Consider the following 52,456-nt stretch of genomic DNA (forward strand, 5'->3'; position numbering starts at 1 on the left):
TCAGGTGATTTATATCAGTTTAAATATAAATCGTAGTTTTAATTAGCCCAAAAATGAACTTGCACTCTTATACTCCTATGGCTTAAGATGGCTTATGTATGCGCTTGTGAATATAGATCAGTATGCATTTGTTGATTGACATTAGTGCTGAATTTCTAACATCTGTCCATCTAAAAAAGAAATCTGTTTAATTTGATAATGAACCAAAATGTTGACACTCACTTTTGGAAAGAAATTACCCTGCTCTCGAAATGTGATTGATCAAGTGCGTTTGTTTAATCTGAAGATACAGATCCAGATGCAGTGCCAATTCCATCTAATCGAAGATCTCTCGAAAGCGACGGCTTATTTTCCTATCCATGGTTTTCGGTATCCGTATCCTTTGCACCATAGATTGCTTGGCAGATTGTTTGTGTTGTTCAGTCGGTGACACCAGCACCAATGTTTCTTGTTTGTTTTCCTTTTCTGTGTTTTGGTTTTGTTTTTGTTTTTTTTTTTTGGTTGTTCTGTGGTTCGTCGCTCGTGTTTGGTGTTCGCACCGTTGGTTGATCTGATTTTGGTTACAGGTTTCTTATTTTGGCAGCCGCTCGTTGTCTTCTGGGTCTCGGGTTGGATTTGTATCTTTATCTCAAATTATGTATCTGTAACTATCAACAGCGCTATCTTATGACCACAGGTATTTACATACATAAACTGCTGCTTAGGTAGTCAGCCCAGGGGCTTTGACAAACGGTTTATTTTAGCCATAAGCTCGGCCAGATCTGTTTAGATTCATATCGCGGCAATATGAACTTATGAAATGCCTCTCGCCCAGCGATCACAAAAAAATATATTCAAAAATATTCATGTGGAATTAAGTCGGCCTGGGAAACTTTCAAGCTACCAGCTGTCTTTCTCGAACACTTTGTAAGCACTTCCCCGCTGGAAAGCCACGAATCAGCATCCTTTTTGCCAGTTCACAGGTGCAGCCCCACTTTTAACCCTTTGCGCCAAAAACGATTCATTTTAATGCGAAAATCAATGCGGGGGCAGTAAACAGTATTAAGTCCTTAACTGAAATCTTTTTTGACCACAAAAAGACGAAGCAGTTGAAGTCAGTATGTCAGTCAACATGGATCGATATTGATATTTATGATCTCATTAATAATATTTTAAAACATTGTATTCCTTATTTATTGATATTTTAAACCATAAGAATATGCTAATTTTATATACTTATTTATGTAAGGTAACTATCCAAAACTTGTAGGCAGAACAACAATAAAAAATCTAAAATGATTCAAGTTGCAAAAATTCAACACTTGAAAGTACGAGTTATGGAAGTTGGACTGTGGTAAAAACGGGCTCACGTATTTGAGACTTCCTTCTTGTTCGCTAGTTTGTGTGAGTTGTGTGCATTTGTGCGAGCTGTTTATGCGTAGCAGATGTACAATACAAGGGCGGCCCCAAAGAAGCCAACTTGCCGCGAAAATATATGAGCTCCATATTAATAATTTGCATCTAGATACGAGCAAACTATCTTTCGCAGTTCGCATAGTTCGTGTACTTCTCTTAATTTCCAGCTGCTAATTTATGCAAATTTGGCTCTAGTCCTAGTGCCATCCCACTCGCACACGCACAAGACGGCTGGCAGCAGGCGTATATAACTCAAAAATCGCCAGACAAATCTGCACACATGTTAAGGCCCATAAATAAAGCACATAATCGCAAACGGAACGATCGATGATTGTTGTCACTGCTTGACAGCGGGCGTGGGAAAGGGACGGGGATAGGGAGTACGAGTGGCAGCCAGAGTGAGAGGGGGATGGGTATGGGAGGGAGCTGAGAGCGCAGCGAACAGACAAGCAAAACGCTGGATTGTTTGGCTATGTGTGTGCGTCAAGTGCAGAGAGGCGTGCCGCTGAGAGATTATTGAACGATGCACTCGAGCGGAGCAAACAAAAACAGGAACAACAAAAATAGCGGACTGCAGTCCGCCACAACAACAACAACCGGTTACCTGCCCTGCACACACAAAAAAACACGCCCCTCTCGCGTTCGGTGAGAGAAAGTGTGACAGGCATATTGCTAGGCCAAGCAACGCTGTATAGCTGCCTCCCTCTCACCCGCAGCGAGCACTGCTTGACAGCGCGACCATCTTGTATGTGCCAGCACACTAGCGCACGCAACTCACACATACACGCACACACGTAGGCTGGGCCTCACGCAAACGGGTTTCTGCGGTGCGCTGCGCATGTATTGGTAGTGCGAGAGCAAGCAGCGCCAGTCTTTCCTGTTTTACGCTCGTGTACGTTCAGTTCGATTTCAACTGTTGACGTGTTTGCAAGCGTGTTATCGGCGTGCGTCCGCTCGTTTCGTTCGTATTTTGCTATCGATTCTCGTCTCGCCGCGACAACAACAAAGAAAGCTCGAAAAACGCGTCGGCAAAAATACACAGAAAGCGATCAAAGTGTACCAAATATTAACAACAAATTAAATTATTGTAAAAAAAACCCAGTAAAAACAAGCAGAGTGATTGAAACAGTGTGCTTAAAATGTAAGATCAAAAATTTGTGATATCAGTGATCATTCAAAAACAAATTGAGATCTATGATAATCAAAAGTTTTTAACGCTAGCCGCGCGCAAAATTCATTATCCTTATCGAGCGATCAGCCTTTGCAACCAATCGTATAAATATAATAAAAAATTGCTGACACACGCATACCAAAAATCTGGCACTTGCGCTTATCAATTTATTGCTATCAACTAAAGCGCGCGGTAGAGGAAAACAAAAATACAAGAAGACATTTAATGAAAAGTGTCTGCTTCTCATTTTTTTCATTTTTTTGTCGTATTTTTTCACTTCATTATCGCTGCTTCTGCTGCCGATAGATAGATAAATTGATTGAGTTTTCAAGTCAAAAGGCCCTGGTTATTTGCTTTTCTTCCACCTTCGGGAGGTAACAAATTATGTTGCCTTATCGCCGTTCTTTTCGTAGCACAATTGTCAATTGAGCGATAGGCATCTGGGCACCTTAAAGATACAGTCCACCGAAAAAACTCGGGTCCAACTTGGCTTGTATTATTAATAATTTCTCGAAGCCAAAAGCAAACAATGAAGGCAAATAGAAAACAAAAAATACAGAACTCCCGTTGATAATAATCGTTTGGAAAAGAAATCAACGAGTGCAATGCACACAGCTCGCTATACAAACATATATGCTATCTATTGCTGATAAGCCCAAAATTCCCCAAAAATTCGGCTACCTGTCTAAATCAATATAGAAGTGTTGTCGTTGTCTCTGCGATATGACTCTTTCGCCTGTCTGCAAGAAACCCCCGACAGATGCCAGTTAGCAATTGAAGCTCTTCGATAAACCTCTAAATCGCGTCTAATTGGGCCCACACACAGAAGTCTTGAAAAGATCTGGGAATACAAAGACACCTGCTTTTCGGGCGCCCTCTTTTGACAGCCCGCAGATCCGAAATCCCCAGGATCTATTGTTCTTCGGTGTGTAAACATTGTGACAATGCAATTGTTGGGACTACATGTTTATTAGGTCCCCTGGGCGGGATCTTGGTCATCAATCAATCCGATGAATGCGAAAATACTATACTATACTATACTATACGGTTGCCTTTTCGTAGTTTTAGCCACCTTATTTCCCACACTGCACTACACAGAACGTGGAATTCAAAAGTCCAATCGTAAATCAACTCGTGGTTATCCTGTATAACTGTACCGCAACCATAAAGCCATAAAAACAATTGAACAAAAAATGTAAAGCTCGCGATAAGGGAGAGTGAGTGATAACGCCGGCTACCGTTAAAATCTTATCAACAGCAGACACCCAACTTCAGTTGCTAAAGTTGTTCAACATTTTCTTGACTTTCACAGATAGAGAAAGAGAGTTGTTGAGTTGAGTGTTCTTTGTATATGAAAAATGCATAGCTATCACTAAACGAAGAGCTAAATAAAAAGCGAAGACCACCCGACCGCAGAGGGATACAGAACCGCCCGATTCCTGCCCCCCGGTAGAACAGAAAAACATTCAAGATTATACTCGAAATGGATATGACCTCAACAGCGGAGGCTGCCGCTCGCAGCTGGTACGATAGTCCGCGTTTAGGCGGCGGCGGCTCCTCGGGCGGCGGCAATGGGGGCGGCGTCTCGCCCCAAACGAACGGCCTTGGCAGCGCCGGTAGCAGCCTGGCCCACAGCCACCACAGCCTCTCCAGCGGCGCCAGCTCGGCGGGCAGCAGCGTGGGCGTGGGCGCTGCCCTCGGCGGCGGCGGCGGATCCGGACTGGACACCAGCGACATGAGCGCCTTCTACGCGCTGGAAAGCAACGGACACCACCGGCGCTACTATCCCAGCTATCATCAGCACAGTAAGTGTAAAACTTCAAAAACTTAGTTGACAGGCTTTGGGATGGGAAATTCATTGGGGCAGCTGGACGGTTCAGTTGGAATCTGTTAACAAACGGAATTCCATTCCACCCTCTTAAAAGTAATCGTGATCACATACGAAGGAAATAGAGCATTTCGAACATCGAAGCTGGAATGCCAATTTAAATGAGCTGATTACACTGTAAAATTTATACTACACATCCGCTACCACTCCAAACTACGAAAATGAGACGTTATTGGTGTCATGAATTCAAGCTGTAAATACTCTCCATAAGAAAATGCAATATTCAGATATTGGCTATTATTTTCCTTTAACCAATCCGTTTCTTATAATACTTCGCAATTAATATCAATGTCATATGTAAAATCTATTTATTTCTTCCTGACTCACACATAAAAATGATTTTTTAAGAAGAAACCAACTGAACTGTTAAGAAATCAATGAAAGTTTTCCAAATATATATTTTAACAATAGTTGGGGGAAATGCCGCAGACCTTAACCACCATTTCGATTTATGCTGTGTTTAAGTAATTTCTTCCATTTTTTTGGTTTCGTTACCCCTTGGACATTTGTTCTAATGTCATTTCTAATGCGTTTTTAATGAATGTATTTTGGCGGGGGTGTGTCCCTCTGATAGTTCCCGCTCTGGTTGGTATTTTACGGAGTGCGTGCATTACCACCCACCACGAGTGGCCCACCGCCCACAAATCGATTGCTTCGCGCCTTTTTTGTGTTGTCGAGTGAGCGTTTCCTGTGGGCCGCCATCGAAATGGCTCGATGGAAATCGCCGTTGTCCTGCAGCTAGATTGTATCCTTGGAACATGAAATTAGGCGTCCAGATAAGGACTCAAAAAATTGGTGGGAGGCAAAAAACAATGGAACTAGAAAAATGCCACTGGAGGCATTAGAACATAGATCACAGACTGATATTAAAAAGTATTTACAATTTATGTGCCTCCCCCCAATTCTTAAAATTTAACATAACAAAACGAAAGTTTTAAAAATTGGTCATCTTTTCCCCCGCATTCTTTATAACTCTATTAGGGTGTACCATTTAAAGTTTCTGCGCGGCAACTGAGAATATAAACTCTAACTTTTCTCCTAATTGCCTGAAATTTGTTCCTCGGCCCAAAAGAAAATGATCTGCGCTCATTAGGGCCCCGAAAAACTAAGAAGACGACATTATTATTATTATATTTCTTTTTTTACCAAAGCTCAGGTGTCTGTCTGTGTGTGTGAAGTTCACACGCCTCCAAAAAAAAATTCCAGTTCCGCTAAGTTAATTTTCAATTTGAGCCACCGTTGGCTCTGCTTTCTGTTTTCAGTGTTCGGCGCTCAGTTTTCAGTTTTCTGGGCTGCGGCGACGACTGTGACTGTGCTGTCACTTTTGACAGTTGATGCCCCAAACCATTTTCACTTGGCACTTAGCCTGGCCCAAGCCCATTGTTGTTGCAGCTTTCGGGCTTTGGTTTTATATATATTTTGGATTTTTTTGTGGTTTTTTTTTATTTCGGTTTTATTGCGCTTTGCATTTTGACAGTTCCACGTAAACGCAGCGAACACCCAAACGTGACATGCATCAATGCGGCATGGTCGCTGAATTTATTTCCTGCTCTTGGAGTGTGCAAAATTTTAATTTAAAATCCCGTGTGCAGTCGGTAGTATTGCCCCTGGAATGTCTGGCTAAGTGAGGCTGTGCAACTGCAAAGTGATCAATCAGATCGGTTGAAGGAGCTGAACGATGATTCGATCCAAACCGAACCGACCCGATCCGATCCGATGCGATGCGATGCGATCCTTTTGCATTTATGTTTAATTCATGTTATTCATATGCCGACTTTATTGATGCTTGATTTGATCCATCCAGCGATCCCCCAGTTGCCGCTGTAATTCATTCATGCACTCCGCGTCTGTGGGATTGTGGGATTCTGGGATTGCGGATTGCGGATTGGGGATTCAAATCGCTTGACAGACAGTTTGTCTGGGGAGTGGAGTGGCATGCTCGCATCCATAACGAACGGGCACCTGTGGCGAGCGTTGATTTTAAAATTCATTAGTCTGCATATGTCACATCTCAGGGGCGGCTGAAGACGGGGGGGCCAAGGGGTCGAAGCCGCACCGAAAGCCCCCTTGTCAGTCGGCCAATTTAGTTGTCAATTATGAGGGGCTGGAACTTTACTGGCTGTCATTAGTGGCAAATTAAGCAACTAGGGCGGCGCATTAGTTTTTTGGCTTAAACGCTGAGGCCAATGCAGTTTTAATGGCCCAAAACAACACACACACTTAAGAGCTCACATGCTCGTGAGTCGGAAATTTTTATGATAGCCCAAGCCATAAAAACCAACGACAACAAATGTGAAATTTAAATTTCAAAAGCAAACATGCCGAAAATTTTGGCAATAACTTTTGTCTTGTGACTCCAGTGTGTGTATGTGGTTTTGTGTTTATCTGCGCTTTTGTTTTATTTTTCTACATTTTTTCATCTTGACTCGCTTTTTTCACAAACATTTGCGATGATAAATATATACACACACACACAAACTCTTGTTTTGGTAGCTCTTTTTCGTTTTGGTATTTCACTATTTGTCTTAGCCATGATTATACACTGGGGACAAAGCGGTATTTGGGTGATGCAAATAAAGAAGGAATTTGCTATATAATTTAAATATTAAATACTGTGAGCAGTCATTAAGATAATCAGCTTTCGATTAGAACTTAAACACCAGCTGTGAAATACATTGTTATTTTGGATAAATTATGAGCTATTTTCCTAATTCTAAACGTGAAGACTTTAATTTTGAAGACATTTCACCGAATTTATGAGGTTTCAATTAGGCCATTAAAATAACTACTCGAAATTAGAGCATCCACAGTTCGTTGCGTAATTTTTGCTATCTCTTATATGTCTCGTAAATCCGACGGCTGTTAAAGCTCGAGCATAAAATTTATTTTTAATTACCCCAGTCGAGCGTTTGAATATTTTTGCCTGCAATTCGAACTGCCCGAATATATAGCCATTGCACTCGCACTGAGTGAGTGAGGGATATAGGTATATAGATGCCCCGATAGAGATAGCGATATCTGCGGTCCAAGTTTTTGACAATATTTGTGTGTGTCGTGCATTTTCATTTGTTGTTGGCAACTTTTTTGGCTTATCGGCCGGGCAAAATCGGGCAAATGAAAAGTTTTTGCTGGCCGCCCGTTTGTTGGGGCTTCTGTTCATAATTTTTAGCTTTAGCTTTGGCTTCGGATTCAGATTCAGATTCAGTATTCAGGTTCAACGTCAGCTCGAAAGTTCCCACAGCCACTTAACGCAAATGTCACGCACAGTGGGCTGCCGTTACAAAGGATATCAAATGCGATGCGGGCCCATTGAGTCCGACTTCTGTTCCGTTCCTTTCCTTTCCTTGCCTGCAGTTCAGTTGAAAAGCCCCACTCGACGCAGCTCAGCTCGAAACTAGCCTGGCTAGGCTGGCTACCAGGTGTTGCACTTGAAGCGCTGTCCACTCATAAATTTTCATGTGGCCAGGCCCGAAAGCGCACAAAACAGAGTTTTCCAAGAAATTGCCATGGCTTTGGCCTGGGCTTTTGGTGGGGCTGGGCCGTAATAGTTGTTGTAATTTACCGACCAAGCACACGGCTTATGGGTTATATAGCGAATATAGCTAGGCATATAGCGATATGGCGATATAGCGTGCCTGGACAGAATCTCGGCGGCAAATCTTAATCCCGGTGCGCAGGTTTTCAGCGAATTGTGTGCGAGTGGATGGCCTATAAAAGTGAGTTATGGTATTGCAATTGAACAGCTGGGCCACCGCTGCGTATGATTGATGTGCACTTTTTGGGTGGCTCACTGGGGCAGCCCTTCTTCTCGACATTTAATTCGCCTTGATTAAAGTGTCTTGCCAAATCATGCCACATTAATTATGACCCAAATTCCTGGAAGCATTCCTCCTTGTCCAGTGCAGCCAGTACAAGTGGTACATCGTACGATCCATTGAGCGGCAAAGTTGAATTGCTGTTTTGTGTTATACATATTGCTCGTTGCATTGACAGTGGCCGGTCATTCATTCCACCGCACATGTTGCTGCTGCTGCTGATGCTGATTCTGCTGCTACTACTGCTGCTGGCGCGATGTTTTAATTAGTCGTGGCACAGCGAACTGTCTTTGCTTAATTAAATGACATAATTATAAGAATGTGCCGGGGGGGAGAACGGCGGAGCCCAGCCTACGCCAAAATGCCACATGCAACACGTGATGTTGCTGTCGTTGACATTGCCTTGCGATGCTTCAATTAATTTGCACTGCACCAACAGTTCTTGCTGTTGCTGTGGATGTTGCTCTTGGCTGCTTTGCATGCCGCAGAGCCAAAGGTGCCGCCACAATGTGCATTGTCCGCTGCAGCAGCAACGGCAGCAACTGCAGCAGCAGCAGCATTCCCATTGGCAACACGTTTCGCATTCTAATTTGACGTTCGCCGGACTGCGGCTAGTTTGCCTAGTGTGAACAGCTGTCCTTCAATCACTATCAATGTCGCCTGATGTTGCAATGTTGCCGTTGCCGTGTTGCTGCTGCATCAATCTGGCCAAGATGGCGACTGCCAGTTGTCTCCTTTAAAGCTCGCCGCCTGCTTCTGGCGAACTGGGCCGGAAGTCTTGGCTGCCGAGAATCCAGGGCCTGTCATTTGTCAGCCGCGATTTCCAGGAACGCGACACATATACATATATAGACACATATAAATATAACGATGAATACGAATATGGTTTTGTATGCCTTCTGATGTGGCATCATCAATAAGACGGCTACCGGGCCTCGTTATTAATTTGTTAAATCAAAAAACAGCTCCACTGCGATTTATATCAGGAGGCGAGACAAAAGCTTACGCACGGCAGCAACATGTTGCTGTTGCTGCTGTTGTTGTGATTTGTCTAACACAGCGAGCGGTCAGTTGGCCATACAAAGAGTCCCGGACAGCGGCATTCATTAATTTTGCAGCACCAGCAGCAACAGGAGTCGCAGATGCAACAGCATCAGCAACGGCAGCAACATGTTGCCTGTTTGGGGCTTTTCGAGCACCCTCGGCACGATTTGTGAATGCAATTACAATATTGAATATTAGCGCATTGTTGCTGCCCCCGCTGTCAATGCAGCAGCAGCAGCAGTAGGAGCAACTGCTGCAACGACGGCGGCAACATTTGTGTGCTGCTGCTGATAAATTGTGGCTAATACATTTGTGCAGCCGTGTTTGGCTTGTGGTCCCATTGCAGTGTCAAGTTTACAAATGACTTTGCGACATTTGCCTGTGCCGATCTTTAGCGCTGATCTCGCCGGGATAAGCAAATCAAACTCGAACTGGCATTCTGGTCGTATTAATCAGACAGAGTCATTGTACTCCCCGGCAAATTGCTTCCTAGAAAGGCAAGGTTTACCTATCGAAATAGAACAATCTTACCGAGAACTCCGATATCGGACCACCTGTAATGGGCTCTAACAAATGACGTCGCTCTAATTAACATTTGTCAATGTTTGCCCTGTTCGCAGAGCAGTCGAAATTTGTGCGGCAAACCAGTTTCAGAGAATCGAAAAATAAACCATAAGAGCAATAATGTGAAAAAAAACAAAACAACTGATTCCCTTGGCCGGATCACAGAAATATGTGTCGCAAGAGACGCCGCCAAAAATTTGTTGGCAATGCGCGTGCAGCATTCAAGATCCGAAGGAGCAACATCACGATTCTCGATTCGTTTGCAGCCTTTTTTGGGGGGCCCGAAAACTGTTTAGCATAATTTTTAGCCGGGGCATCCTCTCATCGCCATCGCCATCATCTTTTGTTGGCGGCGCGTGTGTTTAATAAAATATTTTATTAATATGCGAATATGCCAGCAGTAGTGGACACAACAGCAGCAGCAGCAGCGGCAGCAACTTGGATACAAGAGTCCCAGACTCGAGGTCGCATCAATTGAATTTCTCGAGCTTGCGAGACTTATGAATTTATGCAACGTTTTGCCCGCTTCAGTTGCGCTTTTTTCACTTTTCTGACCCATTGTCTTTGTGTGGCTCGCTGGCTTTGGCTCACTGGCCCTTTGTTGTGATAAATGTCAACGCGTTCTTATTTATGACATGTGAAGCAGCGCCCGCCGGTGGTCCAATCCCAGCAGCAGCAGCAGAAGCAGCAAAAATCACCGGAAAAAAGTTGGAGCCAACGGCAAACAGCAAAAGCAACTTGTCAGCGAAGAACTGCAAAACACTTCGCGCAATCACTTCAAACGCTGCCTTTGAGTGACCAAATTTGGTTTTGTCATATAAAAACTTGTCAATTTTAATGATTTCGCTGACGCTTCGAACTGTCATAAGTGCGCCCGCAGGCATTTCTGGACAGGATTCGCGCATCCTTTTTGGCTATGTGTAAATGGGGTGTTCGCTCATTAGCCCAAAGTCGGCGAAAAAGCGAAACTGTCAAGCGGTTTGACTGACTGGCTGACAGGCTGCCATTGCATTTGCATAAGTTGCAGTTGGAGTTGAAGTTGAAATTAAAGTTAAAGTTGGCATTGCGTGGCCAGGATTCCAGTTCAATGCACGCGCCTTTTTGTGCCGCTGCAGCCGCATTATTAGCATTTTTGTATATTTTTTTTATTATTTCTGTCGCTCACCCACCACCAGCAACTGCAAATGGCCACAAAAATGGCGCACTTCAGACCCAGCCCAACTTGCAACTCCCATTGCCGCGCTTGTTGTTGTCAACGTGTTTTCCCATTTCCCTGCCTTTATTTTGTTGTACTTTTTTTTTGTGGCAACCACATTGTGGCACGTATGCAAAAGCTGGGCCAGGCCACGTAATTCACACGTTGGCCCAAACAAGCTGGTTAACTGGTTAGCTCATTGTTTTTCCTCTTTGGTACTCCTTTTTTTTATTTTGGAGAGAAATTCCCGTCCCATCGCAGCAGCTCGGGCCTGGTAATACGTCAATTATAAAGCAATTAATAAGGCAGAGAATTCCTCAAAAACAAAAAAGATGTGTAATAAAAAACATATATTTTGCAGGGCGGTGCGTTGTGCAACGGCATAACTTACAAGTCGCTGCTGCTGCTCCAGCTACTTGAGTTATTAAACGCATTATCATAAATACAATTGACAACTTATGACTAATGATAAGCTGGCATGCAACGCTGATCCGGGGGCTGCAAATAAAGTGTTAATAATATAGATGGCAGCGGCGGTGCAGTTTGCGCTTAATAATGCAGCCTGCCTCTGTCAGTCACTCACTCACTCACTGGGCCATTCCGTCAGTCAGTCCGTCAGTCCGTCAGTCTATCAGGCAGTCAGCCAGTCCTGCGGGCAATCTCGCAGTCAGTCAGTCGGAGTCACGCAACTGCAGAAAGCAAAGAAATAATTAAAACAAACAAGCGCGCAAAATGCTAAGCAGTCGAGAGACCCAAGTTTCAGCTTCAATTTCGAGCTTCAACTTCGGCTACTGTTGGAGGTGCACTGGAAAAACAGAATGGTTACCTTACTGGCAAGAAAATTTCAAACAGCTTTGTTAGTCCTAAGCTCGCTCATAAAACGTATTTTCACACTTTAAATAATGATTACTTGGTGAGATCAGTTTTCTTTAAGTAGCATGGTCCGCAGATACCATTTCTTTTTCCTGTGCACATCTATAACTATCAAGGTGTCTTCGAGCAGCCAAAACTGACCTACCTGCCGAGCTCTCGATCTCGCTGGCGGTGGTGGCTGAAACTGGAATCCGTTATAGTTTATGGCCCGTTGTTGGTTGTTGGTTGCTGCTTAGTTGTTGCTGCCACCGCTGCATGCTTAAACAATTTCCAATTTTGGAGCAGGTGTAACAGCGCCGCCGAGAGACACTTGACCGCATTTTGGAGCCACGCGCCTACAACAGCAACATCAAATCGCCCGTTGAGCAGGTGAAAAGAAAAGTCCTTGTTTCTCGAGGGTAGCTCTGGCTATAAATTAAGCCACCGCCTGCAGACATTGTGCCATCGAGGGGTCACGCAGGAGGGCTCCTTCTGAGCGGCAGGATTGCCTCGTCCTGGCCGTTCGCATGATTGATTGTTCCTGGTCCTTGCTGGCAGGAAGCAGCTGAATCAGCTGAATCGTCAGAATCGTAAGAATAATCGAGTGAAATCCACTGACAAGTCACACAAGTTGCTCGGCAAACGGTTAAAGAGTCTCGTTTCACTCATTTGCGGATTTGATTTCCATCGATTGATAAGAACGCCCAGCATCTCGCACCCCTAATCCAATCCCATCCCAACCAATCCTTTTCTGCCGGCATTGGTGTGAATTTAATTTACCAAAGAGACAGAGAACGGAAAATCCTTTTTTGGCCTTATCTAGATGGGCCGGCAGCACCACCACCCTGCTCTGCTTTGTTGTCCTTTCACATTGAAATTTAAATGATGCGATGGCCGAAATGATAACTTGGGCGGCAGCTGATGCATTTTACTAATTGAAGCCATTTCATCTCTCTGGTTTTCTCTTCGGGTTTCTGGTCTTCAGGCTTCACCTGTTTGGCTGTCATCTTCAAATGTCCAACACGTCCGGCTAAGTGCACACGAACCAGCCTACGTATTATATATATATATATCCGATATATGTATCTGTACACTCAGATACATTAATTATGTCATTCACGTCGTCGTCAAGCGTCAGCTTCGATTGCAATTAAAAGGCGCTTTAAGCCGGGGATTTCGGTTTCGGAATACGGTTTTCGGATCTGGCTTAGATGGACAGGCGCTGAGAGCGTTGAGCGCTGTCAAACGCTTTTAAAACGCCATAGAAATGTCCAAGAGAGAGGGAGTGAGAGAGGAGAACGGGCCAAAAGAGAGCGGCGGCTTTTAAGGCTTTGATCTGTCAGTTTGAAGAAATCAAGCGCAGGCCAAAAGCTTCAAAATGTTGTTTTTTAACCGCTTTTGTGGCTCTTGCTGTTTTTGTTGCTGTGTAGAACGTGTCAGCCTGTTTTTTGTTTTTTTTTTTTATTTTGCCTGGAGACGACCAAGGGCAGCGTTTTCCACCAGCACGAGCTTTGCATACCGCCAGGGCAACAACAACAATAACATTGGCAGCAAAAAAATGTCGTTCTTTTTGTTTCAAGTTTGCAACTTTAATTGCTGTGTACTCAGCTTGATTTATTAGCGAATTGTTTTATACGACTAACAGCAACAGTAAACACAAAAAAGAAGAGTAAGAAACGAGTAATCTGTGAGTCATATATACTCGTATATATAACTTGGGATTAACATTAACAGCCCGCTGATATCGCCAACACCATCGGCTGGCAAATTGAAAGTTTCGCCATGCCAATTAAAGTGCGCATCGGACATTGATTTGGCAACGGGCTGAAAGATGCAACCATCCTCCGACTATATAATTTGGCATGACCAATGGTATTATTTCCCCCGATCTTGGCAAATTACATACAAGCGATTTGAACCGAATCGATCCGATGACGACTTCATATATGGGGGATCTTTGTGTCGTTGGTGCAAAAGTGTGAACTGGGCACAGCAGATCGGGAAAAGCAATAACCACATTTGATTGAGGCATTGCACTGGGAAAAGTCTGGCCAAGATGCCAAACATGTTGCGGTCGTTCCGCTGGTGATGCGTCTGCTTCTGATGCTGCTGCTTCTGCTAATTTCTATAATCAGACACACGTACATATAATATCGCCACTAAAGCACTGTTATTAGGATAATCAAATGGATATTATCGCAGCCAGCGATCCGGCCAAAGCAGCGATCCATCGATCGGGTTTGGTTATGTTTGCCATCCACCGATCACTAAATACCCTGCCTTGAGGTGGCAGCTACCACTTTGCGGGATAATTCCAGACATAGAGTTGCATAATAACTGGGTCTAAGCAACTAATTATGCTGATCTTGATCTTTGATTGCAATACGGAAAATGCAATGATCAAATCACTTAGTTATGATTTTTTGATGTTAGAGCATTGCCTATTCTTCAAACCCATTGTTATTTAAAGTTTCCCTCACGCTGTTCCTTTCGACTCTCGTCTTGATTTGGCCTAATCCATCTTGGCGTACAATGAACTGACCTACTGTTGGCCAACCAGCCTGGACCGCTGATGTTGCTGCCGTAGATGTTTCTGCCGCTGCTGCGGCTGCTGCATAATCAAAAATAATTTCACATACAAACAAGCCCCGAGGGCCAGCGACTTGCGACTCTTTGGGGAGCTGCAGCCAATATTAATGATAATAATAAGAATAAGTGCGCCCCAAACAATTGCAACGTGCCTGCCCCCTTTGGTGTTGCCCCATGCCTCCCCCCTCCACCCGTGCAAACTACAAAAAACACTCGCTGCGAGGATATGGGGATCTGTCGGATCCGTCGATCCCAAGCGATCGGTTGGACGACTGGGATCGGATCGGATCGGATCGATGGAGTAACCGGCAGCATTGGCGCACATAAATCTCACTTGGTGTCTGCTAAATTATACACTGCCAGACATTTAGGCTACACTTTTAGCCCGGCCAAAAGCCGAGGTGAGCCGGCCCGAGCCGTTGATCGATCTTTTTAGCTCTGGGACAAAAGTTTAACGCGATTGTTTATGATACAAATTAAACAATTTATGACAATGCAGAAGTCCCAGTCGCAGTTGCAGTCGCAGCCCCGCATCACCCTTTGCCCCACCATTTTGGCCAGCTCTTTGGTCTTGGCCATATGCAAAGTTGGCCCGAAGGCCGCGAGCAATGAATGGTGCTTCCTTGGCTGAGCGTTGCAGTGGTGGTCAGAGGTTCTGAGGCGGCTCCTTCGCTCTCTTCGCTGGCTGGTGTTTCATAAATTATAACGCAGCTTTTCCGCAAATTTGCGCGGCAGCCACAGAGGATGAAAAAAGGAGAAAATAAAAAAGAAAAACACCTTAAAAACAACGTCATTTATTACGAATTTTGATCGCTTCTGGTCGCGGCTTAGTCGGTTAATCTTCGTTATAAATTTGGGCCATAATTGATTTAATGCAGCATTTAACTTGATGCGACTCGCAGCGAGAGTTTATTAAATTCCTAACCCCTTTTCCTTTTCTTTTCAGCATCCCGCATGCCCTCCACCCATGCCTCGCCCCAAGTGTGCCGGCCGCACTTCCACACCCCGCTGAGTCCCTGGCTGACCAGCGAGCACAAGTCCTTCGCCCCCGCCAGCGCCTGGAGCATGGGTCAGTTTGCCTGCCCGCAGGAGCCGCAGGTGGAGCACAAGCTTGGGCAGATGGGCCAGAGCCACCAGACGACGGCCGCCGGCCAGCACTCGTTCCCCTTCCCGCCGACGCCGCCAAAGGACTCCACGCCCGACTCCGTGCAAACCGGTCCATCCGAGTACCAGGTGAGTGGAACCGACGCTTTATCGATACGCCTAGCGGCACAATCGAGCGATCGGCGGTTATTTCGATTACAAAAGCTCCTTAATGGGAATACAGCAGATATGCACGAATTATATTGATGAACTTAACGTTTAAATATTGCAATATTAATATTTTTTATCGTCATCATTAAATTTGAATATATATTAACATTAAATTATTTTTGAACATCAACAGAGGCATGAAATATTTTGCTGTTGATAAGAGTGCATTAAGGATTTGAGCTTAACGAGCACTTAGGTTTAATGAAACCTCAACTTTGTATACTTATAAGCAATTCCGATCTCTTGCAGGCCGTGATGAACGCGTTTATGCACCAGCAGGCCACGGGCTCTACCTCACTAACGGACGCCAGCTGTGCGTTGGATATCAAGCCGTCGATCCAGAACGGCAGTGCGAGCGGATCCTCCGGCAGCGGCACCACCCACACGTCGACGCCCAAGCAGCGCGAAGGTACAGCCAGCACCACTAATTCCAGCTCCAACTCTAGCAGCAGTCAGCAGCAGCAGCAGCAACAACAGCAGCAACAGCAGCAGCAGCAGCAACAGCAGCAGCAAAGTAGCAGCAACACCACCGCCAGCAGCAACACATCCGCCTCGTCCTCCGCCGCAGCAGCTTCCCTGTCCGCCGCCGTAGCCGCCTCCGCAGCCACATCCTCGAACGGACTGTTCGACGGAACGGCGCAGGCGTACAGCAGCGGGGGAAGTGGCGGCGGTGGCAGCGGCAGCGGTGGCTACGACACCAGCAGCTATGCCTCCTATCACCATGCGGCGGCGCATCATCAAGCGGCCGCGGTGGCGGCGGCGAATATGTTCCAAAGTTCCTCGGTGGCCGCGGCTGCAGTGCGTCACAGTATGGCCGCGGCGCAGGCGCACCACCACCATCATCACCACCACAGTGGACACCATCACAGTGGCAGCTCGTCCGGATTGCATGGGCTGGGTGGCTCGGTGGGCGGTACCGCCGGCATGGGCAGCATGAGCGGCAACAGCGGCGGAGCGGGATCGCTGAGTGGGCACAGTGGCGCCGGGAGCAATGCGGGCAGCAATTGCCTGGACGTCAAGCCCGTGCGGACCAAGCCGCGGACCAGTGCTGGTAAGCAAGACAAAAGCTTATAGACATTATGCGATCTCGGTGTGGGTGAATAATCATTGTTACTCGCCATCGATTGTTTAACCATTCAATTATTATTACGTCAGTGTTGTGTGCACTGAGGCTGCCTACAAATATGCATCATATTTATTAAAATTACAATCTATTCAGTTTGTGAAACAAAATGCATTGATTAAGCATAAGATAAGCCCTTTGTACGCAGTCTCAAAGTGAACCACTTATTGTTTAGTTTTCACTTTAGTTTTAGTTATCATTTTGAATAACCCCTCCATTCCTGCCACCACCACCACCTCCGCTTACTTTGATTGCCATTGCTCTTTCACACGCTCACGTGGGAAGCCCGAATGTGAATCCGCGTCCGAACTCTTCACCACTTAACTCCTGCTCTAAAAACAGAGGGGGGAAGCCCCCAACCCATTCCCCGTACCCCCCATTTGCCAACCCATTCCCCACTTGACATGTGCTCGGGAGCAGCATGCTGGCCACATTCCCGCCACTTGAGCATGTTTCCTGCCTTCGCTGGCCGCGTAAAAATATGCAGAAAGATCCCAGGGCAAGGGCCCTTCCTCCTCAGCCGTTGCGTATACGCGGTGTATTCGCTTGCCATGAAATCAGCACATTACAATGACAACAACGGCAACAACAATAGCTGCAACTGCGGCAGCAACTTCAATGCTATTGTCAACGCTTTGCTCGGCTCCACTGGCTCATGATGTTGCTGCTGCTGTTGTGGTTGTTAATTACTTCATGTTGCTGCTGCCTCTGTTGCCTCTGCTGCTGCTGCTGTTTGAAAAGACCCACCACACAAACAAGCACACACATTCATTCGCATTCGCTGCGGAAGTTGCAGGCTGCTGCACCTGCTTTAGCGTTGCGTTTTTGCATGGCCCGACAGCGGCAACAACAACGACATCTTTATAGCTGGCACTTGGGCCGTGCGTGAGGGTCGGTCCGCTGCTGCCACAGCCAACCCCCAAAAACAAGCAGCAAAACCAGCTAAGGAAAACCAGCTGGCAAAGGCACACACAACAGCAACATTAGTCACAGCAGCGATATTAGCCATACTAGCAATATAAGCCGCATCAACAACTCTGTTACCAACTTCTGTTTAGTAAGAAGTATGCGAGTAGCCACTTTTGGACTGAAAATTAACGTTGATATGGAGAAAGCATGTTAATTGGCTTGCAGCAGCAAGTGACAATTATCTGTTGATGCAGTAGGCAAAGAATTATGAAACCAGCTAAGTAGCAAACGACAGCCTTTGCCACAAGTGCAACATAGCAATCGTGCAGCAGCAACACCAACTGTTGACGCCGTCTAACCTCTGTTAAGGGCAAATTGTTAGGCACTTGCCGCACACTTTTCGCACCACCATCGCAATTGTTCGTTTGTTACAACACAAAGAGCACACCTTGCTTTCCAGCTGCACCCACCAAATGCAAATAGATCCGTAGCCATATGAGCCATATAATCATGACTGTATAACAGCCGCAAATGAGGAAGCCGAAGGTACAAAAACAAAAAACAGAAATACCTGAACAAGCAGAAGACGCCTGACAAAACGCTTGCAGATTTTATTTTATTTCATTCTCTTGGCTCGGCGACAGTATGTTTTTTTTTGTATTTTCCCTTTAGCCTGGCCTTAACTAACCAAGAGAGATGAAACGGGCTAAAAAAAAAATGAGAAAAAACATTGTCTGCCTTCGTTAGTCCCGGCAGCATCTTGTTGCCTGTATTTATTTATCGTTTATCGCATCGCTGGCGATAAGTTTTTCGGGCGCAAGAACATGTGTTGTGGCTTTTGTGGCTCGTTGCCACTGCAACTTGGCCAGGGAATTGATTGGATGCCATTTGGGCTTTTGTCAGGTGAAAATAAAAAATGTTGTGAATGAGCTTTAAGTAATTGATATGGGTACGGACACTGGACACTCGCAGCTCGCTGCTCGCTGCTCACTGCTCGCAACCTGGGACCTTCATCTTTCGATTGTGGGTTATGGGATATGGAATCCCCCGATCCGCAGATCCCCAGATCCTCTTGCATACCTCACTTCACTCAATCAGGGGGCTTTAAGCCCCGAACAGCGAGCATTGTTCCTTTGTCCGCGCTTTGACAGCTGTGGCCTCAAAATGAGGCGCTTGCCATTTATTTGCGGCATGCACCCCCAATCCCCTGCAAACCCTATAAGCCCCTAACCCCCCAAACCCCCTAACCACTAAACCAACGCAATTTATAACCCCTCTTCGATTCGGGCAGCGTGCCAATTATTCATACTAGGCGCATACTTTTCATTTTGCCCTGCCACTTTTGTTCAATTTAATTAATTTCATTAATTCGTTCTTCCTTTCGAGTATTTTATGCATTTTCATTTTGAAATTTTTGAAAATTTTCAAAATAAACAACAGCAGCAACAACAACTATTTACTCACACATCCATGTGTCTTTTGTCTTGCTCACCAGTAATTGTCTCTATCTTAACTATCCTAACCAGCCCATAAATCTGTATATTAATCCAAACAACTAATTAAAAGGGAGATTCTCAGGATCTCTCTCTATCTGTGCTCTGTTCTGCTGCCCACATGCATGAAAAGTCCAACAAATTAACGAGAAAAAGGTACAACACATAAATTCTAGACAATTATGGCCCACTGACGCCAAATGTCAAATCAAGCAGCAACAGTTAGTTGGACCTTTAGACCTCGGACGACGACGGCCAAGAGAAGAAGGCTGCCAAATCAGGCCCTAAAAACAGGTTCAGTTTCGGTTTCAGTTTCAGTTTGGGTTCGGATTCGGGACTGGGATTGGGTTCGAGTCACTTTTTTCCTCTTATTTTTGGGACCCAGACAATGTCACACCGTAAAAAACAAACGCAGACGAAGAAATACCAAAGTGTGCACAAATTTCCAGGAAATTACAGCCAGATGACTGGGCCCATGGACCACAGAAGATGATGTAAGTGGTGGGGGTAGTTACGAGTATAGGTGGAAAACAGTTATAAGCAGGCTACTAAATCATAGGCCAACCTGCTACGTGTCTCACTGGAAAATGAAAATGAATAAAAAAGTATATAAATAAAAAAACAGAGGAGGGATAAGCCACAAGAGTGGAGGCAAATTGAAACCAAAACAAAGGCGAGGGAAAATCTAAAACAAATGCCTGCTGGCCATAAAACACAGTCACACACAGCACAGTTGAGGACCAGAATCGCTATAAATAGGAATCGAATCAAAATGTAGTTAAAACCAAGAATTCCCAATGCGCGTGCGCAGCAGCCAACATCGTTTTGGGACTTTATTCCCTTTCAATTTCGGCCAACCTGGCTACTTCTGCTGCTGCTGCCTTTTTGTGTTGTCAAAAGTGGGCACATAGGGTAAAAACATCATTAACACGTTTGATTTATTAACTGCCGAGTGGTTATTCCGATTGGCTGCGGAGCCCCGCAACTTTCCGGGAAGCTGGAAACCCCATAGAAAACCTCCAACAATGGCTAGCCAGCCACACTTTATGGCTTAATATGCAACTTGCATGGGGGAGTTCTCCTTTTATGCTAAATGCGCTAACCTTCCGTTGTTCTGCTTTATGACAAACTAATAAATGCATAAAGTTTTCAATTTTCAACTGCTTCTGTTCGAGGCGCAAACCGAAGACAGATGTTGGCATAAATATGCATGACTGGGGCAGGTGAAAATTTATAGCTAGTGAATGATAAAAAAATGCATAGGAAACGCACAGAAATTCGCAATTTCTCGCTTCTCGAAAGACAAACGCCAGAACTTTTCTTCTCCCAGCCATAATTTATGCAATTTTAATTCAGTGGGTGTTGCTCCACTGATTGGCGGCACTTTTGTGCCGTTAAAGAAAAAAAAAACGAAAAAGGAAAACACGCCCTGCGGCAATTAAAAAGTGCCATAAAAGCCAAACAAAAATCCACGAAAAATAAACCAAGGCAGCACAAACTTGCGATTAAATGAAAACAAATGAACTGTTTATTTAACGCGCCGGGAGCAGTTCACGAAAAAAAAACAGACCAAAGAGATTACTTTACCACATGCTGTCGTGGAGTTGGGGGAAAACACGCAGAGCGCTTTATTTAATTTCTTTGAAAGCTCGGAAACAAAATGCCTGGCATGCCAAAGAGACAGGACGCCACAGGACTCCGCAGGACACGTGTGACAATAGCTGCGTGAACTAAATCACGTGAGGCAAACCGCCCGAAAAATGAAATTAAAGCCCGGCTCTGTCATCAAAACGCAACTGGAATTCCCCTAATGGCATTTCAGCAGGCGACCGGTTGACAAACGCACTTAATGAGATCCTAACCTTTTGAGTTTTCTGTTTTTTTTTTTTGGTTTTGGGCGCGCCTTTGGCCAGTGGCTAATATTCAATAAAAAGTTATGCTCATGTGGCCATGTAAAAAGGTTGGCTTAATTAATTACGCCAGAGCTACCAAAAAGTAGCGTTAAATCTTTCAGTTTTCTTTTTGGCATTGCTAATGGGCGGTTTTCGGGGGAGTGACTTTATGACTAAATTTCAATTTCAAAACAAGCGCACAAACAACAAAGACACGAAGCATTAAACGCAAAAACAAACCGAAATAATGAAGCCCATTTAGTGGCGTCATTAAATGAGTGAATAGGGGAAAAGTTGGGGGTGTTTTAAAGAGAAAACTCTGGCCCCAAAGAAGACAACTGTAATATGGAACGTTAATAACGCGTTACATTTGCAACTTCATCTCGCTCCCTCGGGTCAAATCAACTCTGCTTACAAATTATGACTAAACTTATTCAAATGAGGCTGACTTACAGTTAGCCCTAGGGCGCAAACGAGAGGGCTAGCTCCGGTTAGAAAGAGAGGGGACGCACCGAACTGCAGTCACTAGAACGGAGCCGCTGTCGCTGCTTAATTAAAATGTGTAAAGTCAGCAGAGGCAATGCGGGAAAGAGACGGAAGCAGGCCCCGCAAAAGAGACGGGGCTACACAGCCGACCCCAGCGAATCCATCATTTCCGCTTCCATGCGTTTGCCCAGCAACCCAAAAAAAAGAAGGAATGAGTAAAACCAAGAAAAAACTAAGGAAAAATACAGCACAACCAAGCAACATACACACAAAAAGCAAAAGACATCAAAATGACTGAGAAACAGCTGAAAAATGTTGCCCTCTACTACTACTACTAATACTGTTGTTGTTGTTGCTGCCGCTGCTGTGCATCATGTCGTTGTCGCGCGCTTTGGGTTAACATTAACCCATACAAATGTGTGGAGGACAGTCCCCCAAGAAAGTTCGCCAACACAATCGCCCAAGAATGCGACACGGAGAAAAATAATATCCCATTAAAGCCATTTTTTCAGGTCACATTGTACACACCATTAATGTACGCAACTAATATTTGCTGCAAAGTAATATGTGTAATTCTCCATTTAGACTGTATTTATTGTAACAAATCATTAATAGCATAAGAGCAAATTTAGTCTTGCGAACGCCATTAAATAATTGGATATTCTGTGTAATTTTTGCAGAGGGACGCGAGTGTGTGAATTGTGGCGCCACATCGACGCCACTGTGGCGACGCGATGGAACGGGACACTATCTGTGCAACGCCTGTGGCCTGTACTACAAAATGAACGGCCAGAACCGACCCCTGATCAAGCCAAAGCGAAGACTGGTAAGTTAAATAGTTAAATAGTAGATAAGCGGATATATGCGACCCGCTGGGCCAAGCATCCACACATTCGATCAAATTAACTAATAAATTCAGCAACTGTATTGGGGAATGGGGCGCAGTTCCTGGGAAATCGCTGCACATGAGCATCAATCTCTGGCCACGTTTCTGTCGCCAAAGGCCATAAAAAGCTGCGTGAAAGTTCTCAAATGTCATAATACGATTCCGGGAACCAGAAACTCTTTACGTTTCCCTGATTGGAGCTGTTTTGGAGCGGTTGCAGGGGTATGGGTATGGGAAAAATGCTTTCGATTTGGATGCTGGCTGATAACGATCGAGGTGCATCATCATTATCACTTAGCGCACTAAAAACATAATCAGACAGCAGCCGGAGTTTGTGTGTGGGTTAGGGGCTACGGTTTTTTATCGAGCTGGATCATCAAGAAACTATGAAAATATATGTAACCTTGTCGCGGTCAGGTTCGTTCTTCGTTTTCTTGTCGTTTTATTTCGTTGGCGCCAGTACGCAACGAAACGAAAGACTTAGGCAACGAACGCGAAGACGCTAGCCACACGAAAAATTGGTCTATTAAAGATGCGTAAAAAGGCAGGCAACAACCATAACAACACGGCCACAAACAAACAAACTGTTAAACACTGCCTTCGCGTGGCTCGGCGTTGATTTTTTATTGGCATTTAAATCGTATGCGTTTTGATTGCATAACATTAACATAAATAAACCATTATTATCCCCGCTGATCCCCGCTGACGTAGGGAATTCCCAAGAAATTCACAGCTGGATCCCATCTGAATCGCAGCCATCCGACCAGCTCCACTCGCAGATCGACGAGTGTTTGGCCATTGGACTTTTTCGTTGACAAAATATGCAACAAATTAAAATTTATGTGGCACTCAGCTGACTTATGGACCGAATGTCGCTCCACTCAGTCCTTTCACTCCGGTCGCACAGGATGCGGCCCATCAACTTCAAATGTCCTTAGCTGCTTGAAATGCAATTCAATTGTGTTTGCCGGCCTTCGCCGAGGGCTGACCATTGAAATCACAGTGAATTGGCCCCGAAACTCTTTGGGTGGCAATTGTATTGATCTTCGGACGAGAGGCGAGGGTCAAGTTGTGCTTGGATTTCGCTTGGCTTTTGCTTTTGCTGGCGATTTTTGCATACGATGCGCTGATGCGCTGCTGCACCTGCAGCTAAAAGGGGGCGGGGAACCGGTCCTCATTGTCTGCTTTGGGGCCGCCTTTAATTAAATTTCCGAATTGTATGAAAACAGTCAACAAGTCGTTACTCTTCGAGCGCAAAACACTGCAAAATTCTCTTTTTCTGTGCTGTGTTGAATTGTGTTTGGTTTTATATATGTAGCTCTTCGAACCCCGAGCGCTTGGAAACAGAACAATGCAAATTTTTAATTTATGTATTTTAGCCCGCAACTCAGTTTCAGTTTCGGTTTCAGTTTTCTGCTTTCAGTTGCCGGCCCCGTTCGCTTACATATGTTTTTCCAGTTGTTCCGCCGTTGTTCTGCTGCTCCTTTGTTGTTGCTGAACTCTGGCTAAGCAGCCCGCTGGCGTCGCAATAATTGCATTTAATTATAAGGCCCGAAAACTTTTATAAGCGTTAAAGTTTCGTTTTGTTTTCGCTTTTAGCCGCCAGGCTGCCCCTGCCCTTACTCTGCTGCCATTCAATAGTAGCCAAGCCTTTACATTTGCAGCCTTGAGTGGCATTTGTCACATTTGTCAGATATTGCAGATCGAAATGGTAGGAAAAATATATATTTTTTTACAAATATCAACAGATATCGGTCGAACATAAATATGATCAGCTACCTTAGTTTCCTACCATCGTTTCCGATTACTACACCTCAAAAACACTCAGTGTCTATAGCTAATTGCCAATCCATGTTTAAAAGCCGCAAATCCGCAAAGAACACTAAACTTTAGCTGGGGTCAATCGCAGTCAACAGGCAGCTGCTCATCTCGCCGATCGTGACTTATATAATCAGGGGGGCTTCGAGGGGGGCCGAAAAGGGGCGAGACTCGGCGCTTGCATTTTGCATAATATTTATGCCTCAGTTGCTGCCAGCTTAATTTATGCGAATTTTCACACAGTAAATTGAACAAAACGACGGCCACGTCATGGCAAAAAAAAATGGAAACAAAAACAAAGTAACAACAAAGTTAAAAATTATTTATTCTTACGCTTATTACATTGGCTTATGTCACATTTGCATGTCGCTGCTTTGAGCGTTACCAAGAAAAGCGCCGTCGATTGCCATTTGGAAATAGTTAGCAACAATAAACCCATCAACACTTGACACAATCGTTTATGAATGCATTTGGAGAATAGAGCTTAATTAATTATTAATCCGCGGGCGTATATCAACGCTAACAGCTCAACAGCCAGCGGTTAAAGCCATAAACCAGGCTTAAACGTTCGCAGCGGGCCAACGGATTTGGTGGCCAACCCACTGAGAAACTGAGAAAGAGAGAGCCACAGTGAAAACGAAAGAGACGTATAGAGAGAGGGGGAAAACTAATTAACACATTTTGGGGCCAGCTGTGGCATCTCGGGTTCCCCGTGGGAAAATCGAATCGATTGTAGGCTGTGACGCTCAAAAATTAAATGCACAAGGGCAGACGATCGATAATCGAACGACAGACAAATCAAAACTAAAGCAGATCGAAGGGAACAAAATAAAATCACGAAAAAGGAGGCAAGCTGGCTAAAAAAAGTTCAATGTACGTTACTCCTTTTGGCCTCTTCATCATGATGATCATCGAACGCAGCCAACGGGGCGTATACGCAATCGCGGGCATTAAGCTTGTTTTGCTCGGCGATTTTTTTTTTTTTTTTTTTTTGGTTATTCTTATTTGGGGCGCTAGGAGATCTTGTTAAGTGGGGGACTAATGTTATTAAAATGCACTTGGGGCCACAAAAGCGAGCTGACGAACCTGATCGGCGAAAAAAAAGGGAATGCAGCCGCGCAGATCAATTAAAAATTAACGATACGAAGCGCAACGCAACGCAAAAACGGGGCGTGCCAATAATAATAATGAAAGAGGCTCAAACCAGGGCTCAAATGTTGCTGCAGCCCAGCCAAAGGGTTGCCCTCCGATGATTAAGGCCAAGCCAGTCTTTTGTCTTGTCTTTTTACCTCTCATTTTGTATCAGCTCTTTTTATATATTATGCTTTTTTTTATATTTTAGTAAGCTTGTTAAGCGGGAATTCAGCAGCTTTTGAACTGCTTTCGCTTTTGCTCGCCCTCTCTTTCCATCGACAAAATTTATGGTGACTGTTTTATATGCAAATGCATAATTCTGCACAGGTTACAGCACAACCCAACAGCACCCCCACCAGAAAAGGGTTGCTTGTGCATTTCCTAACCCTTTTCTCTTTTATTTACAGACAATGAACACGCAGTTAGGTGGGTTGAGCGGTAAAGGGGTAGCAGGGCAAGAGGGTGGTGCGCGTGTCTAGCGCACATTCATTTTGGTCAGCCACTGACCACGAGGCTCCACCTTGCCTCTTGGCCGGCTCCATAATTTATTTTAGTTCGCGCTGCCCCCATTCAATGGCCAGTGACAAATATTAATGACGATTTTCATGCCTTCCAATGGGAGTTAAGGTTACTGAAGGCGAGATGGGGGGTTGTCTATTGCAACTTTAGTTTGAATGCAAGTCACTGCACTCAAGAAAATTCACTATTGTTAACAAATAAATCAAGGATTTTTAAAGCCTTTTCTAAGCATTTAAGTATCTATCATATCATGTATTCTGTGTAACATATTTTAGTTACCAGTTAGTTGAAAGCCTCCTACTTTTACTACAAATACCCGCCAATTTCTCCGTGTTTAGGGTCAAACTCTAGTAGCCACTGTTGCTGCTTAAAATTCACAACAAAGGCCCGTTGACATTTTAGCATTTGCATGGGACAAAAACCGAATGTTCGTCCGTTTGTTTGTTAACCTCCACAGTAAAAGCCTCAGTCTGGATCGTAAAATTCATTGAGCAGCATTAATGAGCGACATTAATGGCCTGTTCTGTTTGCTGGCCATATAACATTTTATTGATTTTTTATAACCAACTCCTCTCTGCAGGGGCAGGTGTGATTTTTAGCAACAGTTTCGTGCCAGGTCGCAGCTTGAGCATGGAAATGAGTTAAGCTGATGTTTTAATTAGTCAAATTAGCTGCAGGGAAAGCCACAAACCGAACTGAGTCACGCCCACTTGCCGCCCCTCACACAGGAACCATATAGTCGTAGTATAAATACGTAGAGACGTAGCTGAAAAGGAAAAAGGAGACCATAAAATTTGAATTTTTAAATTAAATTTCACAGTCAGAGATATGCGCTCACCGTTCTGAATGTAACTGCCATGTGCCAGACGCAAACTCAACAAACCCCATTTTGTCCTCCCCATTTTTTTCTACCGCCCCACCCGATGTACAGCATCAGATATAGAAATTTTCTGCCCCGCTATCTTTAGTTATCTTCCCTTGATATATACTATACATACGTATATATGTGTAAATGTGAGTGGGTGGCTCCAAAACAACCCCCAGATTGAGGGGGCGGCCATGCGCTGTGAGCCAAGTTAAGGGTAGACTGAAAAGCGACTGGGAAAAATTTAATGAATGTTTTGTTAGATAACACAGATACAGATACATCCAAGTGGTGGGGCAGAAGATACTGAAAAGCGAGCTGCAGAGATGCCCCAAGTGAAAGATGTTACACTGAGATACGGATATAACATCCACTGGGCAGAAGCTCGTCCTTCCTCCGCCTTAACACCCCAAAGCCCCCACGTTTCCCCACTTTTTCACCAGCATCTTGACTGTGTCCCGTTTCGTATCTCAGATGGCAAAGGGCATTGCCACTGAACGGCGACTCAAAAAGAGAGCGCACAAAAGCTGCGCAATAAATAGCAGTGTAGAGGGGGAGAATCTATTTACTCGGTACATATTTACTTAGCCTTAGCCACCCGTTTCCCTCCTGAAATCCTCTGAAATCTTTAGCCCTGTGTTTCACTTACAATTAAATATTTAAATGCCTGTGCTTGTGTGGGTCTTTTTTTGTGTGAAACGAAAACGAAATTTGCATAACATCACAAAAGCAAAGAAAAATCTCAGCGATAAGAAGACGGACGAGTCGACCATTTTGTGAGCTTTATTTTCAAAAAATATAAATCACACAAAGCGCAGCAAAAGGTGTCAAATGTGCGGACGCCAGAAGAGCGGCAGGGAGCGATATTAAAGCTAAGAAAGAGACAGCGAATGCCGGGGAGTATAACAATGCAAACGCATTTTGTCATGCATTGATAAATCACAATTTATGGCCACAACACTGAAAACCACAATGCCAACGGAAAAACAACAGAGGTCACAATTGTAGCATTTTAAAGTTTTTTAATACTATTGTAATTTATTAAATTGAAAATGCGTTTTATACATTAAAACAAGTTTTTATGAGCTTTTTTAATTATTCTGAAATAAGGATAATTTCAAGCTAGAAAACGCAAGGTATTATATTCATATACTTTTTTGATATATCCTTTTCTTGTTTATAAGGTATTATTTGGATCATATTTCTGGTGTATTATTTCAATATTTTTATGTTGCGGCACATGAAACATTCCTTGTGTGCCTCTTGCTTTTGTTTATTAATCGGAAGCGCCATCTTGTTTTGGGTGTTTGCTGTCGCTGTTATTGCTGTTGTTGTTTTGGCGCTTGCGCTTTTTGCATTTCAATTAAACCCCAAACGCCTGTCAATGTCTGACAGTTTGTCAATTTTCCCATCAAAACCCCCGCCCCCGAGAAGTCAATTATGCCCGTCTCGCTCGCACTTTGCATGCAGGCGAAGTGACATTGATTTATGCGATTTGCCGGTCGATTGTTGGGTCCGTGATTGTTGTACTTACTGTACCTTATGTTGTGTTACGTTGCATTGCATTACGTCAGTGCACAGAATCAAAGTGACACTGTTGGCCAACAGAAGTTGGTAAAGCTTAAACGCACACCCACCGAATGGGAATGGAATGCGAAGGTGTGATCCTGTTTTTGCTGCTCCTCGAACTGTTTTGTTGCATTGTCATGTTAACAACTTAATTTATATACACTTAAGCATTTCGGCCAAGTTGTCGTCCCGGCTGCGAGAGAGACTGCCGCATAATTACCACAAAACTTCCAGTTTATCTTCGCCCATCGCTCCCCTCGTAGGCGTTGAAATTAATTTTGAATCTCTCACTTTTCGCATTTCGGCCCGGCATTTCGGACCGCGTGCGCTGTCTGCAGAAATTGTTACAAGCTCGTTAACACAAGACAGTGCCACCAAAAAAAATGCAGACACCACCAGTTCAGCACAGCACAGCCCAGCTCAACTCGGCTCAGCTCGGCTCCCTTGCCATATGACCTCTGATTTATGTTAATCGCCAAATCGGGAACAGGTGAGACACACAGATCAGAGCGGAGCAGAGCAGAGCACTGCCAAACAAAACTGATCGAAATCGAGATCAAGCTGCAGATCGAAGTCGAATTCAAGCTCTGCGGAGACGAAGGCGATTCCCTTGTGGCAGAGGCAACAATTAAAAATCAAAGTCAAACATGATCAACGCCAGTTTAAGGCCTCGTAGCCATGTGTTGTACCAGCAGCATGAACAAGCCAAACTGGAAGGCTGCACCGAGCGAAATATCCAGGGTTCTTCCGAAAATCTATAAAATATTTGTAGGATTTCAATCAAATTTTAACCCAAACGATATATATATTTAACTTTACTTTAAATATAGTATATATCACTTTTTAAATAATTCCTTATACTTAAGAAACTTTCCAGTGCATTTACAGAGGGGGCCATGCCATAACGAAGACCAAAACGCAGACAAAGTCTGTACTACAGAAATGGGGGGAGGGATCAGGAACAGAGGCTGGGGTTTGGGGGCTCCGATTCTTGGCTCTTGGTGCTCGATTCTCGATTCTTGATTCTCTGGGCTCGTTGCTCGATTCTCGGTTCTTGTAGCCAATTCGTGGAAATTTAAGCGTGGCACAGACATGATCCCAGCTTGTTGTTGCTGTTGTTGCTGCTGTTGTTTTTGGGCAGTTTTGTAAAAATTGTCATTTTAATGAATTGATGCTGCTGTTAACCCAAGTCGAACGCAAGGCAGCCACAATTCTGTGTCTCCGTCTCCGGAGTTTCAGACTTCTTCGGGCTCAAGACTCTTTCCTTTTTTATTTATTTTTTTTTGTTGTTGTTTTGTTTTTGGTATGCCATCTAAAAAATGTTGTTGGCCAGTGTGTTAAGCAACTTTGTTTTGGAAGGAGGCAGAATCGTGGGGAGGGGCCACAGATTCTTGTTCGTGTGGCTGACTTTTGTGCGTTAGTTTTGGCGCTGTTCAATTAGCCGTCGTTGCTGCTGCAGCATTAGCATAATACTTCTTAAGGATATAAAAAATACATAAAAATAACCATAGTTTGGCCACTAACCCTTCCTTGTATAATTCTTCCTCTATTTACAGACCCTGCAATCGCTGCAGAGTGCGGCCAAAAGGGCGGGCACATCCTGCGCCAATTGCAAGACCACAACCACAACCCTTTGGCGACGCAATGCCAGCGGCGAACCCGTGTGCAACGCCTGCGGATTGTACTATAAGCTTCACAATGTAAGTATGAAAAAAGATACATATATGTATATAACATACAAAGCATGGTTAGGGAAAAGAAATTAGAGATTTCCGTTAGTGTTCAGATAAAATCAAAGCAATAAATTCACTATTTTGCTTCTAACAAAAAGATTTGATTTGATATATAGCAGATTTATCAGTGTATATCAGTTCTATTAGCCTGCGAAGGCATCTCAACTTGCACCCCACTATATATTGATTTTCGATCTGTGCGATTTAACGCCACATTTAACATCGAAGTCGGACAATCTCTCTCCGCGAGTGTTTGGTGGACAGGAAGCGCACGCACCCGGGGATTAAATGTGACTAAAATGAAGTGTCTGGAAAAAGGGCCGCCCCCTTTTCCGTTTTCCGGCCACCCCGGGGGGTTGACTGCCGTTTAGCTTCCACATTTGTTGCCGCAGCAGGTTGCTGTATTGTTACCCTCATGATGATGAATGCCCGATGATTATTTAAAGATGCCAGTTAGCCACCACCCACACACCGCCCAGCAACTTGGTATCGCGCGATAAGCGTCTGGTGTTTGGCTGTGAAAATGCGATAAGCTTTCACCCGATTTCCCAGTTATGGGCAACGCGTGGCAGGATGCTAGAAGATCTCCCCTTAGCGAGTTAATTTATGTAATCGACTACCCGGCTAACTGCATTCAATTGAATCATGTTTAGACCAGCCATTCCCCCTCAGAATCTCTTATTAAATATTCATTAGCCACGCTTTTCAGGGGATAAGCTCAAGTTTTTCCCCCACCTCAAGGTTTTCCTTCCTTTTTACGGTTGGTGTCGTTTTTTGGGGTTTGTTTTTCATTTCCCTTTGCCTTTTTTTTTTTGTTTCGTGGCCTGCAGTCAAGTTTTAATGAGTTTTGCGGTTGAACTTTTGGCACATTTACATGTCAGTGGCCCTTAAGTGATGGGCCACCTGTCTGGCCCACTGTATGTCGCACAGTGGCTGTGTGGCAAATTAATTAAGTTGCGGCCGCAACTTGTGGCCACTTGCAAGCAAAGCGGCTGCATTTCGATGGCAATCGGCAAAGGCGAAATATTTTTAATTGAGCCCGTCCATAAAAGGCAAATATCAAAGAGCGAGCATGGCACACACTCGCACATTTGCTCTATTTTCCGTAATCTGATTTACACAAAGTAAAAACTTTTCCGACATACGAGAAAATGCACTTTGGGTGGCTGAAAAAGCGAAATTTATTTTTGCAAAAATTTTCCTTCAATTGGACAGTGGCCCATCTCGATAAGATGCCAATCAGCTCGCATTTTTGCCATTGCCATTCTGCCATCTCTGTCTGCCCCAGCGTATAGCTCTCTCCCTCTCTCTCCTCTTTCCCCACCTCATTCGCTGTCTCTTTCACTGGTTTTTTATGCTAGTGGCTTTGGTTGCTTTTCTGGCTTTCAGTTCATTTCAATTCAATTCGTTTGTCATTTCGAGCTGTGCCGCCTGTGTGGGCCTCTAACCAAAGTGATTGGCACATTTTATGGAAATGTTGCAGGCACTTGGCATAGCACTAGTACAGTGGGGCTTGACTAAGGGGATTAGAGAATCAGAGGGATTAGGGGATTAGAGAACCAGAGCAAAATTTAAAACTCGACTCATGTAATCATCCATTGGATTAAAAGTACATCTACCATTTTATTGACCTCGTTAACTAAATACACTAGTTTCCACTAGTTACAAATAAAATTTATAGACGGTAAATGCTGCTCTTTAAAATCACAACCACTGTAATCTAGAAAACACTCGTTTCTGTATCAGCATTTTCCTCATTTCTGGATATGCACTTGCCACACGGATCTTGATTTGTTCTCTTCCATCTGCGCGTGTCTGCTTGGGATTTCCTTGAAATCGAAGTGGTATATCTTTGGGAATCAGCATGTTAATTAACGGCAAATGAGACAATTGCTGGGCAGGTCAAATAGTCCAAGTCCTTTGTGACCTGCTGGGCAATGTCCTGCGGCGAAGTGACAATGAAGAAAATATGTTTGAAATCATAAAGGTGACCTAACGGTGACTGGCGCCGCTCTGGTGTCGCCTGTCTCCGGACTTCTAGCTCTCTCTTGTTATCCTCCGGATCGGATCTCGGGTGTATCTCCCCCACATGGGTGTGGTCTGTGGGTGGGCTGATGCACTGGCTCCTTCCTCCCGGCGGCTGTCAAGTTGCCAGTCAGCTGCAGCGGCGCGTGTTCGCTCCACGCTCGATTTAGATTTTATGCATAAAAAAGTTAATCTGCTGAGCTGATGCTGATGATGCTGCTGCTGCGATGTGATGTGCTCCCCTTTGGGGGCTTTCCTCTGAATTCCTTAATGAGCTAGGCCTGGGCATTAACAACTTTATGCTTTGTTGCTGCATATCAATTAAAGCTCAAGAGATTCGCAGCTGCCGTCGAGTTGCTAATTGCCGCAATTTGCGCTAAACGCTAGAGAGACTATCAATTACGTGGGCTGCACTGAGATCCTCCCATCTCCTCTAAATACCACGGGGTTTCTTTAGTTTTGTATATATGGTACATATTGTACTGTAAGTGATATGTTTTTGTCGTCGAATCAACCCTCCGCCGAATCTCGGCTCTTCAAAGTGCTCGCTCGGCAATTTAACAATTTCAGTATTTGCTTTTTCGAGGGCACAATCAAAAAAGAGGCACCAACAATGTCGTAATTCACGCCCAGGTAGCCCTTCGTCCTTTGTAATGTTACTGTATTTTTTTTTCTTTTTTTGATGGTGGCTTCCCCTTCGGCTTTTGTTGCTAATGTTGCTGCTGCCACTGCTGGGAATGGGTAACCCAATATTGTAATTGTAGCGCAATGAAGCGCATGCTGCCGCTTAGATGTTCGCAAGTGATAAGGAGTTGCATATGAAGAGAGCCCAACAATGGCCAAGGGAATCGCTGTGCTGCAGCAGCACAGCAGCAGCAACAAACGCTTCAAGTAAAAATATACTAAGCAGAGAAAAAAAAGGGAAAAAACATTACCCGGGTGCCGTTGGGAGCGCTATCAGCGCCAACTAATCGCATTCGCAAATGTCGCTTATCTGATCGTGTAGAAATGCTTGTAATACTTCATTTTCACTTCCCGGTTGCACTCACTCACACAAAAGCATAGGGGAGACACACACACACACATACAACCACCCCTGTCTCACACAGACAGCGTGTGCAGCTAGCGGCATTTCCGGTCCATGAATTTGCATAAATTTGACCCATTTTAGTGGTCAGCCGCTGACTATTTTCGCCCTCTTTTCGGCTCGCTTTTACTTTATTGATTTTCCACCAGCACGCAGAAAAATTAAAACGTTAAGAAAACTAAATCATTACGATTGCAATTTAAAAATCAAAACCATTAAAGTGCCGAGAAGTCTTATTCTTTATATGCATTACTTCTCTATTAGGGTGATATATTTTACCATTGCAACCCAATCTAAAAATGTTTAAAAATGTTCCCTAATTTTTCCAGGTCAATCGTCCACTCACCATGAAGAAGGAGGGCATTCAGACGCGTAATCGCAAGCTGAGCTCCAAGTCCAAAAAGAAGAAGGGTCTCGGTGGTGGCTGCCTGCCAATCGGTGGCCACCTGGGCATGGGCGACTTCAAGCCGCTGGATCCCTCAAAGGGATTCGGCGGTGGCTTCTCGGCCTCCATGGGTAAGCATCTTTAAAGAGCCGCACTCAGTGCCCTTGGGGTTGGAGTAACTAACTTTGGTTTTCCCCCATTTTCTTCGCTCATTTTAGCACAACATGGACACCTCTCGAGCGGACTGCATCCGGCACATGCGCACATGCACGGCAGCTGGTACACCGGCGGCATGGGCGCTTTGGGAGCCTCGAGCGGACTGCAGGGCGGCTTCTCCACCGCCGGCTCTCTCAGCGGAGCGGTGGTGCCCCACTCGCAGCCCTACCACTTGGGTCTCAGTTCGATGGTGAGTAGAAGAGAATTCTTATAAGAGTGGCAGCTTTGTGGGGAAAGCTTTTCGCACAGAGAAAAATTAAGGAACTAATAAAGGGCTAAGCGCAACAAGTAAACCTTTCAAAATGCTTATAATAAGTATATTGTGACATTTAAATTCAAACTAGTTAATATGCAAACTCAAACTAGTTAATATTCTATCAAGAATACTTAGACACTTGATGCCATTCAGACTAGCTTTTCATAATTAAAAAGACTTTTTTCTCTGTGCAAACTTTTGTGTGAATTCTAACTGCTGAGTTTTACTAACCTTCCACCTGGACCTTTCTCCTCCTTTCTCCCTCAGGGCACCTGGCGCACTGACTACACGTGATGGAGCGGGAACAACCTGAACAACAATCTGTTCAGTTAGAGCCGCAAACTTGCCCCACGCCTGAATCGACTTTTTCGAGTGGCAAATAGATCGGGACAAAACTAAGCAAGACAACAAGAAGTAAACTGACAAAACACAATGCCAAACTGAGGACTCCTTGGCCAGCAATTGACAGTGGCACCGAGCCCTTGACATCCCAGCGAAAATAAATAATAATCCGATGGAGTGTGGGTGGTGTGCCAACTGGACGAACGCTGGCTATTCCTAATTGTAAACATTGCGTGCAATTTTTAATTATTTAAGCTTTGTCGCTGTTGTTGCTGGCGAGGCAAGAGCCAAAAGGCGAGAGCCGGCAGCAATAACAAAAGCCCCATTAAAATTAATTAAAGGGCTGCACATTACTTTTATTTTATTTTTCCTTTATGGCTTTTCTGTGAGTGTTTGTATAGTGTTTCCTTATGTTTCATATTTCGCTTAATTAATTTAATTTCTCGCCGCAAATTCAGCGTATTTAATTGTGCTTTATGAACTGCCATAAAAACAGAATGAGGGAATATGAGGGGAATTTTCATAAATATTTATTGTGTACATATAACAGAAAACGAGAATCAAGCACACAGAGAACTAAAATTATTATATACAATAAACAAAAACAGTTACAATGCACGTCCAAAAGTAAACATTTTTGTATAAATTAAAAGAAAAATGAAAAGATCGTAGAAGTAAGTGAAGTTGCTTGTCCTAATTCGCAAAATGCAATTGAAAATTGCACAAATACTTTAGAGCGTATGCCTACTGTAAACTAGTTAAATTCTTAGACTCTAAACAAAACAGACGTGATAAACAAAAAGTAAAATCTATATATAAACATTAACATAACAGATTTCACTAGAGCGCGCCATATGAAATTGTAAAATAAATTTAACAAAAATAAAACAGTTAAGGAGAAGAAAAATCTTTTTAATTGAAAGCAAAGGCCGCCGTCAACTTTTTAAACTAAAATCACACACTTAAATGTTCAATGTTAATGCCTAAGTCTTAAAACTATACACACATAAACATTTGAAAGCCGTACATATACTTAAGCGTAATGTAATAAATTTAATTAAATTAAATGTTAAAGGCAATTTGTAAAATACAGTTGTTAGCAATTTTTGTATAATTATAGTAAAAAGCAGAGAAAAAAAAGCACAAAAAAAGAAGATACAACTAAATATAAACGTAATCCACTAAGTTGTGTGTATAAAGCCAGATTAGTCCTAACCTAATTTATGTATGTTTATAAAAAGAATACGATATGTAAAACTATATATATAAATATGATGTATTATGTGCTAAGTGTAAACGATAAATGTATTGTAATTTGGCCATATTGATAGTTGAATATATATAAATCAAAGCAAAACTAATGTTTATTTAAAATCGAAACAAAAAATGGAAAATTGTATTAAATTTAATGGCAATCACCAGAAAAATCCACAAAAAAAATCACAAAAATAAATAAAAATAATTTATGAAGAAAAAAATATATATAAAAATACAGAAAAAAAAACACAAAAACGATTCTAATTGAGGAACGGTAACTGAAGGCTCCGCCGATGATTAATTGCTTTAAGATGAGTGGACAGAAAATCGAAATTGGTTTGGTAATAAATCCAATAAGCAGCCATCGGGACCCGGCCCGCAATGATGTCTCTATAATGGCCATTTATGCTTATGAATTGCTCTTTAAATTTCGATGCGTCTTTGCTACACAAGAAACGTGCCTTGGATTCCTCAATTTTTGATACTCTTGGCCTATGTTGGTCATTTGTTATGCAGCATTTGTTGCTGGCCATTGAACGCATGAATTATGAGTTGTTTGGAGGCGTGAAATGGCATGTTCGTAGCGCAGTTGTTGCTGTTTTGGTTATGAGCCATAAGAACCCAGTTCGTTGCCTAAGTCTTTTGTTTTACACCGATGACCAGGCCAGAATGATGGGCCAGGAAAACTCACAAGCCGACGCGTGTTAGCCAGCCATTAATCCGGCATCCAGTCGAGCAAAATGCAATGATGACCCCATTTGAGCCTTTGTCGCTCGGCATCCGCTTCCGCTGCACCTTGCCAAGGTTTTTGTTTCGACTTATTTCGTTATCAGTTTTCCCAATTGCAAACAATAAAATAAATGCGAACCTATCGACTGAGTATATCTCTGGGCATTACAATAATTGGGACAGCAATTAGGTGCACGGCACGGCCACGCAGTCAAGCAGGTCCGATCCGTTCAGTTATTGAAATATATATCCATCGAGGGACAGTCCGTGAATGGAGTGTAAGTAATCGTAGAGCGTGTTTAGCACGCCTAGCATTTGTAAATAAAACAGATATGGAGACTTTCATTTCAACTACCTTTAGCTACTTAAACATAATCTGTAAATAATTTAGAACCATGTCAGATAGTGTAATATGCGATTTTAACGATTGTGTTTTAATCTAGCTCATCAAAGAAGCAACCCCATAAAAATGAAGTTTAATAACGCCTTGCTGCCTTACAAGACCGAAACGCACTGTACTTATATGGACCTGATTCGTCAGCATCACATGAGCTTAACGTGCTAGGCCCTGTCCTCTGTCATTATAACAAAGTTAACCGAAAACAAAGTAAAATAAAAAAAGGTAAACCTAATTGCTATATAATTACAAAATAATTGAAACAAAATAAGTCATTCGAGCCAGTGCCTTGGAAATAACCCCAACCCGAACGGCCAGCAGACACATGCAAAAGTGTCGCACACGTCACGGGTCAATTGTAATGGTAACCGAAACTGTTAGTCTAATTCCAATACCAATTTCGAGCGAGTCCATCAGACGAAAAAATACGGTGATCAATGCATAAGCAATGACCAGCCATATAAATCAGTTAATCAGCATCGCAGATAAGCGTGGCAGTGGGCATATGTTCAGCCAATGGGAAACCAATTCACACACCGATACACACTCGCCACGGGATGATAATGGGGCACGCCACCTGAAACCAGTTGTGGAACATGCAACAAACGACATAAATAAACCGCACTAAATATGAACGTAAATCAATGGGTTTGTCTATGGGATTGGGCTGCGGACTGATATAGGGATTGGGTTGTTGTGTTGCTGTTGGGGCTATGAATGTGGATGGGGTAGGTCTATTAGGGTAAGCTCTTCTCTCTGCTGGTCCCATTAAATATTTCTGGGGACCCCTGCATTAACTAATTAGTAAAAGTCAAACAACAGCAATTTGAATTTATGATTAAATGCTGGGATAGCTTACTTTAGTTTTGAAGAGGAGAGATGTCTAAGAAACTGAAGAGATGATCCATTCGTTATTGTATTATTGTAAAATGGTGGCTATAATCAAAAAGCTTATATATTTTAGCTTAACCTCTCTACTTGCTTAGTCTCCTCTGAACTATCAATTAGAGTGCATTAATTCCAGCAAATCAGTGATTAAACAGTTGAATGGAAATCGAATTTGCCTGAGTGCTGCTGGCTGCCAGCGGACTCCTCGCACTCAAGACAGCAGCAAATATTTGGTCATGCATTAACTAATTAGTGACAACGAGGCCGAGGAGCCAGGGAACAATGCTCCTCCGACCACGTCCTCGACCACTTCCTCATTGTCCTGGCAGTCGGTGGTCCTCCTCCTCCCTTCTGTGGATTTCGTAATTCCGTTTGTGTTTCAGTTTCAGTTCGTGCGTTTCGGCTGCGTGTTTATCTGATTGGAAATGTGCACCCAACAATGGCGACACACAAAACACAAACACACACAAAACACTTCTTTAGATGATTAGCTGCGATAGCCAGGTTATGGCTTCAACCGTTCGATTCGATTTAAATGAATTTTAATACCGATCCAAGAGAAGCGAGCCTCGATTGCAATTCAATTTAGATGGTAACAAACATTATAATCTGTGAGGGCGACTTCCATTAGCCGTATTTATCATTGGACACCAGCGCATCAATGGGGATTCGGTTTTGGTTTGGGTTGCGCTTTGGGTTTTGGGTTTTGGGAATTGGGTGCTCGGTCAAGTCGGCTGTTAAATGTAATTGGTTCTCGCGCTGGTTGGCTGCTCCTGGCATTCTGGGCTTCTGGCCTTCTGGCTTTCTGGCCATTCCAATAATTTTACAAAAGCTGCCACAGTTTCAATTAAATTTCCGTTATCACACGCTCACAAACAGTTGCATCCCATTCGCAGAGCTGGCGCTTAGTCAAACGATTGTTCGGCTGTGATAGCACCTACAACTCATTGCCCTAATTAGAATTATTCTAATGAAATTAAATTGCACAAATTGCATTTGCTCGAGCGCGGAGCGGTGCGGTGCGGGGTGGGAATTAATTATAGAAATTGCCATATGCCCGGCCATATGCAGCTCTGTCATAATTTGTTTTACATTCGCACAATCAACTGATTAACGTAATGAGTTTCTGCCTCTCGCTGGCCGAACGAACAATTTCATTCCACTGCATTTCTCAGCTAATTTGATTAAATTAGGCACGGATGCCACTGGAACAGAAACTGCAACTGCAACCGTAACTGCATCTCGTTTTGGCCCATGCAATGTCATCACATGTCCAGCACCCAACTCCAAACATGGCCAATGGTCCAATGGTGCTGTGGCTCTGAGCCTGGTCATATCAAATGCTTAATGGCAACGGCCCATGTCAATTCGTGGCATATTAAATAGGAAAATTGGCATTGGCAATTGCAACAGATATTAGTTACCTCATTGCCTTCAATGGGAGGATCAGGGCAGGCAGGATATTGCTAGACTGTGTAGGTAGGCCTATGAGTGCCACGGAATCGCAATACAGGCTACAGACTCAGCGGTTGCCACAGTGGATGCAAGTCGAGATGGACATTTAATATTTACATTTTTAGTTGTAAGCCTCTAAACCCATAAATCATCACTATAACTAAATAGAATATTATGAATATAGAAAAGCAGGAAACAGGATCAAAGAATGGTAGAACGGAAAGTTGGTGCTCAAATGGCTGCCGTTGATGAGAATGAGCTGAATTCACGGTTAAATCGGCCTAATCCGAACTCATTAGGAAGGAATAGGTTGTTCAGATCCTTTGGGTTAAGAACCTTTTGCACCACTGTCCAGAACCGGCGCTATCTGGGAGTGCGATCAATTTGTCGCTTGATTGTGTGCGTTTTGCATGGCACATGCAATGAGCCTTGCCTTTTTAGCCCGGCTAAAATCCAAAGTCTTGGCCAGTGCTTGCAGTTGGTCCGCCAGATGGAGTAGGAGATGACGATGGAGGCTGTGGAGAGGTTAACTGGCCTTTGGGTTAGTTGTTGACAACCAGCCAGTGGCCATATTTGTGTATTATTGTTAAGCAAACGCACAAAACACAAAAGCCCACGAAACGCACAAAAAGCCAAACGAGGCAATGCGATGCGACGCTAAGAAGAGCCTGGCAAATATGACAAAGGCACATAAATTCGGAAGCTCCGCGAGTGGCAGGGATTCTATAAATAAGATGAACACGAAAACCGAGGGAAAAACATGCAACATGTTGCCCGTCTGTCTGGCCAAGATGCGGTGAAAATTTGTGTCGTCATCCCGGCCAAAAGTGTCAAATTTCACGCAACATGATGCGCTAAATGTGGCCTGAAACTGGCTCCTCTGTTAGCAACTCCTTGGCAATCCCTTTGCCCCTTCTGGCTGCAGCTCCACACAGTTGCATGTTTATTGTAAATATTATGAAATGTTGATACCTGCGATTGCTGGTCTTCTGGCCTTCTGTTCTTCTGGCCAGGCTTCTGCCTCGGGAGAATTTATTGATGCTGCACGATAAATGCGCTTTGAGCATGGCCAAGAATCTGTCCAGCGAACACGGAGGCATAAATTTCCATTTCCCGAGAATTATGCCACAACGAATTATTGTTCCCGACATAATATCTTGTGTAATTACTCCGGGCAAGGTGATAACCTGGCAACACTTCATAGCCAATTGCGGGTAAAGTTCGCTGACTTCGATTTTTTTGGCTTAACTTTCGTCATCATTAGGGGCCAAACAACATCATCGTGTGGCTGTGACAGGCGATAAGTGGTTCGATCTGGTCACGGTCTCCAATACCGATCGCAACTCCAACCCTGGAGGACCGGCCAAAACAATGCATAGTTCTCTCCTTGCTTCATTTTTTTTTGTAACTTTTTTTTTGGTTTATTCGGACCGTGGACAACATTAACCTGTTAACCCAAACTGACGGCAAACGGCGACGGGCCAAGTCCCCAAGCGAAGTCCCGGGATCCTGAGCTCGGCCTGGTGTCGCCTACTTTTGGGACCAGGTCCCGGATCGCCGGCCGTTTGGACGATGGCCCGACTTAGCTGAATGCAGTGCATGAATAATGCGCGCCCACAGCTCAATAAATTTTCACTCTTTTCGCCACAGCCCCAACTTGAGTTTATTCGCAGTCCGAGTTCCAGTCTTAGTACCAAAACCGAAAGCCGAAAAAATTCACACATCTTGTGCAGGTCCACCTCCCCCGTTCCCCGTCTATCTGGATACCCCTCTCTGCACTTAACAAAAATGTTTAACTTTAATAAACTTTGCTTTGCAAAGTCTACCATTAAAGTATAGAGTCAAAGCTTATAGCATTCTAGAAACTCAGAACATTTGAGACTCCTGAAATCATACGATTGTTCATATACATTCCATAAGTAATGAGAAATATATTCAAACAGTGGTTTTTATATTTCTCGCCGTTTATCAAAGGACTGGTCACAGTGCCCGGCACTCGACGCCACAGCAGGGAGGAGCTCCATGCTCCAGCTGGGATGATTCATTTGCTGGCCACAGAAAAATTCTCAACAAAAAAGAAAAACGAAGAGAAATAATAAGAAGCCAGTGCAGGGAAACACAGATCCAAAGGAGGATGGCAGGGAAAAATTGTTACGAGAACCATTTAAAGGAATTCTCTCGAGTTAGAAGTACGAGACACGATCAGGGGCAGGGATCAGGAATCAAGAATCGGGAATCGGGGACCACGGTCATGGCCAAAAACAAAAAGATACAACCGAGCATTAACAGACCTTAGCAGACTGCTTGGGGTCTGCCACCACCTAACCCGACGCCTCCTCCTCCACCTTAGACGAGTATTCCTCCTCCTCCGATGCAGTTGCATTTTGCGATTCCATTTCCTTTTCGCATGATTTCTCGGTGTGCGCGCCCACAATTGTCGAGAGATTAGAGATGCTGTAATTCCATGGCCTGCGATGCCGATTGGCCTGGCTTACTCGTTTCTGGGATGGGGGCAACTGCAGCTCCAGCAACTACGATGGCAACAGCTCCAACAACGCCAACACCAGCCACCACGACGACGGCGAAGATGATGATGATGCGGCTGATTTGGGCTTATCACGTTCACGGGAGACTGGAAGACGCTCCACAGGTTTACACGAACCTGGAAGTTGGGATATCCACGAAAAACTGCAAAGTACAGATTGCAAAAAATTAAGAGGGGCTTTGAAAAATTTGACTTCTTAAGTAGCTTTTCTTTTCTCGTCAAATAAAATTATGTTTTTATTATGAGAAGATTTATTGGCAACAAAACAACCATTTAACACTGAAAAGTTATAATTTACTTTTTTGTAATCCGATATCAAACACTAAAACGATTTCATTCAATAACCAGATCATCTTATATCTCCATCTCAAAACGGAAACACCTTATTAAAAACTTTGACGTTCACCCAATGAATCCGCAAGCTCATTTCAATAATAGTTTTTTACGATTACCGAAATTCAATCTTTGAGCCGTCCATCAAGAAATTAAGTATGGTAATTTACATAATGAGATTCAGAGTGTCCAAAACAGACGATAGCAAGATCAATGAATATTTTGGATCTATTTATAGAAACTAGTTTTCCGGCTACATGATGTATGAAAGCTTTTGTAATTTCATCGGTCCTGTGGCGCAATGGATAACGCGTCTGACTACGGATCAGAAGATTCCAGGTTCGACTCCTGGCAGGATCGAAATTGTAATTTTTTACAATTTTGGATAATTGGGTTTTTCTAGAACCTAAGTAAATGAATTTAAGTAAGTGATAGTAAATATAATTACATATAACTTAGGATTTATGTCGCTTTTTAATTTAACTTTAAGTTTTTATTTAAATAAATAAAAATATTGTGTTCAGAAAGATAACATCGGTCCTGTGGCGCAATGGATAACGCGTCTGACTACGGATCAGAAGATTCCAGGTTCGACTCCTGGCAGGATCGAGATAAGTTATCTTTTTGTGAATAAAAGATAGTAATAGATATTAAGGAATTTAATTTTTATAAACTTTGGCTCGTAATATATATCCTCCTATTTTAATCCATAGATAATCTTCTGTTAATTAATGGAAAAAAGTAATTTCCGTTAGATTTCAGCGGTCCTGTGGCGCAATGGATAACGCGTCTGACTACGGATCAGAAGATTCCAGGTTCGACTCCTGGCAGGATCGAGTTAATTGTTACTTTTTGTTTTATAATTTTGAATTTTTGAAATTCATATTTAGGAATTTATTGCTTATATGCCTTGATTTTTATATATCGTTTCCTTTAGCTGCAGCTAATCGTTAGTTATCCATTTTATTTATTCCAGATTTGATTTCGTTTTTCTTTCATATAGATCTTTTATTATCTACTTTAATTAATAAAAAGTAGTTTTTTCCGTTATAATTCAACGGTCCTGTGGCGCAATGGATAACGCGTCTGACTACGGATCAGAAGATTCCAGGTTCGACTCCTGGCAGGATCGAGTAATAAGTCTTTTTTGCGGTTTTAAGTCACACAACACGTTATGATATAACTTATAACTTACCACTTGTATTTTATATAGATATTTGCATATATTTTAATAGCATTAAACTAATTTTATTTTTTTGATACCATGCATAATACCTAATTAACAACAGGTGTTTGGCACGCAGACTTCTATCGGTCCTGTGGCGCAATGGATAACGCGTCTGACTACGGATCAGAAGATTCCAGGTTCGACTCCTGGCAGGATCGGAGATAGATTTTTTTTTCTTTTATTAAAATCAACAGACTATTTAGAAAAATACAAAAACTGAATATTTATTTTAGAAAAATGAAATATAATAAATGATATATAATTCATGAAATGATATATAATTCCTCGCTTTTACATTATTGTACCTACTTTTCAAGCTAACAAAAACAATTGTACATTTACATTTATCTTTTTAGTTTGTCTTAAACAAACATAATACCAAATATGTTAAATACGTTAAAATTCCATAATAATAAATTATTTATAGCTTTCTTAAATATCGGAATCTCTCACCGTTTCGCCGTAAGTTCAACTAGCTATTTTGTCTCGTGTTGATCAATGCCTCCGTGGCGCAATTGGTTAGCGCGTTCGGCTGTTAACCGAAAGGTTGGTGGTTCGAGTCCACCCGGGGGCGAATTAAGAATTTATTTTGAATACAATATTTTTCTTGGATAATTCAATTCAGCATTTATGAAAGTGAAACACATATTTTTAAAACCGTATTTATTAATAACAACGAAATAAGTAATAAGCTTTTTTACCTGGTTTTTATTAGCATATTGATTCCAAATCTTCAAGTTCTTCGACGTGTAAACCCCCAAGTTGCTGATGCTCAAGATCTGCGGCTGTGGTGTCTGCGAGTCTGTGTCAGCGTCTGCATCTGCGTCTGCGTCTAACAATGGCCACACTGCAGCGCGCCTAAGCCAACTCAGAGTCTGGGGCTTAGTTACTTAGTTAGTGATCCAGGTGGGGGATCTCTGGCTAGCTATTCTGCCGCTCCCGCCACCTCCAGCCAGCTGTATCCCCTTGGTGCATTGCATAAGCGAAATATTTGTGCAATTTGATTTCGCAGAATTGCGAATTCACTGGAATGAATTCCCTTTGCCCCCCGCCCATTTGGGATGGCGGCTTATGCGCATTATGATTATGATGATACCTTTTGCCGCTCTTTGTTTGCTTGTGCCGTTTGTTGTTACTTGTGTTGTTTTCGCCTTGTTTGCTGGTTTGTTAGTCGCTCGCCGCGATTATGGTTGAAATTCTATGCACTTTTTTCGCAGTCCGCCGTCCGCAGGCCCCCGGAGTCATGATCTGAGGGCAACTGAGGGAAATTCTGTGGAAAAGCATTTTCTTTCTTTTCTTTGCCAAGGGAGCGAACCGCAGGCTGGCGAGATCAACATGGTCCGATTGTGTTTGCAATCATTACGAACGACCACGACCAAGAAAGCGGATCAGTTTTGATTGGTCGGTGCACAGTTCGAGCAATTTGTTAAGGGCACCCTACTTACTGTCCCTATTTATTTGCCCCACTCCAATCAAACTTAGACTTTAATTAGCAGACTCTGCAAGACCAAGGGCACTGGCAAGCACTTGAAACTTAAATTTGGTTCGCACATAAACAGTTGGCGATTTTAAAGTAATAATTCCACCCAATCTAAAAGTTGGCCTGCACATGTCATTTAAATGCAAGCCTAGGACATTCAAGGTCTCTTAAACACCCACTAAACCCCTCTGCCACCCCTCCCCCTCCTTTCCCATAGTCCACCACTTTAGGCGACAATTTTTGGTGTGTGTGTGGAAAAACACGCCCCTGTGCCACACGAAACTGAAAATGAAATGAAATGGAAAACGCGGAGAGGCCAAAAACGAGAACTGACCAGAGAACTGGACCCTGGGCAAGCTGCTAGGAAAATGAGACGCTTATCTAAATCTTCATAGTTGGCTAAGCGCGGCACAACCCCTACCCCTCACCTTTCCGCCCCCTCTTGGTGTTTTTTTGTTTTTGGTTCCCATTCGTTCGTTTTTAATTGCAGCTGAAACGTGAGCGAAATGTAACCAAAAATGCAATTGTGGTAGGAAACCGGGACTGCAACGTTTCCTTCTGCGTTCTTTATGTTTTTTAGTTTTTTGGTCATTCCTATGGCTAGTTAATCGCGCGCATTCGTGCAGCATTCCTTTGGTTCGGAACTTACCCTCTTACCAAACATCCATCCCTAATGAAGAAGGTTCCCAGTTTTCCCTTTCGATCCGTCCAGTGGCTGGAGGCCGGACATTTGTCATCGAAACATGTAATTATGCCACTTTGCGTCGAGTTACGAGGCAAACCATTTACAATATGCACATCTAACGCGGGGAAAATGGGTAAAAACTAATAGGGAGGTCCTTAAGCGGACCAAAAGACCTTGACCACATTAGAAATTTGTTTAGCAGCTTGCTACTGCATTCCAATAGAATGCTTCGTGGAATAAGTATTTAATTATGAGCGGGAATAAATTTGTACGTTGCATGATTGTTTAGGATAAGTAGATGGCATTATATTTATCTTAAGTAACTTATATTAGAGAGTTAAATGTAACTAATGTTACTTAGATCAGAAACAAGCCATTTTTTCTCTCATTCAACCCCTTCAGGTATTAATAACAAGTATTAGCATGTTACTTAATCATAGCTACCATCTAAAATATGTGCAATGCCCGGAAGAGGCATCTCTCCCACATCCAAGGCACTTGGCAACATGTTGCAGGCAAATGGGACTGCATAATTGTCGCCTCACGTGCAACTCGGGCATTTCAGTTTTTTTTTTTATAATAATATTAAAGCATTTCAGGGTTTCAGCACCCAAAAAGCTGTCATTCGCCAAACACACAAACTCCGCACATGTCAATTAAGTGGGCGAGTGAACCCGAACCCAAAGGCGACATGCGAGTTGCAGCCAGATCTGCAAAGAGCCCACAATGACAATGGCCTCAATTAGGCCGGTAATAAGCCATAAAAGCACCCCCGCTCCCCCTCCCTCTTCTGGCCACATAAAAACACCTCCTCCTCAGATCATCACGCGATGGCCGTCATTATACGAGGCCCGTACTTCTAGGTTTATAACTTTTCAAGTTTATAGTTTCCCGGCCGTATTCTGATCTCCTGGCCAAGTCAATTACACAGCTGAATGGGCTGAGAAAAAAATCCAATTGCCAAAAGTCCGGCAGCATAAATCCGAAAAAATACAACAAAATCCCTGAAATTGATGTGCGATATATATATGTGTGTGTTGGTGGGTGGTGTGGGTGGTCAGGATGGAATCTCGAGGCGAGTGTCCAGCTTTCGGTTTCAGCGATAAACAAACATAAAAAGTAAACGTCATTCGCATCGCTTCTTCACAGTTCAATTCCTATTTCCACAACAACAACTAGAGGAGAAGCAATAGCAGAAGGAAAGATATATCCCGCTGAGATATACAGTGGAGCTTCCATAATCTACACCCGCTCTCAAAATAGAGATTCAATTAGTTTGGAATTTTCTTTTAAATTCAAGAATACGTTATTTTAAATCTGTTTCAAGAGAAACAATGCAACTGGAATTGAAAAATAATTATACTTAAATTTTTAATTTTAAAACTCAGCAGAGCATCTTAATCACTTAGTTCTAATCATTAGCGAAGCTTAGTAACTAAATTTGAGATAAGATAATTTGAATTTTGCTTTAACACATGTATAAATGAGTGTTTCCCATCTAATGATCCGTGCTAGAGATGCTCTACTGTATTTGCTATGCATTCTGCGCCTGGACAAAATTGTATTTTATTGCCAGGGATTAGACGCAACCCTTTCGCTGCTGGCCTGGTCACTGATAAAGGCCAGCGGTCAGGTCAAGTGGAAGGGTTCGACTTGCAGCGGGAAGCCAATGGAAAGCAATTTATTTACACGTGCCCTGGCTGCGAGGATTCCTGCGGCTTAACCCCTTATATTTGAGCTGATTTGATTCGATTTTTTATGCCCGTCCATAAAGTTTGACAACGCCAAGAATCAATTTTGGCCGAGGCGAGCGTTGTTTATGACCAAACCGGATTTAAGCCACAATTAAGTGTGCATATGGGTAATGTAAGTCAAGTGGTTATCGCATGGCAAACACTCATCTCTATTCCGATCGCCCGTTCACTAATTAATGCCGGCAATTAAAACCACATTTAGATGACAATCGCCGTGAATAATTGTGCAATATTTGCAAAATTTATTGATGAGCACACATCTGTTTATTATTATTGGTTATATACTTTTTACTGCACCCAAAAAAAAATGAAATAAAAATACAAATAGAAACCACCCAGGGAAACGAAATCGAAATCGAAAGCGGATCAATTGCCCAAAAGATCAATTGGCAATTGACAAAGCGATCGCTGAGTCGAGATCCGATTAGATCAATTCATCCCACTTCGGGTTGCATTCGAGTGTAAAGTGTGTGTACATGTCCACTGGGCCATTAAATCTCTGTACAAATTTCAAATGTGTTGCGGTTTTCGCCATTCAAGCGCATAACGAGAAATTCATTAATCCGCCTAGGATTGTGTATTTTTTCGATACTATTTGTTTTTCGGAGTTTGCCGAGGGTTTTGCGTTTAGGGCTTGCCTTTCGGCTTAGTTGCATTGTAGTTCAATGCCTGGGTTTAATTCAATTATCCCGCGCCGATCGCTTTCCCATTCCCATGGCTATTGCCACATTTGAGCCTTGCACCTTGCACTTTCGGTTTCTGGGTTTAATGTTTCCTGGTTCTTCTGCTTTTTGGCGGTTTTTGTGTGTTTCTACTGAGTTGTTTTTTTTTGGAAATACTCGGCACGCGCTGCATTTTTACTGCTTCATCCTGGCCACAGGTTATCCTGGCAGGTGCAATTCCCTGCGAGTCGAATTTTGAGCACCTAAGAAATGTGTAATTCATGTTTCCGCTGAGGACAAAGGGGAGCACCAGGATGCATTCGATGAGGATTTTAATTGTGTGTTTATGTTGGGAATAAATTTAGAAAACAGCCCCAAAAAAGGACTCGAATATAGTAATTCAACAAGGAATTCCCTTGTTTTATACCTCATACGATGACAGGGTAGTGGAAAGGTTCGAAATCCTGTATTAATATCAACAACATATAACTTTTACATTGATCTTTTTAATAATTTAAAGACATTTTTATATATTTCAAACATTTGAAGTTCTTATTAGCTTAGTTCTGTACTTAACATTGAATCATTAAGCGAAGTTGTGAGTGTATTTATTGTAATCATTATTATACATATCTTATTCACCGATCTTTTTTTAAATCTTGTTATTTTCAGGATCCCTGTGGCACAGTTCCTCAGACACGTGTAGATGGCGGATGCTCCGCAGGCGAGCGGATGTTTTGAGCCAGCCCTAGTCATGGCCAGAAACGCGCCCGCTGATTGGCCAAAAGGCGGAGCCAGTGCCGCGGCATCGAAAGCGAGTTGTGCGCATAAATTATGGCATTAAGCTAGCGTCTGGGATTGGTGCAAGGGGCAGGCGATTCCGGAATCCAGTTGCACCAGAGCCGCAGCCTTCGCAGCCTCCAGTCCAAGCAGGTTTTGTCGTTCCATCCTGTTTGGGAGGGAAAAACTGTTCCCAGCTAGCGTTCAAATTAGTTGGCCCACAGCCAAATGCTGAATCTGAATCTTTTGGCCGAGACGCGGGCAAAGATCGAATACTGCGGCTGACATGTTTATTACGAAACGACGGGGAGACATAAATCGGAGCCTTTCGTCAGTGCAAATTCAATTAAAGTTGACATTTTCCAATGAACCCAATGCAAATTGCCGGCCCATGACAAACGTCAGGCGTCAATCAGGCGGCGGCAGCAGGAGGATATTTATGGGCAAATGCATTATTTATCTAGCTGCTCCTCCGCTCGCCAGCTAGCTGAAATTTATTATATATATTATAATGTAACAAATGGCTCGACCACCCGATCGGTCCTCGTACTCGTACGTGAGTCCCGTCCAAGGAGTATCCATCCAACTGCAATCGAATCGAATAGCCGGAGTGGAGTTCGAAAGCCGAAAGTGCATTCAACTTGCTCTGCATCGAAATCGGCGATAACGAAAGCAATTTGTTAACCGCCAGCCAGCAAAGGGAAAGGAAATCCCACCAAAGTATGTGAAAATATTAACAACGTTTTGAAACAAGTCGAAGATAGTGGACAGTCGACGAGAAATGGTTACTCTGTCTTTGGTGTATATATAGAGATTGCATTTTTTTAGATTTTATTCTTATATGCAATATGCTCATGATATACATTTTGATCATCCTAATTTATTATCTCCAACATCGTTTGAAATACTATTGAGTAATTTATGATGCATTTACATTTCGTTACCATCAATTTCCCATTTAAGCCATACAATATATTGCCAATACCCAAAATTGTTAGAGTGCGGAGAATGTAAAATGCTGAAAACATTAAAGTAGCCTAAAGCAGCTTGATTAATTTTATGAGCGATCAGCCGTTAAGTTCAGCGCACATGAAATTCGCGATACTAATCTAGCATTAAGCATACGCCCCGTTAACGTTAACGTGCGCTTATAAGTTATAACCCAACCCCAAATAAGCCGCGTCCAAAGCCGCAGCCCATTCCCAAAAGGTAAATACTCATTAGTGAAATTTCTTATCAAAATGTTGTTTCGTTTTAGGTTTTTGTTTATGCTTTTCTTTTGGGCTTAATGCTGACGGCGTTTGCCAGTTGATCTTGATGCAATTAATAAACGGCGTTGGCCATGCATTTTATGGTCTTGGATATCCGGAAGCAGGCAATAAAGGGTTCGAAATCGGGATCGCGGCCAGATCGCGATTATGATTTCGGGCTGAACCCCGAGCGCAGCTAAAAACCCAACTAAACCGAAGCGAATTGGGACCACCAGCGCTCCGGGGGCAATTGCCAATTGCATTCATCAACATGACAGCTACTCGTCCGAATCCGCGACCGAGACGTAGTCCTCTTCCTTTCCAATACCCCTTCTGCAGAACGAAGGTATGCTCCTTGGTAGCTGGACCTTTGTTAAATTGACAGCCGGCGGTGCTCAATTTGAATGCAAACCACAAAATTGGATAATTTCCCAGTGACAATCGAACGGCTGCTCCTGGCTCCTGCAACCCATTCCTGATATATGCGCCGAGCGAAAAGTTTCCCAGGAGCACTTGCCGGTGACCCCACAGCGTGCTCGCTCCACCATCCGCATCGTTGTGGCCAAACAAAAGACAATGGCTCCTCTGTGGGGCGAAGGCTCGTATGCAAAATAAATTTCACTTCCGAAACTGAATCTCAATCCGAATGAGAATGCGAACGCGGAGTGTCCTGCTCCCAGCCGGTTGTTTCATGGCTTGTTTTACATATGTCCGCACCTAAGCCAGAGACACAAGACCACGACGGCGGATGGAGCTGCTCACCCACCACCATATCATTACACTGATAACAAAATGTTTCGATTATAGCCAACTTCTATTTACAAAAAACCACAAGCTAATGATCTTTGTTCAAGTTTCTTTGTATCGTAATAAAAAGTGAGCTTACATTCGAAATTGATGCCCCACTGCAGTAGTTTTTTCTCCCCGTGCAGGTTCATCTTGGAGCCCTCTGGGAGACACTCGACAATGGGCCAAATGGCTGGCTGGAAAAGGCAAAATGCAGGCGACTCGTAAATCCGCATCGATTGCTTCGCCAGAAATCCATACTGAATTGATTGCATTTGGAGCAGGATCCACGAGAGAGAAAAAAGGGGGTGCGGTGGCGGTGGTCCCTGCTCAAAATGTTGCAATTAATTTTTGCACAATGCTCTTTGTGCTATTTAGTTCTCGATTTTGCAGCATTATGGCAGCGACTCTTCGTTGTCTCCGCTTAATTGCCCCGAAAAAAAAGAAACAGATCGCTGACAAAAAGGCGAGGAAAACAGGCAGAACTTCCACTCCAACGCAAAACAGTAGCTGAGCTCAGATCCAGAGAGAGAAAAAAATAAGGATGGTAAACAGGCAGAGGACGATGAGGACTCCTTTTGGGTTCTTTTTGGGGCCTTTGATTTGCATATATTTTGGTTTTAATTAGTTAACAAGCTGCTTTCGTTTGTTGCGATTGCATGTTGAACCACGACGCGTATCGTAGATGCTGCAGGTCCCTTCTTTCTCCACCGAACGAAATCCCCCCAAATTGCATGCATAAGGAGCGGGACAACAACAGCAACGTATAAAATCAAACACGATTTTTAGCAGTTTTCAATTCCCGGAAATCTTGTACGATATGTAGCACCATACAACTGCGGATTGTGCTGATTGTTGCTGCTCGCTGCCGTTGAGCTGGCCGTTTTAGCCAGTTTTCAGTTCCCTATCCTTGGCCAAAAAGCCTGGCTCGAGCTGGCGCGCGATACGATTTCGATTCCGATTCGCCAGTATCGTGCAAATGTTTCATTATTTAACTGATTTCAGTTGGCCAGCCAAGCAGCCAAGCGGCCAAGCAGCCAAAGAGCCAAGTCAGCGCTAACAGCTGGGCCCAAGAGCAAAAGGCAATGGAAGAAGAACTGGCGGACTGGCGACAACTTCGGATTGGAATACCAACGAAAATTCCAAGATGTTGTCATCAATTAAGCTGCCTCGTATGCAAGTGGAGGCCTTTTCACACCTGAGAGAACTTTATTAGGCCGGGCCTAAAAAGAATGGCAAGAAAAACAGCAAACGCATACATTGGCAGGAGGATGCGTAAATTATGGTCTAGGCCGTCGAGGCGAAGGCAAATGGCGCTGGCCAATAAAATGCCAGATAAATCAAGCCAGAGGTGGAAATCAGCAGTCCGGAGTTTAGTGAATTCAGCAGAAATGAGCCGGCTACGAGACTTATTTGCATTCGCCCGCTTGTCAGCCAAGTTGTCGTCGCGTTTTGGCCTTCTTACCCTGGCCACCTCCGCGGAAACTTACCATCTCCCGACTCGGCTACTGACAGTCTGCAAGAAAATAAAGCAAAATAAGAGCCAAACATGAAAACTGTTGCCCACGAGTCTGGCGAGTACGCGGTAGAGCCTCACCATCACCATCAGCATCAGCTCCCAATCCCATCCAGCCAGACAGCCTTTTGTTCCATCTTGTTAAG

The 52,456-nt window shown here is 43.5% G+C and overlaps 1 protein-coding gene and 6 non-coding genes across 8 annotated transcripts; all 7 read left to right on the forward strand.

The window, feature by feature from the left end:
- The first annotated feature begins 2,307 nt into the window (after positions 1-2,307).
- On the forward strand, positions 2,308-35,937 carry LOC117144825 (GATA-binding factor C). Of its 2 annotated transcripts, none has more exons than XM_033310209.1 (9): positions 2,308-2,536; positions 3,879-4,371; positions 15,460-15,746; positions 16,077-16,878; positions 22,411-22,556; positions 30,078-30,221; positions 33,696-33,882; positions 33,970-34,157; positions 34,491-35,937. In XM_033310209.1, the coding sequence occupies exons 2-9, from the start codon at positions 4,050-4,052 to the stop codon at positions 34,515-34,517; spliced, it is 2,103 nt and encodes a 700-aa protein (XP_033166100.1). In that variant the 5' UTR covers positions 2,308-2,536; positions 3,879-4,049; the 3' UTR covers positions 34,518-35,937. The 2 variants fall into 2 exon arrangements, with proteins under 2 accessions (XP_033166100.1, XP_033166101.1); XM_033310210.1 differs by having other exon boundaries at positions 16,077-16,236; positions 34,491-35,936.
- Positions 35,938-42,456: 6,519 nt separating this feature from the next.
- On the forward strand, positions 42,457-42,529 carry Trnar-acg. Its single transcript has one exon. It is a non-coding gene; the product is annotated as a tRNA-Arg (tRNA).
- A 176-nt stretch (positions 42,530-42,705) lies between these two features.
- Positions 42,706-42,778, forward strand: Trnar-acg. The gene has a single exon. It is a non-coding gene; the product is annotated as a tRNA-Arg (tRNA).
- A 154-nt stretch (positions 42,779-42,932) lies between these two features.
- Positions 42,933-43,005, forward strand: Trnar-acg. Its single transcript has one exon. It is a non-coding gene; the product is annotated as a tRNA-Arg (tRNA).
- Positions 43,006-43,228: 223 nt separating this feature from the next.
- On the forward strand, positions 43,229-43,301 carry Trnar-acg. The gene has a single exon. It is a non-coding gene; the product is annotated as a tRNA-Arg (tRNA).
- Positions 43,302-43,482: 181 nt separating this feature from the next.
- Trnar-acg lies at positions 43,483-43,555 on the forward strand. Its single transcript has one exon. It is a non-coding gene; the product is annotated as a tRNA-Arg (tRNA).
- A 342-nt stretch (positions 43,556-43,897) lies between these two features.
- Trnan-guu lies at positions 43,898-43,971 on the forward strand. The gene has a single exon. It is a non-coding gene; the product is annotated as a tRNA-Asn (tRNA).
- Positions 43,972-52,456: the final 8,485 nt, after the last annotated feature.

The sequence above is a fragment of the Drosophila mauritiana genome, chromosome 3R, assembly GCF_004382145.1.
Source record: "Drosophila mauritiana strain mau12 chromosome 3R, ASM438214v1, whole genome shotgun sequence".
Classification (NCBI taxonomy): Eukaryota; Metazoa; Arthropoda; class Insecta; order Diptera; family Drosophilidae; genus Drosophila; species Drosophila mauritiana.

Coding starts and splice junctions, on each gene's coding strand:
- LOC117144825 (XM_033310209.1), top strand. CDS start 4,050: ATGGATATGACCTCAACAGCGGAGGCTGCCGCTCGCAGCTGGTACGAT. Junction 30,222..33,695: donor TGTACTATAAGCTTCACAAT/GTAAGTATGAAA, acceptor TAATTTTTCCAG/GTCAATCGTCCACTCACCAT. Junction 34,158..34,490: donor ACTTGGGTCTCAGTTCGATG/GTGAGTAGAAGA, acceptor TTTCTCCCTCAG/GGCACCTGGCGCACTGACTA.